The sequence below is a fragment of the Homalodisca vitripennis genome, chromosome 5 (assembly GCF_021130785.1).
Source record: "Homalodisca vitripennis isolate AUS2020 chromosome 5, UT_GWSS_2.1, whole genome shotgun sequence".
Lineage (NCBI taxonomy): Eukaryota > Metazoa > Arthropoda > Insecta > Hemiptera > Cicadellidae > Homalodisca > Homalodisca vitripennis.
Window position 1 is genome coordinate 23,666,791 of NC_060211.1, and position 72,089 is coordinate 23,738,879.

At 32.9% G+C, this 72,089-nt stretch overlaps 1 protein-coding gene across 1 annotated transcript; it reads right to left on the reverse strand.

Annotated features, from left to right (window-relative positions):
• Positions 1–3,055: 3,055 nt before the first annotated feature.
• LOC124363385 lies at positions 3,056–46,715 on the reverse strand. Its single transcript, XM_046818635.1, is given in 15 exon segments — positions 3,056–3,323; positions 5,042–5,191; positions 7,630–7,797; positions 8,801–9,018; positions 10,628–10,738; positions 13,366–13,404; positions 13,666–13,728; positions 34,146–34,270; positions 38,014–38,195; positions 38,198–38,222; positions 42,055–42,175; positions 42,558–42,710; positions 42,880–43,414; positions 43,416–44,699; positions 46,576–46,715. Coding segments are annotated over 15 exon segments (3,237 nt in total). The 5' UTR covers positions 46,585–46,715; the 3' UTR covers positions 3,056–3,269.
• Between the last annotated feature and the right edge of the window lie 25,374 nt (positions 46,716–72,089).

The following is a 72,089-nucleotide window of genomic DNA, read 5'->3' on the forward strand; positions in this document are numbered from 1 at the left end:
AATCTTCTTGTAGAACTGGGAAAATTTCAGAAACAATTCTTCCGTTTCTAAAAACTTATAAAATCAAGACAAATTTGACAACTCCTTGAATCAGGACTTGATTAATCTCAAAGCATCGTATCTTGCACCACGTGGTCTGCAAAATTTCAAATGAAGATCGACGTATGTTCGCGAGCCCCATCTGACACCGGTTGCCTCCATTACTGTAGTGGTTTATCTTGGTTAGTTCTACCACTTTGTTTTGATAAACCTCCAAACATGTAAAAATCCCGGCCACTATACGAGTGGTAGCTGTAAGTGATAAAGCAGCAAGGCGGTATTAGCCGCGATACAAACAGTGTTTTTTGTTGAACAGTAAATTTGAAAAGACATTTTGAGTGGCCACTCTGGAATTGTATGATGGTACATATTCAATTGAGGAATTTCGTTGAGCGTCATTGAAGCCTATCACTTAGTAGGCAGCACAATTTCTCTTTTGTCTGCTGTGGGATGTAAACATTCCTTTTGTGTATGATTGTCTGTCCCACAAGACCTCTCTAGAATGAAATAACCTATATTTTACAATTATGTAAAGAGTTTTACCATTAGTTTTTGGTCTTTACATAATTGTAAAAATGTTTTAAATTTTATTCTGGCTATTTTATCATATGTTTTCTTCTATTTTATACACATGCTTTTCTGTTGCCTATAACACTGATGATGCCTTAACCGGCAAAAGCACTTTTAATAATAAATTACATGGTGGTAGAAATAAAAATATCTTTTATATTAAAACCTGGTGACTGCCATCAAGTATACAACGCAGAAGATTTTTAATGTAATTTTATTTATTGTTTTTTATGTATTAACCATTTTGAGGGACAATGTCTGAACAGTGTGTAGCCTACGTTGGTATTTGCTGAAGTCTATGTATAGTACAGATGCTCACACATCTGTGATTTATTGGTTTCATATTTAGAAAAACCTTTGAAATTTGAGAAAATTAAATTTGAAACTATAGAGAACAAAATTAACTAGTTATTTCAATTGTTTTATATAGCTTTGCATTCAGGGAACTGATGTGTGTAATATACTGGTGTCTGCATTTTTTGTTAAATTTTAAAATTTTGGTTTCAGCATGGACTCTGAATTCCCTGACTAATTGGTTTCATATTGTAACATTTTTTAAATTCAACAAAATGAGATTACAACACATCATTCAGAACATTTAGAGAGAAAAATTATAATTTTTTATTCATTTATAATTTTGTATTAACTGTGTGTAACTGTAATATGCAGACAGGTGAAATTGATGTGTATGCTTATTCCATTGCCAATTTTATCGCTAAAGTAGGCTGATATTTGACTAAATAGAGCCCATCAAGAGGCTTTTGTTTTCTAGTAACCAGTGTTACGGTCTTTATTTTGTTCTGCAAACAACTTTATCCTAAATAAGTATATCTTATTATTAAAAGTACATGATATTTGCTAGAACTTTTAAAATGAGTCTTAGTACTCTCCTTACCTCATTGGATCTTTTATTATTTGAACATTGCTATGAAACCTAACTGATCAAAAATGTAAATGTATCATGTGGCTAGATATTGAATTTTGAGTTTAGCTCCAGTTCACCTTCCTTCTATTGCAGCGTCTGGTATCTGATGCTGTCTCAGACTTGACTCCTGGAATCTGGAATCATGTTCGCCTGACTAGATCAAAAGAAAGTCGACGATGAAGAAGCCCAAAATGAAACCGTTACATCATTTTGACATCAGAGATACCTATAAATAGGTGAAGTGGTAGTCTCATTGTCTTATCAGATACATGGTACACAATTCACAATTTAACTGGAGCTAAACTTAAAATTAAATTGAATCAACCCTTCCTACCATAGCTACGTTATGTGTGGCCAGATATCTCGAAAAAGATTTCATTTGTATTATTTTCCAAACCTTAAATTTTGCATGAAAATTCAATCTTTTATACAGTCAGGAGTAAGTTGATGTCCATAGGGTGGTGCATGTCCAACCATGGAATTTGGCTGAGCTTCATTGAAGTCTCTTTGTCAGTAAACTGACACAATTTTTCTTTTGTCTGCCAGGCGGAAGTAAAAATTTCTTTTCTATGACGTATGATGCCTGTCTGTCTTATGTCACAGGACATCTTGAGAATAAAAACATTCTATAGACATGAAATTTTGCAAGGAACTTCAGTGAAGCTCGTTACATGACATGCTGTAAAGCATACTCTTACTGTAAGAATGCTGAGATATGACATGATTTTTAAGTCATATCTTAAAAATGTTAATACTATAAAACATATGCAATCAGTTGTACATGTTATTTGAATTAAAAAAGTATAATAACCAACTTGTTTTAATTTGATTTAAAACTAAATTAGTTCGAGAGTAAAATATGTGCCAAAATTACTTATTTCTGTTTATTTGTAGCAATAATTAGGATTCCGATATGTTTTACTGGAATTCAATATTATATTCAGTATTTTTCTTTATCTGTAGGCTATCTCTGGAACTTTTTATTGAGAACTAAGAAAATGTTTACTTGCCAAACTGTACGTTAAAATTTGCTGTACCACAGATCTCTAAACAATTATGAAGAAATTGTTAAAACTTATCTAATCAGGAGGAAAACACTTCTTAAATTTCTTTAAAGATAATTTAAGATTATCTGTATCTTTCATGAAATAATAATGTTTTCAAATGGAACTAAATAGTATCTTTCTTTTTATTCAATCACTTCTGCACTGCTACAAACCTTTGTTATTAAAGACCTTATTAACCTTATTAAAGATACCTGTTTTCCCATGTTCCCCAATTAGACATTGTGCGTAATCACCAAGTTTTGTATTTTCTTGTGTATCATATCAGAAAGCTTGGGAAATTAGTATAGCAAATATCGATGAAAACTGTTAAAAGTGATTTCTCAGCAGGGTTTTGGAAGTACAAACTTTTATCAGAGTAAATGTTTATGTTTATTTGAGGTGAAGTATAAATTTTAAAATATTTCTAAAAACAGTCATTAATACCTAACTACAAGTAAAATACCAAAAATATAATTAGTAACTGAAAGCATATTTTTATAACAACTTTTGTATTAATTTTATAAATGCAATGAATTTTCACTTACACAAATTTATTAATTTTTTTCTTGATGTATTGAAATGTTATAACATTCCAAAACATATCATACTGTAAGCAATGTTTGGCGTTGTTATTTATCTTTGTTGATTCAGTCTCTAACTAATATTGTATATATGTGATCAAATATTCTCTACCAACAGCTGCAACATCTTGTTTTCTTTGCTCTCTCAAAAAACATGTACTCCTGAAACAAAAAACAAGTTTTATCAATAGCTAAATTTGTTTATTTTTATATATCATACATTTTTTTATATTCTTGATAGAAACACTAAATAATAATATTTATTTTTAAATGTAAATTAACAGAATGATTGGCCTTTTTTTGTTTATTAATTTATCATGTAGCTTTCAGGTTTCTCACACCTAAAAAAATAAAAAGAACATCGCACACAAATACTGAGAGACAATTAGATTTTACACCATGTGCTTGGCAATAGTTTGAAATTGAGTTTTGCTTGTTTTGCTATTAAAATTGTGGTAGTATCAACCAATTCCAATTACAATACTGTTAAGCAGTGTTGCATCCTCATGTGAAAAGGAGGATCTAGACAAGAAGCGGACTAGACCAAATGATCACATAACTAGAAATGGAGAGAGCCCACCCTATTGGGCAAAAGCCAAATTTAGGCCTAGGCTGGAGTATTTTGAAAAACAATTCCAGGTTAGATTCCTAAAGAGTAGAGGAGGCGTTTTAGTGGGTAACCCGTGGGTTCCATCCTGCCGCCTAGAGGAGTCCCACACTACAGGCCGCCTTTGTGTATAAAGTATTTCTCTGCCTCTCTTTAAAAAAAACCGCACATGGTATATCTATTTTGCATCTTAAGTATGGTGAGTTGTTGTTTTGGAGTGACTTTTGGTTCAAAATGTGTCTTTGAAATTAAAGAAGAACTATAAGATAAGAACAAAAAGATAAACTTTCCTCCTATTTAGGCAAGTGTTTCTGGTTTCCTACTGATTGTTCTTATTAATCTTCATTAAATACATTGAAACACTAAAATTCAGGATTTGACTTTTTGGTCAGGTCAGAAACAATTTTTATGCTATATTAAAAATTCATGGTACTCATAAATATAATATTAGTATATAAAATTTAAAATAATTACATTTTTTGCTATTGCTAATTATTGTTTAGGAGTTTCATACAAACATTACAGTTGAGTTCAATACTAATTATTCACAATTCGAGGAAAGGTAAAAGTTCTTCTTAAACAAAAGTGGAGTCTCCCGGGTATGATGTATTAAACAAGGTTGGAGTACACCAAATCACATCTCTCTTAACAGGGTTTGCTTAGGATAAAATGAGAGACATCCATTCATGATGTGAAATGCAACATCATTAAACTCACTCTTGCTTATGTAGGAATTACGTTTCATGCAAAAATTTATTACTTAATTCATTCTCAAAATATCTCCATTAGTGATTGGCTTAGCTGACTTTTAGCCAAAAACCATTTATGAACATCACCATTATTGTATTTGGAAATGAAGGTTCATGAAAATTGTAATGTCTATCTCAATTTATTTTTGAGACTGTAGACAGACAGACAGACAGACACAAGAGGAATTTTGCCAATTCTTACTGAGTGATAGGCTTTACTAAAGCTCAGCCAACTACTGATAAAACAAAAAATGTTGAAATAAACTATAACTTTACAAGGAAATGCCAATCTTTGTTTTATCTTTTTTATAATGTCATTATGGTTCTTTTCAAAGATCTTACTAAGCAGAATTAAAATTCAAGTTACACAAAGTAAATAGTTCAAATAGCACTAAGTGGTATAGATAAGGGTGGAAATCAGTGCTGTACAACTTGGGAACAATAAGGATGCCGTCACTTCGTTCTGACTTAGGGCAAGGGTTTGTTTGGTTCACAGATCTGTTGTAGATAAGAATCATATTTACCAGTAAAAACGCAGCTCCAATGAGAAGAGCCTTCTGTTTGTTCTCAACCTGGTGTGAGGGGAAGGTGAGGCTGAGGTTGTAGCTGACCAGGGTGTGTTCCCAGGTGTGGGCGATGCTAGCCACTTGGACTCCAGACTCTGCGCTCAACACCTACGCACAAGCACATAAGCACAGGTCTTTTAAGTTCAGCAGCTTTCAGTATTTAATCAAATATTGATCAATTTGTAGATTTCATCAGGGCAAGGTTGGAATAAGGTTGGTGGGCATTGTAGACTAGTAGTACAATAAAAAATTACATATCCGGGATTGCAATATCCGGAACTTCTAATATCCAGCTTGGTGACAAACAATAAAATGTTTTGTTACTGCAAGCTAGATCGATCACTTTCTCATGTACATTCACCGAAGAGGTGGGGGCCAGAGGGGAATGAGAGAGAAATGGGACTTTCTTTCTCCTTCCAACAACCTTGCCTGCTCTATGTTTAGAAACAATGACCTTTTTGAAACTGTTACAACAGAACTGTTATGTTCTGTATTCTTTCTCAATAATTCAAGATCTAAATCGTACATTACAGAATGTTTCACTTTTTGTTCTAGGATAAAATTGTATCTATAGCCTTTTGCATTGTGTTTTATTGCATATGCACGACCACAAAAATACTATCCGTTTAGTTTTAAACTTTCAAATATGATAGACGTTTGCTGTTCCATAACTTTACAAAACTTCATAATAAATAGTTCCAGCATAATTGTCGAAAGTTTTTATTGTTACGTAGTGCCTTCAAAATATTGTTTAAAATGGCTTAGATCCTTGATATTACAATTCCATATCCAGCTTTGAAATGTCAAAGATAATGATCTGGCCTATCCCAGCGCTGCATTAGGTCAGATATGACAGGTTTTGCTGCGTATCAAAGACCAAAATATCTCTGTTTTGTATTCTACATAACTTAAAACTCTAGGGAATCACCTTGTATCAAGGCGTCCCATTAGCATCATATTACACCCATTAATGACGCTGATGAATGCAAATTAATGACACTACAACAGTAGATTTTAGCTAGTAACAAGGCACTTCTTAATCACCCTTTAAACATATTAGTTACAGATCATGCCTAAGACACGTGCTGTTCAGAATGTTGGAATTTCAAACTGGTAATTTTTTAATTAATAGCTTTCTATCTTAACATCTTACTGGTTTCATATAATTCTGTCTGTTGGATCAGTATCAAATTCATATGAATGGCCTCTTATATTGTTTGGTCTCAATGGTGGCCATGGGATGTTCTCTGTGTCAGGTCAGAGATTTATGACTACTTCGTGTCCCTCAGCTCGTTGGGCCATGCCTATTAGCCCTCGCTGTTTTGCAGTTAAGCTTGCCAGGCCACTATATCACACACTCCTAAGTCAATAGGAGTGATAATTTTGCACATCACATCCACTCAACTCGTATGAACAGACCAAAAATCTTTGAAATTGTTTTGAATGGTTCAATGGAGCAGCATAGTAGGTTTTATGTCTTAATTGTACTGGAAGATGTACTTGGAAGCTTGGTAACTTGGTTGTGCAAAAGTATCACTCCTTAGTAAATATTTACACTGTTATATCAATTTTGAAAACTACAAATTCATGTATTGTACAATTTTAATTAATATTAACGTTTTTTACAAAAGTATACCATTTTCTGAGAATTTTTTCATTTTTATATGGTTTTGAGGAGCCCTTGGCACCCTGAATATATTGCAGATTACAATGATGTCACTGAGAAATATGGATTGTGGTTTCAAGTGTCTTTTTTTTATTTTTGTTTTGTTTTATTGGATCTGTATAGTATGATTCCCTGTTACCTTGCAGTTACCTGGAATATAGCGTCTGTGTACATAGCACATGTTCAGACCCCAGGCCCTTCTTTGTAGTATAATTCATCGCAATATGGATCTGTATAGTATGATTCCCTGTTACCTTGCAGTTACCTGGAATGTAGCGTCTGTGTACATAGCACATGTACAGACCCGAGGCCCTTCTATGTAGTATAATTCATCGCAATATGGATCTGTATAGTATGATTCCCTGATAACTTGCAGTTACCTGGAATGTAGCGTCTGTGTACATTGCACATGTACAGACCCGAGGCCCTTCTATGTAGTATAATTCCTTGTTACACTCATTGCGCACAATAAGGATCTGTGTAGTATGATTCCCTGTTACCTTGCAGTTACCTGGAATGTAGCGTCTGTGTACATAGCACATGTATAGACCCAGGCCCTTCTATGTAGTACAATTCATCACAATATGGATCTGTATAGCATGATTCTCTGATAACTTGCAGTTACCTGGAATGTAGCGTCTGTGTACATTGCACATGTACAGACCCGAGTATGGAGTAAAATTCCTTGTTACACTCATTGCGCACAATATGGATCTGTATAGTATGATTCCCTGTTACCTTGCAGTTACCTGGAATGTAGCGTCTGTGTACATTGCACATGTACAGACCCGAGGCCCTTCTATGTAGTACAATTCCTTGTTACACTCATTGCGCACAATAAGGATCTGTATAGTATGATTCCCTGTTACCTTGCAGTTACCTGGAATGTAGCGTCTGTGTACATAGCACATGTACAGACCCGTGGCCCTTCTATGTAGTACAATTCCTTGTTACACTCATTGCGCACAATAAACCGAGGGATGAGCAGAGTCCATTGTTGCTCTACGCAGCCAAGATAGTCTCCAGGTGGAACGTAGACATCCAATCTCTAAAAGCAAGAGGGCGAAACAAATATCATATAACTACAAATGTTCTTAAAAATGTTAAGTAATGTTATTAAACTACTGAAAGTTGTGTAATGTCAGAGGTATGGTAAGAAAAAGTAGAATTGCAGATAGGCATGAATAATTAATGTGTTGGTGTCAGTTATCCAAAGAACATAGATAATTTCTAAAGTTCAAAACTGAATATTTTTAATTCCTTGTCTGTGGCTTAATATTTGACTAAAGGTCTAGGAAGTTTTTCCTCAGGTGTATTATTCCTAAAAACGTATACACAATCTCAAAATTCTTAAAAGCAACAGGTTACCTAAAGTGCTTTTATTAGAAAATGTTATCCCTTTGGTAATGTTTGAAACAGAATGAATAATATTTTAATAAAACCCCCAACATATTCTAATAAGCTAGCTGTTACTTAAAGTTTTCTGTAGTTTACTAATGTAGCAATGACAGTATAAATTCAATTTCACAAACTGGAAGTTCACTGAGACATCTGAGATTTTGGAATAAACATAACTTGTTATTAATAATACATAGAGAATTTGATATTAAATATTATAACAAATTTTGCCACTGGATATCAAGTAGTGGAGTTCCTAATGTTAGGACTCCTGTATACAAGTATTACTTTACTTTGGGGTTGTGAATGTGTAAAAACGTAATTCACTTGTATTTAAACACTTTATAGTTCTTCAAAGTTCAGAAAAAAATACCAAGGGAACAACACTGTACTGCGTTAAAGGCAACTTTTCTTCAGCAATTGTATGTTACAAGCACACTGGTTGTGGTTAAAAACAATTTAATTTGGAATTTGAACCACATATATACAGGTCTGTAACTCTACTATAGTCAGCCTCTGAATTTTGTTTACCCTACTTGAAAATTGCACCTAAGATCTTAATGATACTTAAAACAAGAACACACACCATTAGTGCAGCACAAAGAATGACCATTTTATTTCTATAGTAATGAGCAATGAATGTATTTACCTACTTGGAGGAAACAGCCAAGTATGCCAGAAGAGCAAGCAAGTCTGCGCACGTATGTCACAGCCTGCTGTTGTGTGGGGTCAATAAGGGTTAGCTGAAACGCTCGGGATGAACCACAGCAAAGACGCTGGCAGTCCGTTGATGTCTCGGCTCCAACAAACACGGTCTCTCCCCCCACAGCCTTCACAATATAACGGTTCTCTGACTCTATCTTGGCCAGCACTAAAGTGAGAAGTGCTTTTTGTTAATTGAGTCATTTGATCAAGATTAAAATTTATAATGGTTTAGGAAATTAGCTAATTACAAAATTTAAATAGTCGTGTACAAACTGTAAGTTTATACAGGGTGTAAAAAAAGTCCCAAACAGGCTTGATAATTTCCGAACAATTACAAGTAAGGCAATAAAACTTGGTACATCATTACTGCATTTATAAATTTATATTTTAATGTAACTACAATTTTTTTTGTCATGTAAGGGAATGGCCTGCAAGGAGTCAGAAGGAAATCTTAAATTAGAGCATAGGTCGTGTAGTACATCATATTAAAGATCTTTATCAGTAAAGTACAATGCCACAAATCCGACCTGAAAAGGTTCACTCTTTGAAAATTATGCTGGTTTAAAGTTTGAAATATTTACAATGTAGGTCCTGTTCTAGGTGGTTTAATATTCTTGTCTTGGCTCAAGTTGTGAAATTTAAACTTAACAAATGAATACTGGCCTTAAGAAATAGTTTTTAAGGTAGTTATTGACTCTTCACATCAAATATTGTTTGTTTAAATAATGTACATCTTGGGGGTATGCTTATGTTAAAATCTTTTGCTAAACTCCTTCTAGACCATCCATCCTCCATTGGATGTCCTTATGGGCCATCCGCCTGACATGACAAAAAATAATAGTTACTTCAAAAAGTAGATTTATAGGTGCAATAATGATATACCAAATTTTATTGCTTTACCTGTAATCGTTGGGGAATTGTCAAGGCCGTGCGGGACTCTTTTTACACCCTGTATAATCAACATCCATTGATACTTGGATTAGTAGATTGTTTTTATTAATAACAAAATTTTATTAGTACATACAATATTAAGTCATAAACCAATGTTTTCAACAAAAAGTTTTGAATCAATGTTACATGGATTTATTATGACTATAAATTCGAATAGTAATAATATTGTAAATATAATGAATTTTGTGTTGAGTTATGTAATGTAATCAAGATAAAATCTATACTTGTTTAGTAAATTCGACCATTAAAATGATTTAGACCATAGTTGAGTTCAAACTTAGTGTGTATAATTAGTATCCATTGATATTTGGACCACAATAAGTTCTTATTAATATCATATCTATTTCTATCTATAACATAAGTTGTATAAGTAATGTTATACAACAAATATCTAAAAATTAATGTTACATGAAGAATTTGTTATGGCTAGTAAATTTTAATTAATAAATATAACATCATTGTCAATATAATGAATTTTGTGCTGTTACTTAATGTAATCAAGGATAAAATCTATACTTATTCAGTGAATTAGTTCATTAAAAGATTTAGAAAGTTGCTTTCAAACTCTTAGTGTATATAATTAATTAGTATCCATTGATATTTGGTTCTAATAAGTTTTTGTTATTTTTAACCTGTCTATTGATATGTATAACATTAAGTTGTAAAAGTAATGTTTTACAACAAATATTTAAAAATTAATGATCTAATATAAGTAAATAAAATTATATAATTGTAAATATAACATGTATCTATTATGTTCAGTTTATGTTAAAGCACTGAATATGTACCTTTAATATTGTACGTTCTGTAAAGTATGTACTTACAGTCGTGAAGTTCCACAGTCTGCTGGATGTCTACTTGGTCTATACCGGCCAGAAACTGTAAACCCGTGAGAGGAATGTAGCTGCCGATGTTTCCGCTGTCCCATCCAGTTACTACAAGTCGTGAAAGTGAATCAATACTAAATAAAATAATACCATTGGTGTTTTGACACAGTATATTGTTTGTTGCAAAAAGGGTTTTTACACAATGATGTCTGTTATATTATTTTATTATAAAAATTAAATGTGACAAAATATTTACATGATAGATGCAAAAAAATTGTGGTATCTTTCACCCTGTGGTGGCAATTATATTGGTATAATTCTAGTCATTCATACAGGTATAATAAGCACAACTACCTACTGCTGCTACTGTGGGGGTAGCTGTTAACAAGAACTTCACATGCATTGTGTAGTTATGGGATTAGTTATCACAGTTAATTTTATTGATTAGACGTCATTTTTTGTAAAAAGGATAAAATTGAAAACTTTCTCTTTGTTGCAAAAGGCATATATTCACTGAGATGTCATAAGGAATTCCTGAGATGAATGGAAAAAAGTAATTTTATTGCAAATTCTTCTCTTGTTCCAAAATGCATTCATCATATACACTCCAAAAGAACTATAATCAGAAATTCTTATGCTCTTTGCAGATTCTTCATAAAAAACCAGGCCCGTAATCAGTCCGGTATTTTCGAGCAATTTTACCGGAGCCCGGACCGGACCTTGCAACATGTCTATTCGAAGGGACAGTGTCGACAGACGAGATAGCTCAATCTAATTACTATAAGCTATAGCTATTATAAGCTAAATTTGTAATACTGTTCATTACAATGTCAAAGAAACTATTAATTTAAAAATAATAATCTTACTTTAGATTTAACATTCTCGATTGTGTTTACTTATATCATGGATTCAAGCGGAAAAGTCAATAATAGTTCCTGCGATCAAACAACAAATACCTCAACACTTTCGTCTCGTCTGACCCGATGAATCGTAACTGAAATGTCAATATAAAAGATAAATTAACTTGAATTGAGAATTAAATTAGATTATAAAAAGCACATCATTAAAATATAAAAATGATTTAAATCAGACAACTAATAAACTAAATAATAAACATATTTAAAGTTTACTAAATTAATTGAAAACAATGCTTAAAATGGTCCGATGAGTAAATATTTTTCCATACTTTTTTTAGCAAAATTTATTGAATCTTGCTTTTAACAAAATAATAAGATGTTGTCAGTAATAGACGGGAGGGGGGGTGAAGGCATGGCGGGGCACAACCGAATATCTATTTCGGGGCCCGCCAAAGCTGTGTATGCCCCTGATGACAACCCACTTTCAAATTTATCAGGAACAATCTCAGAGGAGCAATAATTATCCCTATAACCCATTTTGTCTTAAGGCTCCAGACAGTTAATACAGTTATTAAAACACTCATGTTGATTCGAACAATACAAATTGTCAACACCATGTTAGAGACAACTATGACTGATGGTTGGAGGATGAAGAGATCAGGTGTTGTTTTCATGTTTAGATATACTTCTGATTGTACAATCCATACAGTCTTTGATCAACTGTATAATAATGGGGTTAAAAGCATTGAAAATTCATTTATTAGAGGTTATGTGTCGGGAGTGCCGATGACCGAGCGGTCTAAGTCGTTGGACTTTGGGTCTGAGTTAGAGATAACGCAGGTTCAAATCCTGTCTGTGACCATTGCACTTTTTATCAGTACCATTGGCCTTGTACTGTATCGACTCTCCCCCTTCTTCTGTTTGATAAGATCCTCGCACAGGCCAGTGGCCCATGAGGGCGGACAGAATAAGGCTTAAAAGGAAATCGGCCTCTCCTTTAAAAAAAAAAAAAAAAAAAAAAAATTATGTAGGGATTTCAGTTTTTGGGTATTTATGATATAGACATGTTTTTGGTCCAAAAATCATCAAAAGTTCATTATATCAAAGCTACAAATCAAAATTATTTGTAATACAAGAGTATTGTCAACATGTAGTGTTGCATATATTAAAGAGGGTTTGAAAAAAAAAATGTTAAATCGAGAAGTTTGTGTGATTGGAGTGCATTATTTGGGGATTTCACTGTATTAGGTGAATTTTTTTTTTTTTTTTTTTTAGGTTACCTCTTGTTTTATCCAAAACTATTAAGAGTTTTTTTGGATTGATTTCTGATTGGTGATGACAACAATGATATCTATATTCTGTTATCTACTAGTAGACGCTCTCATCAACCGACACATGATACTTCAAATAAAGTAATTTTCACACATATTGATATGATTCAGCACTTGACACGTTAATGGACAATTAATCTGGAAATTACACAACCATTATTATATTCCAGGCCCAAAAAATAGTTGTGCATTGGGTAGTTAGCTGATTACCACTTCTGAAGTTTACAAATGTAAAGATAAATTTATTAGAAACTATATTTTATTTGTGTTGTGAATTTCATACGCAGATCATGATACTATCATTATTTTGTTTCTAGTACTTTTTTGACGTGAGTATTAACTTATAATCAATATTTGTAATGAAATAATATTTTAATCTATTTTGTTTGTTACAAATGCTTTTTAGAGAAGCTGAAGTAGAATCAGAACCTAATGGATTTCAACTTATTGTGCATTGTGTCATCAATTAATTGATAATCATCATATTATTATTCAGACTTCCTTTAACTGTTGAAACCCTTCAAACCCAAACTTCACTATCACGTACCTGTAGCTACAGGCATTGGGTTTCGTATTCCACTTGATCCTGAAAAATAAAAACAAAATAAAGTAGACAATTCACGTCATTTCCAATGAAGATTTCTTAGTTTTTAAGTCATGAATCACTATGTGAAAACATTCATGTTTGCTTTGAAAATCAACCTAAATCAATCTTTATTTAATCTTGATAAATTAAAATAAAAACTTCAGATATTTAAATAAGACTGAGTAATATGTTATTTAATATTATATATCTGTCCTATGACATACATAATAGATGTGTGTGTTGACCTATAGATACACTCACCTAGGAAACTGTGGGGTTGTACGGTTATCACCGTTCTTTCTGAGTACACTGGCGGAATATAATCTAAACAGAATGTTGTTTTATCATTTTTTTTATATCAATACATCTTTTTATTAAGAGAAACAAAGCTTAAACATGTAAAAGTATTATCAAACACAAGTTACTCACTGATTTATCCTTCTAGATCTATACTTTACTATTAATACCATTCAATGAACAGACCTTTATCTTCAAACAGAACAGAATACAAATAGAATAGGATATTCACAAATAATGTATTCTATGTATGGTATTCTCTGGGTATAAGATACCTTTATCCAGAAGTCTATCTTATATTATCTTATTACTTGATGATACACATATTGTTGAAATTTGTAAAATGCTGTACAAAATCTATGTGCAATAAAATGATAAACAAAGTATCAAAGGACCTGACAGAACATAATGAAAGTCTTTACCAAAGTGACTGTAACTTTTTTCACGGACTGTAACCTTGTTAATAATTCGTGACTTCCCTTTGTAACTTCGATCCTATGTAGCAAATTTCAAGTCTCTAGGACCTTTCTTTCATGGGTTCAGACTGGACAATAACACAATTTGATGATGAAAATGTTTACTTTTTACATATAATACTAGTGACAAATTACTTAATCTTCAATAAGCAAAATAAAAAACAATTTTTTCCACAATTTGAATAGCTTAAAATTGAAGTTTATTTAAATAATTTAATCTAATGTATTTTTGAAACTGAAATGTAATAATTAAATAGTACTGAAGTATAGCATAAACTGTCTCCCTTTTATATCAGTCATTTTATTTTGCCCTTACACTGTACTAGAGATTTCTGACAAATTGAACTGAAATTTTAAATTGTTTATTCATATTTTCAGTTGCTAAATTGCTATATGTATATAGCAATGGCAGTAGATAATAATATGGGGGTTCCTGGCGCACTTTCGGAGCCGACCGAAAAGCAATGTAAAATACTGTTCAATGTACCATAAAGGAAGCTGAGAAATAACACAGCAAATCTCAATGAAAAATTAACCGAATCTACAGTCGTTCGTCTCCAAAAGCGATCGGTACATTACTATCTACTCTGTGGAATGAAAAATTAACCAAATCTACAGCTGTTTTTGCTTCTACTTTTCTTAAGCTGTGCTTTGTAAAATGTTTGTCAAATCTGCTACGAAATAAAGGAAAAATCTTCAAATGACAGTCGAGGTGTGCTACTACAGACCGACCATCACGATAATCGCTTCGCCTGCGTCTTATCCGTAGTGATATCACGCCGTGAGAGGCGCAATCGTTGGTTTACAAGCACCATTTAGTTAAATAAATTTTTCTATCTAAATGATGGAGCGCGAAAAAATATCATGTCCGTTCTGCAAAAAAGAAATTTTAAGAAAAAACTATGATCGCCATTATAATTCTAAAAGTCACTGAAAAAACAAGCAAATTTTACGATAATGAACTAAATTATTTAAGACAATGGGCTAGAGAAAATAAAATTGCCGATCACGAAAACATGTTTAATATTGAGAAATTACGTGAATTAAGAGAAAATTTCAAAGTTGAAAAGAAAAATCTCGACCTATTTAATGATGAAAAACTTCATTCAATAGCTGAAAAGTTGGCTATCGGTACTAATGATAAAACCAAGTCTGAAATGATCGAAGAAATTGATAAAACTCTTAAAGTAAAATCCGAAAATATCATTGATGTAGAAGTTTTTATCCTCAATACACGGTCTTTTCAAGCAATACATTTTAACAAACTTGAACGACAATTCCATGTCAATTTACAAATATCTTTCAATTATGCGGTCAGAAATTAAAAGTTTAATCGAGAAATTTCAAGAAAAATGTTAAAAATATGAAGGGCTATCTCTCTTTGGAATGTGAATACGAACGAACTTTAGTGAATGGTGAACCGCAAACATGTCTAATGTATTTTACTATCAAAGCAGACGAAATCTTTGACGTAAACGACTTTATTACTAAGCAATTTAATAAATTAACACATCGAGAACAAACGAATAATCCAAATAAAGGGTTCCGGATGGACATTTAAAAGTTGTAAACAACTAGTTTTGAGCCTTAACAAACACGAAATGATGAATGCAGGATCATACATCGATTTACCAAAGGAATATCAAAGATAAAAAAAAGCTTGTATAAATATAAAAATAGAGATGAATTTTTGCTTTATTTACTCAATAAGATGTGCTATTGAAAAACCAGAAAGAGACTGTGAACGTGTAAAGCAATACGAAAAAATTTGTGAATGACGAAATATTTTCAGGTTTTGAGTATCCAATGTCTCTGAAAGATATACAAATATTTGAAAAACGAAGCTACAATTCCAAGTATAAGTATCCAACAATGTCTATCAATGTCTACAGTTTTGATGAAAATATTAACATTGTTCCGTTACAAATTTCTGAAAAATATGACGCTGATGAAACAAACATTGATTTATTGTATGTTAAACAAGATGATAAATCTCATTATGTTTTGATAACCGATTTAAATAAGCTTGTTTCTTCGCAGTTGTCTAAACATAAAGAAAGAAAATTTTTGTGTAGAAGATGTTTAAGCCATTTTTTCAAATCTGGAGATTTTAACAGATCATTTAGAAATTTGTAAAAATCATGAAGTTTGTAAGCCAATTATGCCATTTCCAGGTCAAACAACTAAATTTACTAATTTATCAAAAGAAATTTAACCATCCGTACGTAAATTTTATATGGACTTTTGAGAGCATATTAGAAAAAATTTCCGACATGCAAGAACAATCCACAAAGATCGACTACAACCAAGATTCAGAGGCACATTCCTTATGGTTTTACTCTATATTTAGTGTCGAATGTGACCAATCGCATGTACAAACCGATATGTTATCGTGCCAAAAATGAAGAAGATTTGAAAAACGTCCCGACAAAATTGTTTGAAGAACTCAATAAATTATCGAAATACATAGCGAAAAAAATATAATTCTAAGAACATGAAACCTATGAAATTGACAGAAGAAGAAGAAATTTCGTATCAAAATTCAAACGTTTGTCATATCTGTGAATGGGTCTGCTTATGATGTTGGGTCAATTCAGTATGGTTTTACTCCTGATAGTTGGAAAGATAAGAGTTATAATAAAGTGAGAGATCATTGTCATTTAACCGGCAAGTTTCGAGGCGCAGCTCATGCATGTTGCAATCTAAATTTGAAATTTTCCTCAGAATATTCCCGTTTTCTGCCACAATATGTCAAATTACGATACTCATTTGTACATAAAAGAATTGGCTAAACAATATGGAAATGTTGATTTGATTGCAAACACCGATGAAAAATATATAAATTATTCTGTAAATTCTGGATATGGCTATGAATTCGAAGGTGATAAGCCAAGAAAATTCATCAAGTTTTCGTTTGTAGACACGTTCAGATTCATGGCCTCGTCTATTGAAAAATTAGCGAAAAAATTTAAAGAAAGAAGACTTCAAACATACAAATCATTTTATACAGGATGGACTGAATGAAATTATAGAAAGACAGCCAAATGACGAAGAAGAAATCTTTAAAAATTCTATCTGGAAAAGGCATATTTCCTTATGAATTTATCGACAGTATTGAAAAACTTGATTACACAGAAGAATTGAGAATTCAAGATTTCTATTCACTTTTTGACAGACGAGAGCATATCTGAGAAAGATTATCAACACTACTTGAGCGTTTGGAACAAATTAAAAGAGAAAAATCTAGGAAATTACTCTGATCTCTATAACATTCAAGATGTTCTATTGCTCGCTGATATCTTTGAAAATTTTAGGAATATTTGTTTGAATTGCTATAAGCTTGATCCAGCACATTATCTAACAGCTCCAAGTCTCGCATGGGATGCTATGTTAAAATTAACGAAAATTGAAGCTTCAACTGATACACGATTACGATATGTATTTGATGATCGAAAAAGGTATTGCGGAGGCATTTCTCAGTGTATTAAACGATATGTGAAAGCAAATAACAAATATTTAAAAAAGATTTTTGATAAGACAAAGCCCGAAAACTATTTACTCTATCTCGATGCAAACAACCTTTATGGGTATGGTCTTATGCAAAGTTTACCATACGGCGATATCAAGTGGATGGATCCTAAAACGTATACAAAAGAAGAGTGGCAAGAAACAATTTTAGAACTCACTGGCGACGAAGATTATGGCTATATTCTCGAAGTCGATCTTGGATATCCAACAAATTTACACGAACATCACAAGGATTTACCTCTTGCTCCAGAACATTTTAAAAACAAACTTTGCACAACTCTACTGGATAAAACTGAAATACGTTGTTCATTCGAGAAATTTGAAGTTCTATTTGGAACAAGGTATGATTTTGAAACATGTGAATAGAGTTATTGCATTCGATCAGAAGCCTTTTATGAAAGAATACATTGATTTTAACACAAACATGAGAACCAAAGCTACAAGCGACTTTGAAAAGGACTTTTATAAGCTGATGAACAACTCAGTGTTTGGAAAATCTATGGGAAAATGTGAGAAACAGATGTGATTATTAAGCTTGGAAATGAAGAATTTTCAATGAAACAAGCTAAGAAAACAAATTTCAAATGCTTTAACATCTTTGACGACAACTGTATAGCGAGTCACATGTACAAACAAAAGGTTAAATTTAACAAACCGATTTACAAAGGATTTTCAGTTGTCGACCTCTCAAAATTGCTAATGTACGAGTTTTTATTACAACAAATTAAAGAAGTTTGATCCAGATTTGAATCTGTGTTTACATGGATACAGACAGTTATTTTCTAGAATTGAAACGAGATCCTTTTAAAATTATTAAAGAAAATATAGATGGACTTTGATACAAGTGATTATCCAAAAGATCATGAATGTTTCACTACTAAAAATTAAGAAGTAATAGGGAAATTTCAAAGATGAGTTAAATAGCGAAGTTTTAGAAGAATTTTGTGGTTTAAGGTCTAAGATGTACTCGTACAAATATCTAGATAAAAACCCAGTTAGGTGTAAAGGAATTAAAGATAAGCGTTGTAAATAAAACAATAAATATCGAAAACTTGAAGAGATGTTTGTTCGAAATATAAAGAAGAATTTAAGGGAGATGACAGTCATCAAAAGTTATAAACATGAGTTGTACACTGTGTACCATAAACAAGCTGGCACTGAACGCTAAAGATGATAAGAGAATTGTCCTAGAAAATAAGATCGATACAGGTACCGTATGGCTATAAAACAGATATATTAGAACGAATTAAATAAACTTGGAAACTTTTGATATGTAAATGGAAGATGATTTAATTCACTGTCACAAGTGTAAAAAGAAAACGAAAAATATAGATTCAAAAATCGTTCAAACTCAAAATGGATTGTATAGAATTGCTGCAAAATGTTCAAAATGTAAGACAAAACAAGAGTAAGTTTATAAAGAATCCAAATCCAAACCTGTTAAGCAAGAATTGAAGACTAAAGATGAGATAGAGATTGAAGCTCGAGAAATTCATGCACCAGTACGAAAAAAGTTTAAAAAGAGAAAAATTATAACATTAGGAATTGACAATTTATGGCAGCAGATTTAGTTATAATGTCTAACTATTCAGATCAAAATGATGGAATTTAAGTATATGTTAAATGTTATTGATACTTTCTCAAAATATGCTTGGTCAAGAGCTATCAAAAGAAAAAAACGGCAAGGATATTTCAAAAGCTTCGAAGATATAGTAAAAGAATGCCATAAGGATCAATCACAAACCTCCTAACCTACTTCATACAGATAAGGGTTTAGAGTTTAAAAAATAAAGAATTTAACGATGTTTTGAGGAAATACAACATTAAGATTTATCATACTGAAAACGAAGAGAAATCAAGTATTTAGAGAGATATAACAGAACTCAAAATGAAAGAATAATGAAGGTTCTTTTTGAGATTAATAAAAACTTTAAATGGATCGATATTCTTCAAGAAATCGTAAAGAAATATAACGATACTGTTCATAGCACAACTCAAAATGAAGCCTAAAGACGTAGATAAAGATGCAGAAAAAGAGTTATTAGAGTCGGTTTTTAAGTATGTTCCACCAGAAATTCACACGAAAACTAAATTTAAAGTCAATGATCATGTAAGAATTGTTAGTAAAAAACAAACATTTTCGAACAAATATAAGAACAATTGGTTCAAGAGAAATCTTTGTGATTTATCAAATTAATAACACAGATCCTGTAACTTATAGTATAAAAGATTTAAATAATGAAGAAATAACCGGAAAGTTTTATGAATATGAATTGAAGAAGTCAAAACTGTAATATAAATTTTCTATATATAAATGGCGCATCAAAAGAAATGTACAAAGTGCAAAGAATTTAAAGATTTAAATGAATTTTATAAAGATAAAAATAGGAAAGATGGAAATGCATTATAATTGCAAAGATTGTGAAAGGGAATATCATAAAGAATTATATGATAAAATAGAAAAATTAACTTTGGAAGATAAAGAATGTCTTAAATGTAAAGGAAAACTAAAAAAATTTTCAGAGTTTAATAGTGATCACTATAGTAGAGATAAGAAAAGACTCATATTGTAAAGATTGTGTAAAGAAGAATCACCATAGATTATATTATGAAGATACTCAATGTGAATGTGGAAGAACTATAAAATGTTAAATAATTATCAAAAACATTTACAAACAAAATATCATAAATTCAAGAGTTTAAAAATTTTTCATCGTGTAATAATTTTTTTCTATATAAATGGAGTCTCAAAAGAAATGTACAAAGTTGTCAAGAAGAGAATAGAAAAGACTGTTATTGTAAGGAATTATACGTTAAAATGGACAAATTAACTTTAGAAGAAAAAAAATTGTTACTTTTGTAAAGAAATTAAAAATATTTCTGAAATTTAATAACTGGCAGTATAGTAAAGATAGAAAAGATGCTTTTTGCAAAGATTGTGCTAAAAAAATTTTCAGCGAAAGTTATAAAAACGAAATGCCTTGTGAATATGAAAAAAAAATTCTACGATGGTTACCTAGTTATGCTAAACATTTTACAAACAAAATATAATAAATCGAGAGTTTTTAGTAAAATTTAGAAACATTTTCATCGTGTAATTTTAGATATTCTATAAATCAGTCGAGATTCTGCCATATTTTGTAGTAAAATGATTTCCGTTGTATAAAATATTCAAAGATTCTTTCATTTGGTTATACAGATTGATAGAATTTGGTTCGTCATCAATGAACAAAATCCTCTAATTCAGGATAATTTATTTTTAGATGTTTTAATCGGTTTGGTATTTCTCGTTTCTGAGCTCTGATAACGTAATAAGGCCATTCCCAACATGTGATTCTTCTTAATTAAACACAAAAACATGGTGTTTTTTCTTATCAAAATCTTTACATACCATATCTCTCTTCATTAATTCCATTCGCAATTCTTGATTCTCTATTTTCAATGATTTCATTTCATCTTTAATTTGTAACTGTTTATTATTTCATCTTTTAACTGCTTATTTTCGTTTTCAAGTTTGTACTCGCCATATTTCTAATACTCGGTAAAACTTCTTTTGTAACCCAATTTTTGAAGATTTTTACCTCTTTTTTATGTGAATCTCAAAATTAAAGAATAAAGTCCAGATTCATTGATAAAAACAGTGTCAGGATGAAGATTGTTAAGGGGCCATTCGAATAGCCCCTTGTTTTTTAAGTAAAAATATTGAATTTTGTCATCATCTTCAACATTTAATTTAATTGCGTTTTTTTTGTTTTTTCATAACCTAATATTTCACAACATATCTTTAGCCTTAAACCAATTTACATTGTTTTCGTCTCAACCATCAATCGTTTACAATGTCTTTATTATTGAATATAAGTTGATTATTGAGTAGGTCTACAACTGACTCCATTTAGATAGAAAAGAAATTTAACATTTTTTTATTTCGAGAATAAAAATCCAGATTCATAAATGAAAATAGTGTCAGGATGAAGATTTTGAAAGGGTCTATTGGCATAGACTCTTGTAATTTAATATATTTAAAGGCTATTTTTCTCGTCATTATCAATATTTATTTATGATAGCTTGTCTAGTATTTTCATATTCTAATACTTCTGCAACATCTTTAGCTTAAACCAGATACATTGTTTTAGTCTACAATCGTTACAATATTCTTTGTTATTGAATGTAGGTCTACAACTGACTCCATTTAAACTAGTAATTTTTATTTTTGAGAATAAAAGCCCAGATTCATTAATGAAAACAGTGTTTTTTTTGAAAGTTTCAAGGCCGGGGCGAATCACCCCTACCTTCAGAATGTATGTTTTTCGAAGCTCCTTTTTTATTTATATTTATGGGGGTCCATTTTAATCCTTTTCAATCTTAAATATATTGTTGTTTTACTCTCATTATTTAATAAATTTCCCTCAGAGTCTTGAATAGGTCAGAACGATTTTTTGAATTCTTTTAATATTTTTTCTAATTTGGAATATAATCGATTTCATTCGGTGTTTTTCACTGATTTTTGATCCATAAGCAACATTTGGGAAAAATGTGTACAAAAATTTTCAGATTCTTTGTGTAAATGTTTCGGTATGATTTTCAAAACTAGTTCAACGAGATTGCAGTGCACTTCAAATTACATCGAACGGTCTAAATTTTGGCGTTTTATTTCCTAAAATACCTGATTTGGCTCAATAGTTTCTTGAACAAACCCTAATAAATCTACAATAATTGCTGAAAACATTATTCTTACTGGTGATTTTATTTGAATTTTATAGAGAGATAATTTTTTTGCATTTCAAAACTTGTTTTTCGTCAAAGTTTAAAGATTTATCTGATTGTTTGAAAGTTTTCAGATAATTTTTAAGGGAATTTTTTTATTTGATCGAAAGTATAATATCCTTTGTTTAAACCATAATATTTTGTTATGTTCTTCTCACTAAATCCTATACAATAAGGAGAACTTTCACTAATATTTATTACAAAATTGTCAGAATAAAAACCGCTTAAACCGATAAAATTAATTTGATTCTTCCTCTAAGTGTATAGGATGTTCCAAGTTTAAAACTAATTTAGAGCTTTTTCTGAAGTCAACTTGAACAGCTTCATTTTCGCAAGCGTTGCTTCAAGATGAAAATCTTCTATTTAAATGGAGAAATTTTTAAAGCAAAAAGATCAGATAAAACTTCAAACGTTTGAAGAAAATAAGAAAGATCAACCAATCAGATTGTTAATTGTTGGTTCAAGTGGATGTGGAAAAACAACTTTATTATTGAATTTTATCTACAATAGGTTGATTCCTTATTCCAATTTGTATGTTTTTAGTAAATCTTTAGAACAAGACGCCTATAAAAAATTTACAAGAAAGATTTGAAAATATTGAGGAAAAAACTTAAACAAAAAAATATCACATTTTTATAATGCTTCTGAGGACATAGTTCCGTTAAGCGAATGTAAACCGAATTCTTTAATCGTTTTGATGATTGTATTTTGGAAAATCAAGGACGTTATCAAGGAATATTTCGTAATGTCCTCGTCTTAAAAATATCTCTTGTATCTATCTTCTCAATGCTTTTTCAAAGGTTGATAAACAAGTTATTAGAGAAATTAATTTGAATATGTTGTGTGTTTTTAAGCAAGACGATCACTATTCGAGAAAAGATTTACAACAATTATGTGGGATCTGATATGAGTTTTAAACCACTTTAATGAATTGTGTGATAAAATTTGGAAAGAAGACTATGGATTTTTAACTATTAATCTAACTTTGAAGCCTAAAAATGGTAAATATTTGAATAAATTTTCCAATATAAACGTGTGATAATCTAGTTGTTTTCATGATTTTACGTTCACGTTTACGTTTCGTGTTCTCGTTTTTACGTTCCACGTTCACGTTCCTCGTTCACGTTCCACGTTCACGTTCATGTTTCACGTTCGTGTTTACGTTTCACGTTCATGTTTTACGTTCGTGTTTACGTTTCACGTTCGTGTTTCACGTTCGTGTTTCACGTTCCACGTTCACGATTTACGTTTCCACGTTCACGTTTTTACGGTTCCACGTTTTCAAAATTTTCCTAAATAAATGGCGAACGTAACTTCTGAAGAAGCGATAAAAACTTGATCAAATCGAAAAGAAATTAATCAAAGAATTTAAAGAAACAGATTCGAATGGATGAAGAAGAACAAGAACTTATTCAAAAAATTAATCAACCTGTAACTTCTGCAATAAAAAAATGTTGAGGGCAAAATTGAAAATGTTTTAAAGCGATAATCAAAATTTGATGAATTTGGTTCCAGTTGTGCGACAATTTGCTGATATTTCGATTCCAGAATCTGAGTTTGAATTGCCAAAATACCATCTTCAACACCATTTAGACCTCGAATCATTGAAGACTCTACCCATAGTTGAACCAATAAGTCCTGGAACAAACGGATATAATAATTGGTGAAAAATTGGTAAAAAATTTCTTCCTAGAGCAAAGGATGATAAATTTGGTTTGTATTGGGACAGAAAAAAGAAAAGTTTTATGATTGGAAATTTGCCCGTAAATTTTTTGAACATAATGATATCATTATTAATGAAAAAACATATGAAGGTTACTCAGGGTTTATGGAGATTATTAACAGGCACTGATGTTCCAAAAGACGGTTTATTATTCTGAAGAAGACTTGAAAAAGTATACTGAAATTTTATGGAAATCTGATTCAATTTACAAAAATAATGATCCATCAACTAAGAAACCAAAGTCAAGTAAAGGTAAAAAATATCTCAATTTGATTAAACCAATTTGGGAAAAAAGAATCGAAGGATCAGGTGTGAGAAAATACAGTGATAATAAGATTGAATACAGATATATCGACGATTTGACAAAACTCGATGGAATTATTAATTATATTTATGCTCAAGAAAAGGCTGGAAACAACAATTTTTTGAACGAAAAGAAAGCGATAAAGATTTTATTTCGAACAAACTTGATGAAATGATTGAAAAACCTGATGGAATTAAATATTTAAAACGAGTTTTTGCAATAAGTTCATCTATGATTGAGGGTAGTGGACTTTTGAATGATTTTATCAACAATTTACCTTTTGAATTACACGTACCAACTTATCAGTATCTGGGGCCTGGCACAAAACTCGAAAAAAGACTAAAAAGAGGAGATCCTGGTTATAAATAAATTAGATCAAGCTGCTATGGAAACACGATATTAATTATGCAAAACATAGGAGACACAAATTCCAGACATATCGCAGATAAAGTTTTGCAAGATAAGGCAATGGTATAGATTTTTATCAAAAGATGCTAGTTTAGGTGAAAGATTTGTTGCGCTTCCAACAGCTGGAGCAATGTTTTTGAAGAGAAAACTAGGAATGGGAAATCGAAGAGAACTTGAAATTTTAACTATATAAATGGAGGTGAACGTAAACTTCAGCAAAAATCAGAAAGAAAAAATAAAATCCGCTTTAAGAAGAAAATACCCGTTAGTATTCAATTTAAAATAGATCAAACTAAAAAATGGCGAAGATAAGATATTTTTAACAAATAGACAATACAATAAACTCGAAAAACATAAGAAAAACAATAAAGGAACCAGAATAGAATTTTCTTATAATCAGTTGAAAGAACTTAAAAAATGGTGGACTTTTGAAAGATTTATTAGATTTTGGAGAAAATATTCCAGTTGTTAAAAAATGTTGTTCCTTATGTTCGTAAAGCTGCTCCAATCGTTAAAAAAGATGTGATTCCTATTGTTCGAAACATTTTAAATTGGTTAGATAAAGAGTTGGAAGATGTTACAGGATCTGGATTAGATGAAAAAACTTTGAATTACGTGAAATCAAACATTGAAAAAAAAATTTTTAAAACCTTTAACATTCGGAGAATTGGAAGAAATCTGCAAAAATATTAAAACATTTTAGAGGAATCTTCATGAGAGATACATTACCTGAAAAAGTTAAGAAATTTGAATGTGGAATTGTGAATTTAGACTCGATTATGGGAAGTTGGAACGCATTGGATTTGTTATTATAAAAATGATAAGAAATGCATGTTATTTTGATTCGTATGGAAGAATTGAGGACAAACCACCTATAGAATTGATTAAATATTTGAAAAAAATCAAGCGACCTACTACAATATTCTCAGATTCAAGACTATAAAGATCCCCCAATTTGTGGTCAATTATGTGTTTTTTGTGTTGAATGAACTGAGTAATGGTAAAGATTTTAAAGAAGTTTGTTAACAAATTATTGCTTAAATAAATATGGATTCACAAAATATTTTGACGTATTTGGAACACAAATTATTCAAAAATGTAGATAATAGTTTTGAATTTTGATAGTTTGAGAAATGAGTTTGATAACAAGTTAGAAAATGTATTACAAAACCTTCCAGATTCAGATATGTTTGCTGTCGAGATTTAAGATTTTTAAAGCAGAATATGATAACAAACTTGCAAATTTCATGAGTTCTAAATGAAGTTGCTGATAAAATAAAAACATTGGAAAAAGAAGTTGATGATGGTGTAAAAAAATTATTTACCAATTTAATGTCTCACATCGAAAAAGCTGATGAAATTACTGAAGCGATCAAAGTTGAAAAGAATTATGGTTAGTTTGGCTAATAAGAAAAGAATTGTCGGTGTTATCGACCTGGTATTGACAAACATGATGTTGTTGTTAAAGAACAAATTTAAAACCTCTAAAATTATCAGAAAACATCGATATTGTTGATTTACATGATCCGAATGTTAAAAATGCCTTAGATTTTAAAGAAAAAGAATTTAGCAGTGTTAGTAAAGGAATTAATCCATTTGATGTTGTTGTAATGATTCAATTAGAAGATCATATTAAAATGTTTAATGAACTAAACAAAAATTACGAGAATCATAAACAGCATGTTAAAGATTTTACAACAGAAGTCTATGACAAGTTAGAAGCCAGAAAATAGAAGATCAGTAGACGATGTTGGTGAAATTACTTGATTAAAGTAAATAAACTAGAAGAAAACTTTGATATATATAAAAAATACTGTTAATGAAATAATTAGTGTAGCAGTTAACAAAATTCTGGAAAATTTTGATACAAAGTTTTAATGAGAAAATAAACTTTTTTGAAGATTTTGGTACACGTTTCAATGAGAAAATAACACATAATAATGAATTACTTAAAAGTATAGATGATCGATACTCTTTATATCTCGATAAAGTAAATAAACTAGAAGAAAACTTTAATAAATTTAAAGAAGATGTCCGATAAAACTTTTGAAAACATCGACAACAGAATTTAATGGAGTAGGTGGTTACGATGACTAATTTTCCATATATAAATGGCGCTCATATACTGTGTGAGGTGCAAAGAGAAAACTGCCACAAACGATATACAATTACTATGCAAACATTAACGGAGTTAAGAGAATTTCTGGAAAATGTGCTGAATGTAACTCAAAAAAGAGCCAATTTATAAAAAACTTGATTTTGAAATTTTTTTCTTAATAAATAGAGATGGCGGGACATTACAGTGCTTTCGATCTTTTTATAATGCAACACGAAAGAGATTTGAAAAAAAAGAACATTGGGATGATATTTCTCAAAAATATGAATTATCCGAAGATATGATGAGATTATACGTAAACAAATTGAATTGGTATAACATTGCTAAATATCAAACTTTATCATCAGAGTTCATTCAAGAAAATATACATTATCAATTAAAAGATCATATGTCTGTTCTTTGTCTCTATCAACACTTGAGTATAAAGTTTTTGGATGAAAATAAAGATACAGTTGATTGGAACAATATTATAGATAGCGGTTACTATCCTGTGCAAATTTTATTGAAATATGTGACCGAGATCGCAAAATTTTAAGGAAGAGAATCCTGAATATGACGAAGTAGATCATTAAAAATGACTCTAATCTTTTTAATTATTTTACTAAAATTTATAATCTTTTCTTAATAAAAACGTACATTAGATCGATGAAAAAATGATACACGATGTTTAAAATTTCTCTTATTAAATGGCGGACTACAGAAAATATGCTAGTGATATTGAAAGGGCGGAGTTTAAAAATTTCTATCCAATTAGTAAACAACATTTGAATGAACCGAATAAAAGAAACTGAGTTTAATATTGATTTTGGAGATAACTTTTGCTCGTCTAAACTTCCAGTTTTATATTTCTGGAACTTTAACAAAAACAAGATGGTCAAGCATATCTTGGGAACTGATAATGTTAGATTAATCGATAATTTTATAACCGTTTTTATTTTCTAAGATTGAAGTAAGAAAACACAATAAATTGATAGAAGAAGTCGAAAACTGTGGCCAATTAAGCACAATTAAAGGAACTATTTTGTATTCAAAAAGTGATGTTATTTCTCAAACTTCTAATGGCTTTGAATCAGATTTTAAAATTTGGTGTTTTTGAAGCAGCTGGAAATTTATCTCATTTTTGGATTAGGATTTTTTGAAAATGTTACTATTCCGATCTATAAAGGAGGATTTTATCTAAGTTTTATAAGAGCAGAAGACGATGATGTGATTCTGAAGACTGCAACTGGAAATGTTATGCCTGTTGATGGAAAAATAACAATTACAGATTTTTTTATTAGAGTTCCAATGATTGATTATAAAATCACGAGTAAAATTAGGTTGATTGATGAAATTAACAAAAAGTCAAAACATTATGTTTAATTTTCTAGATTGGCAATGTATTGAACAAAAAGGTATTTCCGGAACAACTTATTCGTTCGATATCACAAATATTTATAGAAATATCTTCAATCCCAAGTTCGTTATTATCGGACTTTTTCAAACAGATAGACAGAATAATCAAGAAAAAAATCCTTCAAAGTTTGATAGTTTGGATGTTAAAAATATCAGAGTAAAATTGAACGGTTTCTTATTATCCAGATGAATTACAAAAATTTAAACATTTCCGGAGGTCTTTTTCAGAATCATGTATCAGATGTATCAAGATTTTAAGAAAGTTTACTGTAATAATAAGGAAATGTATTTACAATCCTAAAGAATTTTTAGCGAATAGACCTATTTATGTCATTGATACAACAAAGAGTTTGACAAATATTTCTGGTTCAAAAGAACGATATAATTATCAATATGGATTTTTCAAAAAGCTGTTACAAACGCGATTTGTTATGTTGTTGTTGTCTCTGAGAAATTTTTAGCCTATGATGTGATTAAGAACGATATTAGAGAAATTCAGTAAAAATCACGTTATTTTTCACTATTATTCATCGGATAATTTTAAAACTTTACAGAATTGTTAAAGACATTGATATAAGTATTCATTTTTAATTTCAAAAGAATATCTTAAAAAAATGGGGGTGATATTAACAAAAAACTATTCCAAGGTCATCTTAAGGGTTGGACCGGAAGTTATGATTTTAAAAAATACTTTAATATTTACTGATCCTATATACCAAATTTCAGCAAAAAAGCTCCAATAGTTCTCGAGATATAAGAGTTTTAAGATAAGGGATGATTGGGGTAGTTTTTTGAAAATTTTGTTATTTTTCATGAAAATTTTAAGTTGAACTCGCTTGTTTTTGAAGTTTCAGATTTTTCTGATAATTTTTTTATTTTTTTATGAATATTAAGAAATAGGGATGATTTCACCCTTATGGATTAAGTTAAGTCGAAAGAGTTAAGTATTTACTATATGTGTACAAAATTTATTAAAATCGGTTGAGTGGTTTTTGAAATATAAAATTATTAATAAACTTGTAAACTAGCACTCCTAATTGAACAACTTATATAGCAGAGATATAGCTTATATCTTTCGAGACTCTCCGTAGCTCAGTTGGTAAGACGCTTGCCTTCAAAGCCTGAGGTTCTGGGTTCAAATCCCAGAGCTTCAGGCGCGCTTTTTATTGAGGAAGACATGGTTGTCGTTCAGTGGTTGGGGACAAGTCTTTACACGAGTGGCCATAGTGTAATGACTATAGAACAAGCCGAGTAATGACAACTGTGGTTGGCGCGCCATTTGCTTCCTCACCTTTTCCACTTCATTCCTTAATTCCTTCTCTTCCTTAATTCGTACATTCCTTCTCTTCCATCCTTAATTCGTTCATTACATTCATCATTCACATCATTCATTAATACAACATTACACTTACAAAACACCCAACACAAATTCCCTAATTGTAATCTCTCCATCAACTTCTACACAGTAGTTACCAAAGAAAAAATGAGAACTTGGGGAACAAAAAAATTCCAGAGTTCTAAGACCCGAATTACAGCTCCTAGCCATTAACTTGGTTGGACAGTAGCAGTGCAGGGCCAAGTCTCTAAACAATAGACACCGTAGAAGTTGAATGTGATGTTGATTCCATAGCGCAAAACACGCACACTAACAACACTACACCAAAGACACAATCATTCATTTTGTCTTTTACAATAATTGATGATGTTCATATTATTCTCTTTCATTCCTTCTAAAACTTCAAAAATATACTCTTTCGCCACTGAAAAATCTCGATTTCTTCCGGAATAATATCTTTTGTAGTCATAGACAAAATATCCTAAATAGTTGAATAATAAAATAAAATCATTTCTTTTTTATCTCGGTAGTTGAAATATAAACACAAACATTTGCGCTGAAAAATTTATATCTCGGCAGAGTTAGTTCCATAATCTCCATTTATTGAAAAAAATCTTTTTGTTTAAATGGAAGAGTATAATGCCAACTGTTACAAGTGTTCTAATAGAGGAGGAAAATTATCGATAAAAGATATTTAGTTTGTAGAGGTTGTAATTTAATTTTGTTAGAAAGACCTAAAACCTAAGAAATTTCGAAATAAATTAACACATTTGAATAACCTGCTTACAAAATTGCCAATATGGAGACAAGAAGCAAACAAAATTTGTTACAGAATTTTAGAAAACAGAATAAAAATTTTTACTTATCTCTTGGAACCATTGACAAAATTATTTTCCTTTTCAAAGAATACATTAGGTTTGTAGGTATCGATACACACGTTTATTATGAAAAAGATATTACCTTTATTTTTTCATTATCTGGATGTTGAATTTGTTTATGATTTTGAACCAGAAATCCTCGATGATTTTATAGTACATTTGGAGAAATTAAACGAAGAACCTCTTGAAAAGAATGCGGTTTTTACTCACATTCTCCCCGACTTCTCGAGTGAAGGTTAGCGAATTTCATTTTTTTTCCGTCTTTAAATTTTTTTCTATTTAAATGGAGTTCTTGACAAGAGTTTAAATGATATTGGAGAATGTAAGTTTAAAGAGTATAAGAAGTTAAATGAATTGGAAGAAAGGAAAGAAAACATAGAATCTTGAAAATTTGGGAGAAAATGAAGGATAAATTCGGGTTTACAATAATTTGCCGAGTTTGGAAAATTGTAAAGTACACTTGCCGAAACAGATTTTTGACTGTTTTGGATGAGAAAAAGATTAAAGAATTAAACAAAAATGAAAAATTACACTTGGTTGTTACTGGAAAGAAGACTATTAAAGATAAAGAAATTATAACAATTAACTTTGTAGAATAAAGTCTTAACTCTAAAACTTGCAGTCCCTCCCCACGTCATAGTATTGTTTTGATAACCATAGTTGGTGTCTTTCTTCATAGGAATCACATGGAATATTAATCTACAGTAATACCTTTTGTTTCACACAAAATGTGGCTATATTCTATAAGAAAAATTCTATAATGCTCTTTAATGAATTGTGTTGATAAATCTTGATACTCACAAAATTCCTAAGAAATTCATCAATTAAGTCTTGATTATCTTGAAAGAACGTATAATATGGGAAAAAATGTCATAAAAAAACGATGAAAACTCTCTGTTTGTTTATTTTTTACTTTCTTTTCAATATTCTTTCGTAATTTTAAATTAAATATGTAATCCCTTACTTTTTTTAGTTTTTTGCCGATAGTAAAACACTCCATTAGACGTTTTTTCTGCAAAAGACTTTACAAGTTCTTTGAATCTGTATCATTTAAGGAAAGTATCAACTGTTCTTTAAAATGTTTTGGTAATCTCGTTGAACTCGTTAAAATTTTCTTTCTTTGTAAGTTTTTGAAATGCTTAGAAAACTGAAGAGAGCTTGGTGAGTTCATGTTGTTTATTTAGTAGAAAAGTTTTTTATTAAAGTACAGTATGTTTTTAGTAAAAATGTTTTAAATTGATTAAATTTTATTAAGATAAATCCTTTATTCGTAGCAGATTTGACAACATTTTACAAAGCACAGCTTAAGAAAGTAGAAGCAAACAGCTGTAGATTTGGTTAATTTTTCATTCCACAGAGTAGATAGTAATGTGCCGATCCTGGATCGCTTTTGGAGACGAACGACTGTAGATTCGGTTAATTTTTCATTGAGATTTGCTGTGTTATTTCTCAGCTTCCTTTATGGTACATTGAACAGTATTTTACATTGCTTTTCGGTCGGCTCCGAAAGTGCGCCAGGAACCCCATATTACTATCTACTAATGGCTTTGTTCTGACTACTGTTTCTACTGCTGTTTATTGTCTGAACTTGAACAATTCGTCTATGCCCTTCTAAATAGCTGAATACCCAATCTCTAGCCCTGCCTTGAAATCTTAGTGCAGCCAGTTTATGCAGTACCAATAAAATTTGCTTCCTAAACAGTCAAATGCTTTGCTGTAATCTAGCAAAACAGCTGAAAAATGGTCGTTTTCTTCTAATTGATCTGTAATAAACTTAACCAAGCTTGTAATGGACCAACAGTTAACTTCCCTTGAGAGATTCATGCTGGGTGTTACTTAGGAGATTGTTAAGTTCAAGGTGTTGCAGTATTTTCCTTAGTACAATTTTCTCAATTGTTTTGGAAAATGTGGATAAGAGTGATATAGTCGATAGTTTTTTTGGATCTGTACTCGTAGATGTAGCTTTTTTATGCTTGGGGTAGATTTTAGATCATTTCAGTGAAGATTGGAATTGTCACAGACAGAATGATTATTTATTTTCGAGATATTGTGCGGATGGAAAAATAAACATACAGGTAGAAATTAAATTTGTCCAGCTTCCCTGAGTGATAGGCTTTACTAATCCATATTATAGTCATATACCTCATTAAAACAAACAAATATAATTTAGATTTTATTAAAACATGTTAAATTTTGAAAAAAAAAAATTTATAAAAATGGGAGGAACTATTAATATTATATATTGAAAACATTGCTTATAATCATCTTGATAAGATTAATTATTTAAAATGCTTACTGCTTTTCCTTTGCTTTGTGAAAACCTTAAGCACCCATTCTGTTATCCTTTTTTTTATTTATGAGGAGGCTCAAGTCCCCCCCCCCCAAATTTTGCACAAGAGTACAATTAAAATTTCACTTCAGTTGTTTGTTTTAAACTAGAACACATTTTTTACGTCTTTGCCCTAAATACTTTAACATTGATTTGAAGATGTCCCAACACTCTATTTTTGGAGGATATTTTTACTATTTACACCACCCAGTGTGCCAGACTCCCATCCCCAGTAATACTAATGTTCTATATACTACCATTGATTATCCCAAAACGTTGCAAATGAGAGTCTTAACATACATCACACATTCTAAAATGTAAAGGCTATGCACTGTTAAAATATTTAGTTCAGTGAAATGATTTTTAACTGATTCTTCCTTATCAATTTTTAACATTATTCGCAGTGCTTTTTTTTGCAAGATCCTTTTTTATCCTTTTTTTTATTTATGAGGAGGCTCAAGTCCCCCCCCCCAAATTTTGAAAGGTACAATTAAAATTTCACTCAGTTGTTTGTTTTAAACTAGAACACATTTTTTACGTCTTTGCCCTAAAACTTTCCCTCGGGGGAAGATTCCCAAGCCTCTATTTTTGTAGGATATTTTATACTATTTACACCACCCAGTGGTGCCAGACTCCCATCTCCAGTAATAATGTTCTATATACACCACTGATTATCCTAAAACGTTGCAAGTGAGAGTGAAATTTTCCAAAATAGGAGATAGGTATCATATCTCTACTATTAAATATTTTCATTTTCTGATTAAATTGTAACACATCAAATACATATTACTTTTATATTTCTTTGTCATTTTTGTTAACAAATGATATTTGTTTTTTACGGATTATTTTACAAAATGTTGTTTTTTACACAACACAGCTTGGGGAAAGTACTAAAATTTGACGTTGTGAACTCAGTTTGTGGTGTGCATTGTACTATTTAAATAAAGTACAAAGTTATTTGCAATGAATTGTGAATATTATTGTTTATTTAAAGCTTTATCATGAAGTACTTTACCTGTGAATAATTTAGAACAACCTACTCGTACATAAATAGTCCACAAAGGTAAAAACTAGTCTCCATCATAAACAACTTTTTGACACATTGTTTGAGAGAGTTGGTAAACCTTTTAGGAAAAATTGAAACACAATCACTTTTAAGAACAAAAATGTTTATTTGGGGCACTCACCTGAAGTATCAACTTCTTTAGACTCATCTTCCACTTCAGCAGCATCCTGCAGGGGTGACAATGTCTGTATATGCACCTGCTCACTGCCCTTATCCATGTTGGAAAGCACAGAGGTACTGTTAGTGCTAGTCAAGCCTCACCTGTTTTATCTAATCGTCTGTGCTGTATTGATAAGCTATCACTGTGCTTTAGAACAGCTATAGATGATTTTGTATGGAAAGAATTGCATTCTGTGTGTTTGTCCCAACTCAAGGACAAATAGTTGTTATTTTTTCAACTTTTGCAACAAATAATTTATGTATTGCCTAATGTTTCACCTGTTCTATGGGTTTTCAAGAATCGTGAGGGTATGAAACAGCATTACTCAGGTAATTCTGAATATTTGTCTGCAATAATGTACACAAATTAATACACAAAAGTTGTCAGTCTATCTGTAGGATGTATTTCTTGTGCCAAAAATCATTCAGATAGCTGAGCTGACTTTTGGCATAGCTATTTTCAGCATTTTAAAAATTATAAAATAATTTTAATGTTAGTTTTGTAAGTAAAAATATAAAAATCATTTTATAAACACATAGTGTAAAAAATTATTTAATTTATTCAAGTCTGTTGTACATACTGGCTTCTGAAACCTTTAAATTAGTATTTTCTCATAAACTGATCTATTGCACTATATTTCAATACTGCTAATAATTCATTAAAGCTACAGCATAACACAATTAGAGAAATTTGACAGCCTTGGAATTGTGGCAGTCACTGATCCCAATTTGGAAACATTTAAGTGATCTGCTTAACTGCTGATTTGCATTGTTAGCTGAGCATTAGCGAAGCCCTTTGCTCTAGGAGATGAAAAATGTAAATTCTGTCTGTTTGTTTTAGTATAACTAAAATTGGCCACTTAAACATGATCATTAACTATCATTCTAAGTCATAACTTAAGTTTAAATATAAATCAAATAAAACCCGTTTGATTCAGAATTAGAAGAAAAGAAAATTAATCTTATACACATAGTCTAAAAGAACCCCCGCACCAACGAAAGATTTATGTTTAAAATTATTCTTCTTACACATCAGAAATGTTTGCCATAGACCATGTTAATTAAATTCACCATTTAAATTTGAAAGTTGTAGATCATTATACATTTACTCTTCCCACATTCTATCTTACATCGGAAAACGTATGATCATTAATTATACTATTACTCTCTGTTAGAAACACACCTTAGATATGGACTAGTGGAGTGGGAGGAATCTTAGCAAGTGATCTCCAGAGAGTATTGGTGTTGTAAAAGAGGGCTATAAGAGCCTTATCAGGGCTAGGCTTCAGGGAAAGTTGTAGAGAAGCATTTATAAGTCTGAAGATCATGACTGTAGTAAAACTCTACATAAAAGAAGTTCTAATGTATGCTGTTGGATAATCTTTGACACAAGGTAGGGAGATCTTCATGACTACAACACCCGATATAGCACAAGATACCATCTCACAGCTCACACCTCTCCCAATATGAGAAGAAACCCTCTTACATTGGCATGAAGCTGCACAACCTGCTGCCAGAGGAAATAAGACGTCTCTTCGGAGGAAGATTGAAGAATGCCCTTACTGACTGGTTAATCCGCAATCCATTCTACTCAGTGGCTGAGTTCCATGAAAGAAGACGATGAACCACTACTTAAACAATTTTGTATTTGTTTAATTTACCTGACACCATTTCAGCACTTAATGTATTTGGAAATAACATGATTTTGTATTTGTACTATATGTTAAATGTTCATTTAAAATTATTTACAAACAATTTTATTTATAAACATAACTGATTTATAAATCTATTAATATATGAACGAGACCTGTAGAAGTAAAAATTTATTTAGCGCATCTAAAATTATCAAACCAGAATACAGTGCAAAATACTTGATAAAATGAAAGGGAGAATGAAAATAAAACACAGATTTAAACAACTAAACACTGATTTTTATTCAGGGAGAGTATTTCTGAATATCTGTCGTGACTATAGAAGCAGTATTAGATCTAGTAACAAAATATACGATCTTGGAACACAGTCATATCACACACTGCTCATTCATTAAAAATTACTTACATTCATTATAAGGGTGATTTTTGAAAACCGCTGTACCATTCGATCCTAAATCCTTCAGAAATCAAAATGTGGATAAAAACAGCTGATCTTGGAACAGAGAATCAATTTTGAAACAGATTACATGGCGAATAATGTACGTTTTTGTTGGGAAATTATACAATAAATAGTACGAGTAGTTTTGAATTAACTTTTAGAGAAGAAACACAATGGAGCCAGCCTACAGTATCTGATTACATATTACAATATTACCTGGCCGTAATGATACTTTCTTGTAAATAAAATTTCAGTAAAGTCAAAATTAGATTTTATAGATGTAGAATTTAAAATCATTTTGCATTTTAACGACAGAGTTAATTTCTGTATAAATTGATTTTTTTTAACTTACAGGGTCAAAACAAGTACATTAATATATTAAAAAACGATAGGAAAATCTGCACCTATAAATATGTTAACAAGATCATTCTATCCATTTAAAAAATTCCAACATCAATCAGGTGGTATAGGTCCACAGGGGCGGATGCAGCATAAGATTTGAAGGGGGGTTCACTACCAAAGAGTCTAGAGTGTATGGGATACCTCCTATATAATAGGGGAGTTCGGGGGCCCTCTTTCCCAAAAATAAAAATAAACCTTTTTTGCGCAATTTGTAGTCTAACATTTTCTTTTATGAAAATTAAAAATATATATTTGGGTAGGGGACATGACTCCTGTAACCCTCCCACTAAATCCGTCACTGGATCTTGATGGCTGCTTCACAAGGACTTCAAGTATTCCGTCTGACTGTAAGTATGGCTCCATTGTGTGAACCCATTATAACAAAATTGTCACTCACAAAGTATCAGGTGCAGGTGTATGTTATTGAACAGCAGATTTATATTATTGTCTTCTTAACACCATAAGGCAAGCCAACAAAATATAATGTAATTTAAATGTACACAATTAGTCTAAAATCAAACAACATATTTGAATGTAATGCTGAAGTATAAATCATATAAAACTAGTTGGTAACTTATGCAAAACTTAAAACTATCTTAATAATAAAACTATTTAATTTAAAGATCTGCCACATTTATGTAACATTTCTAAATTATCACATCAATAACAACATTCAGTTTTAGAATTGCATTTTTTGTGCTTTAAACAACTTTTATATCCAGGCCTGCAAAACATCATTTGGGATACTTTTCATCTTTTTACTCAAACATTCAAAGTTACTGACATTCATTTATCACCGACAATTCATTTTGTTTTGGACCATGGAATTTTGTGATTATAATATAAAACGAAACAAATTAATTTTACATCTATCATGCTTATAAAGATTGAAAAAAAAACAATCATCTTCATTGTTTATTATAATTGTCACAAAATTATAAAACGTTTTTTCTGTCTATTCTGTTTTAAATATAAAAAAAGTTAGATAGTGTAAGTATTCATATATAATCTATATAAATGATATATAAAGTATGTGATTAACAAACACTGTTTGTTAAAAAGAAGTTTAAGAGAATTTTCATAAATCATCTTAAATCACTTCATTAATGCAGGCCTGTGTCAGTTAAATGTTTTGATAAAACATCAATCACATGAAATAAAAGATAATATTTAATCAATGCAACATTCAACACTTTATACCTCTTGAATTTAACAACTGTGATAAGTATTTAGCACCAGTAATAAATTTATGTTACAGCGTAAACTAATGAAACATAACGTTATATAGAGACACAATTAAACATCTTTCCACGATCATACATATGATTGTAGGGATCTATCGCATGTTTGCGAGGAGGTAGTGGCCGAGACAGGTATATTTCCGCCAGTCACAGCCGAGCGGTGAGGGATCACCACGCAGAGAGTGCATGGTAGCCATGGTGCGCCGCGCTGTGTAGCGGCACCGTGGACTGTCCCCACACAAGTTGTTGGCTTTCGTCAAGAACGTCATGTCACAAGCACTATCTGACGTCTCGGTCTCTGCGCTCTGTAACACCATGGTATTGATTAAGATATAATTAAGTAATCACAATATCCCAGGCTGGTTTATACCTTCCAGTTGAACCCACAGTGGGCAAAAGCCAATGCACTTAAAACAAGATACATAAACTGATGTGCCACTTAAATCTGGGCAACCTAATGGATGTCCAGGAGCAGCACATCACTAACTGCAAAATATGAGATTCTGGGGCACAAAGGGTAATTCAATAGGTCTAGTGTACTGCGGGAGATGACTGTTGGAGTTGGTGGGGTTTGTTCCCTAAGAGTCAAAGGTTCTTGCCAACTTAGACATTAGGGTGTGCCACCCCCTGCCTGCTTTGACTGGAGAGTCTGGTTCAGAGCTGGCTTCTCCTTCTTCCTAGGGGACATGATTTGAGATTAGTGCCCTAAACTTTTTCCTCATGAATCTCGAGGAGGTGGTCCCTACTCCCAATCTTACCCATCCAAAATATCCTATCACTCCAGAAGCAGCGCAAAGGTCCTTACAGGACTAGGTGCAATTTTCTAAGTCTCTTTCCTAAGTGAACAAAAAAAAAGTAATCACAATAAGTGGTGTGCAAAAGAAGCCGCTTTGGCTCATTTTAAAGCTGTTAGATTACAATTTCAATTAAAAATTATAATCAATTGGTTAAAAAGTAAGTGTAAAAATTGTTTTTGGATAATAAGTAAAACACACAAGTAAACCATCGCTCAACAGGTGAATTGGTAGTTTATCAAAATTGTCATACCCTCAATGTGCTATGAAAAAGGAATTTCATCTGAAAATGACTTCAATTATATAAGCTCAGACCTGTAGGATGTACAAAGAGAAGTAGATCTTAATTGTCTACAGTAGCTGTTCATGCTCATTGTGGTGAAACAGTTGATCTTATACCTTTAGGTAAAACATGTAAAAAGTGGTCTGATCACATAGAGCATTTGATGAAAACAAGTATTTTCTTGTCCTTCAAAAATATTTCATCCAGGTTGTTAATTCCACTTTTTTAACATTAGTTATACAGTTTGTGACAAAGTGGTAGCAACTAAGGAATTTTGTTATAAGAGTGTTTTCATACCATCATAGCATTTCAAAATTAATATTTGATGGACCTAGTGATGTGTTAACCCTATGAAGAGTTGATCAACATGGATACAGTGAAAATCTAAAATATGTACAGTTGTACACCTCTATGTAAAGTTATGTATTACTTAAAAAACTTCAATGAGATACAAACAAATTATTTGACATAGGTAATTAAATATAGATGGCCTTAAAACACCAGTCACTTATAGTTTCCAAATGCTAATTAAAACAATTTTTTTATGCCGTAGAAAATTTTTATATTTTAATTACTTGTGTAATGTATAAGCTCATTAAATACCAACTCAAGCATTGAATTCAAGTTGGTTATAATTAAATATTAATTAAGTATTTACATAATGATTAATAACAACTGTCAATTTTATATATTTTTAAATGGTAAAAGGGGGGTCAAAATATATAGAAATAATACACATGTGGTCCATAAGAGTGTCTTATATCCTAAATCCATTTTTGTCACTATTTTACTTATATTACAAAATGAATGAATTATTTAAAAGCTTTAGTAGAAAGAAGCCACATTTTTAGAGACAGCAAAACGTTATTTTCCTCATGTAATCGCTTTTCTCCTACAACACTCAAATAAAATGTTAGTATGTATGTATATGGTGGCTTTGATATTTGTCACTGAATATTCAGGTAAAATCCTTATACGTTTAAAACAATTTAAATCAAATATGTCAGAGTGGCTTAAGATTAAGGAATTTAATAGTGTTGAGGAATATATGATATGTGATATGCTGTAAATAAGAAAAAATATGGATACTCCATAATTTATTATAAATTTTAGATTTTAATTCCATGTCTCTTTGTGTTCTTAATGTTTTATTTATTTGAGTAGATTTGAGTATTTATTCTAACAGATATGACTGGAAACTAGTGCATATTTATACAATATCACTCGAATCAGACTGAAAAATTGTTATTTTGACGAAGCCTATTGTAATCTTTGGAGTACTTAATGGCCAATAAAACTTCTGATTTATTATAAAATGAAAAAGTAATTTTACAGATGGTAGTACAGTTTTAATTTTATATTAAACTTTATAAAATTTACTCAGTTGTTTTGCTAAATTTCAAAGGGATGTCAACTTATTACTTGTTACGTATTTATCTACATACTTAGTTGCTTAATAATTTTGAATCATGTAGTCATTGAAGAACACAGTAATGAAATACATATGGACATATATTAGAGTGGGATTTGACACCTAAATAAGACAGGTACAAATATACAAGTTTTACATTAATTAATGTTCTACAACAGGGGTGCCCAACCTTTTTTACCCAAGGGCCACATTTTAAAGCCTTTATGGTCAGGCAGGCCAACATCCCAGGGGATTTGGAACCCCAAACAAAACGTATTGCCCGGGGTTTGTTACAGAAATCTTGTGCAAAATATGAGTTTTAAGGTTATTTGGCCCTTGTTTCCTGATTATTGTACTTTCTTATTATTTATTAGTTGTTAGGTAAAGGTTTATAATATATTATGTTTTTAGGTTCTTTTAGTAGAAATAAATATAAACCCAGACTTTTGGATGTTTGCTCTAATTCTGAGGGAACAATAAAAAAAGTCACCAATAAATTGAATACATCGATTTTAATAAATCCTACTAGGATACTAGGACATACAAATTACGTGGTGAGTGGTGACCTTGAATTGGGTAGGGGTTACGTCGCCGCACCGCGCGCTGTGTCGTGCTTTAGGCTAGGGACACACAGTCCCGGTTACCGGGATGCCGTCCACCGGGTTGCCGGTAAACGGTTTGTTGTGTGCTGGCCACACAGTCCCGGCGATAAACATCAAGTTGTCTCTCAGTTAACCTTTGAGTGTTGTTCGGAACGAATCATGCTATCCAAAGTGAAGTTAGTTTGTTGTTTAGAGGCTCTAAATGAATTACCAAAACAACGAAATAGGGTACATTGGGTTCATCCATTTAATGTAGATGCTAAAGCTGAAAAAAGATTTAGAAAATTTTACGAGAGTATTCGGACTTATGAAACAAAGTTTTTCGGCTTCTACAGGATGTCAATAAAATCTTTTGACGAACTGTTAGTGTTATTTGAGGCGACACATAGCAAGAAAAAATACAAACAAAAGATTATCAGTAAGTGCAGAAGAAACGACACCACTGACACACAGACTTGACTGGAATCGGGACCCGGCGGCCGGCACTGTGTGAGCACGCACGACAGATATCAAGTGTTTTGTATTGCCAACCCGGTTTTCACCGGCTGCAGGGCTCCCGGTCACCGGTAGCATGCTTGCCGGTCTGGACCGGCACGCTTTTTGCCGCACAGCACCGGCATTGTGTGTGCGCTCTTCAACAAACTATATGTTCTCATCAATCCCGGCCGGGATGCCGATCACCGGCATCCCGGTAACCGGGACTGTGTGTCCCTAGCCTTACGCGCGCTCTACGCTCTATTCGCCGGCCGGCAGCCACCACCGTAGTCAGTGAAATCTGTCTGCAACTACTTCTTTCAACACTCATACTCCACCAAATGAATACGGCTCGTTCTACGTGAAATCGGCTGGACTGCTTGGTTCTCAAAATTTGTATTTATTTAATATTTCAAATGCTTGTAAACAAATTTGGTTGTTTTGTCAACAAGGCGGGCCACATAAAACTGACTCGCGGGCCGTAGGTTGGGCAGCCCTGTTCTACAAGTACAAATACTTTTATCATTTAACATATACATTACGACAGGCACATTCTGAAGTGTCATCACTTACACAGAGTAACAGATTTGATGATGGTAACAAAGATTACTCAGAATCTCTGATGTGTCTCCTGCCATGTTGGCAATCTCCTTGCAGCGCTGCGCGATGTCATCCATCACGGGACAGGATTCATCTAGAAAATAACAACTTTGCAATCATTTATCACATCCATTTCATTAAGAAAACTACATATCAGTTAGTAGAACAATAGTAAACTGTCATTAGGCCTTCAGTACAACTAAAACTAAATGTCTCAAATTTGAAATTCAAAAAGATCATGGACCCTTACCACAAGATCTCTATATTTTAGAGCTAAAATAAAGCTTTATATTTTATACTAGTATTTGAAAACTTGAAGTATTTTTCCTACCAAAACATGTAACGAAATCAGACAACATTAATAATAGTGTTGGTTTTGATTTATACCATATAAACAGTTCAAAACAGTATGGTTTTCAGAGAGCAACTTCCAAATTGGATACCTCTCATGGTATATAATGTTGGTATCAACTGACCCTCGCTCCAAGGAACTGAATGGGTGCGCCCTGAAGAGTGAATAACACTGATGCCATTGTCCGATTCTTCCTTCTTCTCAAGTTTGCCATCTGGAGGTGACCCAGCTTTTTCCTTCTTGACAGCAACTCTCTTATCTTTTTGTTCAGGGACATCTGTAATAAAGACAGTTAAAATTACCAAATTGTTCACAGATCAAACTATTTTGTTTGACACACTTAAGACTGATCTGCAGATATGAAAAAATAACAAGCCAAGATAGAGACTGACAATGGAAAAGTTTGGACCTGTAATGTTAACAGTAAATTTGATAAATGAACTCACCAGTAGGGGAATGTGTTGTGGAGTGTAAAGGAGCTGAGGCTTTCTGAGCAGCAATGCTAGACTTAAACTCGCTAAGGGCTTTCCGCATCTTCTCCAGACTGTAGGCGGCAGCTAGCTGAGCGATAACTCGATCCTTGACGGCCTGAACCTCCTCTGAGTCAGTCATCCCTTCATGGGCTCCTGTGTACTTCAGAGCCTGGTCCACAATCATGTCTTCCATAGCTCTCAACTTGGCATCCATGTCATCTGAACTTTTCTTATCAATTTCAAAGTGGGTTTTATCATCATGGTTGTCACCAGGGTCTTTAATAGCTCTAGCAGATATTGAGTAAGCCTTTAAGTACTGATCTAACAACCACCCATCGTTTCCTGGCTTATTTGCTGATTTTTTACGTCTCTTGTCGATTCCAAAGTAATCCGACCAATTGACTGACTTCTTTGTCATTTCCAGTGGTTTATGTTGAGAGTCAATACTGGTCTCTTCTTTCTGTCCTGATCGTTTCCTATGTGCATGGGAGTTATGGCTGTGATCTGACATTACTTCACCGGAAGAGGGTTTTAGAGCTGTTAGAAATATTTGGTTTGTCATTGTTTGAGCTATTATTATTTGTTTCAGATGGTTTCAAATGTGATTTTTGTGTGCTGTTTGGATTCTGGTTTGCCTTTTCTTTTGTGCTATCAGAGGGAGAAAATATATCATTCAGTTCTCTCGCAACTTTTGGATCTGTTGTATCATCTGTTGGATGATTTTTTACATTTTTCTTCCTACGCGAATTGAAATGATCATTGCTTGAAGTCTTATGGTACAAAACAGCTGGGCTCGTGTAGTAGGAAGATGATCTCTTGGCAATCGGGTAACGTTTTGCAACATTATTAAAGTGTTCATTGTAAGTATTGCCTCTCCAAAAGCGCTTTTTGTGATGATTAGTATTTTTAATTGCCTGTTCATCCATTAACAACTTAGCTACATCTGCATCTCTCTCCTCATCAGGGATATCTTCTTCACGCATAGATTCCAATGTGTCTGTGTGACTATTTAAAAATTTTAAGGCATGTAAAAACTGGTCACTGGGTGGCTTAGGATTATCAGACAGCCTTTGTCTATCACGTTTTACCCATGCTAGTGGTGAATTGAAGAAATCATAGCCCATATCGTAGTTGCCACCATGCTGCCGTTTCTTCTCTTCTTTATGGTTTAGGTAATCTAGTATTTCTTCAACATCAGTTTCAGACAGATCTTCTGGATCAAAAGTTTCAGGATTGCTATCTTGGTACTTCTCCCAAACAGAATTCAACATGGATAGATATTCGTCAGGATCATCATCATTATCTGGAAAGTTATCGGTATCCCTATTCAACCCACCAAAACTTTTCACTAAACTTTGGGCGTTTCGTGTAGGGCTGTTTCTTGAGGGCTTAGATGAAAATCTTTCCCGGAAAGATGATGGAACTACGTGAGGATGTTCTCCGTTTTCATAATATTGTTCAGAATTTTCCTTATCAAAGTACAAGTTTTGAAGTATGTCAGGTAGATCATTTATATCCCTCTCCCGAAACACTGATCTTTTTGAGTCTGAATTTTTATTCTCGTACTGGTATCTTTGAGGATCTATGCCATCTGAATTATCCATGTTTTCCTCGATATAGTCTAAGATAATATTTTCAAGGTCTACTCCAGTGGGATGGTGGTGAGTTTCAACTCCAGGACTGTGGCTTCCCAACTCACCCTCTGGAGCTGGAATGGCATCGAACACTCCAGCTGTCTTAGGGGCCAAGAGATTTCTGGTAACCATAACCAATGTCTTCAGGCTGTCCATCAACTGAAAAAGAATTGAATTTTCAATACAATATAATTATTATCATGTATAAGTGAGCCTTAGTTAGTTAATAGATTTTTAATTTTAATTTTGAAAGTTGAATATTTTCAGCTTATATTTTTGCTTCTAAACAGTTGAATTATAAAAATAAGTCTGTTTCTTTTTACAGAGACTTTGTCTCATATGCTTCAGAGTAACAAAAATATATGTCCTAGGCATTTTAGCACTGTGGAGCCACACTTTTTAGAACTTTTGAATATTAAAAAAAATAACAGACAGTTTTTACAATGTCTTTTATCTGGAGCTCTAAATGTTAGACAGAATGTTCTTTAATAGTAATTACAATATTCAATTAAAAGTATTGTTATAAGAAATTTGAATTAAATTTAAAACACTATTACATTTAACATATGATGGTTTTTCAAACATGCATTAAAAGTATCTTACTACTACACAAGTTTTATACATAGTTGTATAACATGGTTCAGTTGATGTATAGTTAGGGTTATTTGGAAAGTATATAGGTATGAATCTCTCAAACATCAAATCGTACATTTAAAACACTGACTTCCGGCTTGTATTGCACGATAAAAAACGATGTCATTTTTACTGATATTATTAGTGTACAGTGTTAACAGAGTTTAAAAACGATTAATTGGTCAGAATTTTATGAGACCAAGGACGAATGGTTAAATGGTTAAATTGATGAACCAGCGACCAGGCTAACCATCATAGAGAATTTAGTCATTGCCGTAAAATGATAGGTTCTTGAAGACAAAAATTCCTCAATTTTAAATATAAAGATGGAATTTCAGTATGCAAGTAGAAACCCCTTCTATTAAAAGTAGCAATTTGGTAAATTGTGTCCATATTGGCTTCCAAACTGTTTGCTAGGGAAACTGCTTAGTTAAATCGGCTTTGAATTGTTTTCACTATGTAAAAATACTGAGTGTCCCACGAAGAGGTTTAAAGTTTGATTTGATATTACTTGCCCATTTATGCACCAAACATTTTCAAACTCTAAACAATTAATAAATTACGTTTTAAAATATTCTGTGAAAATTAAAGTTTCCTAACAATATTGTAGAAACAAAATGGTGACATCAAAAATTTTACCATTTTGCTTCCGATAAAAATTTATGACTTGAATTACCTGATTTGATTACTGCTTTACGGTTTTAAAGAACAGCTGTTGAATAACGCTTATTGTTGAAAACAGCTGTTTGATTGAAGAATATTGCTTGTGCTATAAAAACATAACCTAACCTCCTCCATTACAGTTTTACTAATATTGAAGTTGAAAAATGGTTTTTAATGTTGAACAAAAAGTAAAGTGTTGTGCGTGGGCTATTGCTTTTGGCAACATTACAGAAGTAATTAGACAATTTCAGGTTGCCTACCTAGGAGTTGAACCACCTAGCAATCAACAATAAATAAGAGGAAAAATCTTTTGTTACACACCGAAGAATTTCTTTGTAAGAGCTTAGATTCATTTGTTAAGTGCTGTTGTCAGTGTGTCACTGTGGATGGATTACAGTTCGAATAACTGTGGACTGTAATTATAGGTTTTTTTAATAGGCTACGTTCTAATTTTCTGATTGAAATGTTTTATTTCTCTAGAATATGGCAATAAATAATTGTATAAAACCAAAAATACTGTTTTTTTAGTATATTTTTTCAAAATGCCACAATTTTGTTTCAAAAATTGCTAGAGAGCTCAAATTTTTACAGAATATTTTTAAAACCTATTTAATGAATTGTGTAGAGTTGAAAATGTTCGGTGCATAAATGGGCAAGTAATATAAAATCAAACGCTTAAACCTCTTCGTGGGACACCCGGTATACTCGTACACAACAGTTGAAAGTCGTTAACATTTACCATCACCATGCCGAGGATACATGACACGAGGGCGGAAGTGGTCGAGGTAGTACAGCGTCGGATCCGCCAGATCACGCTGGCGTCGGTTGATAGCTTCCAGAGCACCCCGCAGACTGTCGCTGTCCGCTAGCTGCTCCCCGTGACAGATCCCGAGACAAAGGGCCGTCACCGCCCACAACCACGTCATCTTGTATAACCTTACCAACATATACAGGTTTTGGTAATAAAGCTGATAAAGTGTGCAAACGGAGGGAGGAAAGGCATGGGATTAAAATACTAGCTGTTGCCCGCGGCTTCGCACGCTTTTCGTAAGCTTTGCCTTCGTATGAGCACTTCTGGTTCAAGTGAATTATATTTCCGACGCCGATGTAGAGTTTGCCTTGTTGCCATGATCAAGTAAATCTGTCAAAAGTGTAAGTTCATAGCCATTGTACACGTACGTGTACTTTATTCTACAGTGGTCTAACACTGAAGCTTTAAGTTCAACCAGAAATTTATTTTAAAGACAAATATACATAATATATAACTTAGCGCCTTCAAATAGTCTTTTGCTATTTAATATACGTAACTGTCTCGTAATTGCAGTTTATAATGTGCAGGCGCTTTGAAAACTGTTATGTTTTGCAGCGCCCCTTGGTGGCGAGTTACATCAATGACCATAGCGTATAAACCTTCTCCGTGGAAAAATACATATACATACAAATTTTCATAATGATCATTCAAATAGTTTCATAGTCTATCAATGTCATTTATACAAACATTCTCTTATAAAACAAACACACACACACACACACACACACACACACACACACACACACACACACACACACACACACACACACACAAGGAGTTATAAGTGGACACAGAAACTTATTTTGGATTCATCGAGCGTTGAGAGTGTTTTATATCGCGCCTTACTGTTTGCCCGAGACACTTGGTCAATAAATTAAAGTCTGGTTCTATAGTGTTTGTAGCTTGTATTATTTTTTAGTTATGTTAAAATGGAGAACCTTTCCTTCGTGATCAAGAACATATACGGTCAAATTGTTCACAGCTAAAAAACCCAGTGTATTGTAAATGTGTATATTTCGTTTGGCAGTGTCCACTAATCGTAACAGTGATAAGGCATTTACAACAATATAACAGCTGAAGCAGCCGGTCGGGAGACTGCATGTTATAACCGGCTGTCACACGTCACGTCAGTGCTAGGAGGTGGATTAACTCCAAACTTCGATAAATCCACTATAGTAAATGTCAATATAGACGCCTTTACAATCCACCCGATTGAGACTTCCATGCGTTCCAAAAATCATTGTATTGAAAGGACGGGTGATGGACTAATATATGGTAAAGTGTATTTTTCTTTCAGGGGAGGCCAACTTGGCGTGAGTGAGTGAGAGATGGAAAAAGAGAACAGTAAAGTTGTGTCGATACAGATTTCCGAAACATAGAGTATTGACACAAGTTCAATTGTAATGTTGAAGGTGGAGCTTGTATTGGTTACTTGTTAACTTATTTATATCGAAACACACAAACCAATATTTAAAACTTTTATTTTTGTGAGGCCTTTCGATAGCAAGGCTATCTTCGTCAGACACATCACAAAATAACAAATGACGAAGATAGCCTTGCTATCGAAAGGCCTCACAAAAATAAAAGTTTTAAATATTGGTTTATGTGTTTTGATGTAAATAAGTTAAGTTCAATTGTGTTTTGAGTGCACGATGTGGTTTATTGTGTATGCATATTTCGTGCCATTAAGATAAAAAAATTTTGATGGTATCGTTTTTGATGAAAACAAATTGTATTATTTTTTCATTGTTATAATACTTTAATTTTGGTAAAAAATTAATTTTAAACTGTGAAATCAGTAATATTCAGACTATTTTCATATGGTTACTGTATATGGACCCCACAATAATTTTCGTTAAATTGGAAGATATAAAAGGAAGTCTAATAATTAGACTTTAAATTAGCTGTCTGATTGTTCTTAAGATAAAAGAATTGGTTTTTTTTTTTTTTTTAGGGAAATGCATGTTTACGTTAAAGACTTTTAAATTATCCGCGTCGATAGAAAATTGTAGGAACATTTTTGAAAAATCATGTATGCAGGTCTTTAAACCTCGTATTTTATACGATCATCATAATAGTAAGTAAAAAAAATTCCAATCAAAATAAATAAAAGACACATTACTTAGTTTCGGCCAGTTAAGTAAATTTTACTCCGTACGGACTAGTTTGACTGAAATGGCCAACAGCGTACTTTGTTAATTTCGTTAAAAGAAGGCATTAAGTTAATCAACCCATTTAAACTTAACTACTCTTGTTCCAGGACGTTATTACGCGTAATTAACCGCAGCAGTTGGAAGTTTATTGCGTCGACAATCTATCCAGAACGTTTAATAAGAATTTCCTCGTAATTAGATCCTAAGTTATTAAAACTTAACTATTAAAAAGTTAAAAGCCGACTGATGAAATATTGTTTGATCAATTTCAACCCCATCAGACGTGTGTGGGCTTCGGTGTTGTGGGAGGGGGAGGAGTCCACTCCTACCTGACCATATGGCAAGTTGTTTGGAAGGGCGTCCACAAATCAACATTGCAATGCAACTCCAAATTATGTTTTCCTTTGAAAATTGCATGCAATGAAAGTTTGAAAGGTCTCTATTAGAAGAATTGAAAAAAGCCTTATTTAAACAGAGATAAACATATATTTTCAGGACCAATATTTTCAGTTAAGAATTAATTAGTTCCGAATTATTTAATCACAACTATTTATAATAAGTTTCTTTTTATTAAATGCACAGATATTTACGTAAAATGAGGGTCGTTCAATAAGTTCTTAGAAAATACTAGAGATGGCGCCTGTAGGATTGAGAAAACAATTTTGTTCCTAAGCAGCATTGTTGACTAGACAACTGTCAAAATTCCAGCTAGATCTATCGCGTAGTTTCGTTGCTATTGAAGACTGAAGTTAAAAACTTTTGTTTTTTTATAATAAAGGGAAAAAGTGAGTTTCGAGCGGTGATGAAACATTTTTATTTGAAAAGCTTAACGCCGAAAGAAATCAAATCTTAGTTGGATACTGTTCATGGTACATCTGCTCCTGTGTTTGCAACAGTTTAGAATTGGGTAAACAAGTTTAAACGTGGCCGTTCATCTACAAATGATGAAAATCGATCGGGACGACCAGTGGAAGTGTCTACTACCGAAAAAATATAAAATTGTGGTCAGTCAATCATGGCCTTAAGCTCCATATTAGTAAGGGTTCAGTGCTCAACATAGCAGCACCTCATGTGCTGCAGCTTGTGAGAGAAAACTCTGAGCAAGTCATGGTTAATGGCGAGAGCCTGGAAGTAACGGACACAGTGATCACTCTTGGAGTGTTGCTGGACAGCGATCTTTCGTTCACAGATCACGTGACTTCTGTCTGCCAGCACGCTTTGGGGACGTTAAACGGGCTTTACCGGTTCAGATCCTTGCTGCCTCAGACTTCTCAGTTGCAGCTTGTCAACACTTTCATTCTGTCAGTGTTCTACTATTGCCACCCAGTCTACGGGAATAGCATTTTGAAAGAGGACGCTGAGCGGATCCAAAAAATCAAGAAATAAACGAGACAGGGTATTCGCTCATCATACAGCAGCCAGTCTGATGCCTATGGAGGCTGTGCGTAGAACACTGACATGCTGCATGGTTCACAAGACTTCTGACACTGGGGAGCCGTTGTACCTGTATGGGTGGTCCTTTTTCCGGAAGGAGGTCTGCTTGCGTGGCACTCGTCAAAGCAAAAGACTCCACTTCCCGAAAGTTCGCCTTGAGCTCAGGAGGAGGGTTTTTGGTTATTTCGGACCGGGGTTGTATATCACCCTCCCTGTGACCTTAAATCGCTGCCTTTTTCTAGTTTTAAAATATACTTAAGCAATGGTTTTAACGTAAATATCTGAATGTGTTATTTTTTTTCTTAATTGAATCTTTTGTAGAAATGTTTTAAAAGTTAATTAATGTAGTGTAGTTTTAAGACACCTTGAACTTTAATAATTATATTTGTAATGTAGCCTTGACTGGACATATTTTGAAGAAAAAGAGAAAATCGCTCAACAATAAAGGTATTTTTATTTATTTATTTAAATTATTTAAAAAATCCGGGAAATTATTTTGAATAATATGAGAAATTAAGGTACGTGAAATAGCTGGGGCTACAGGGATATCACAAGGTGCAGTTGCTTCAATTTTGCATTAAAAAGTGTTAGTCAAAAAGATTTTCGTGAGATGGGTGCCGCGTTTGATAACCGAAGACAATAAGAACAATCGTGTGGTCAAGTCTGAGGCTATTTTGGCGATCCTGCGTCGCAATCCTACGTAGGTTTTTCGTCGATACATCACTGTCGATGAAACATGGTTTCACTGCTACACTCCAGAGACAAAAAGACAGTCACAACACTGGATTTCTGACGGTGAACGGAGTGAAGGCAAAGACAGTGAAATCGGTCGGCAAGGCGATAGCTACAGTCTTCTGGGATGCACAGGTTGGGAGTGCCGATGGCCGAGCGGTCTAAGACGTCGGACTTTGAGTCTGAGTTAGAGATAGCGCAGGTTCAAATCCTGCCTGTGACCGTTGCACTTTTTATCAGTACCATTGACCTTGTACTGTATCGACTCTCCCCCTTATTCTGTTTGATAAGATCCTCGCACAGGCCAGTGGCCCATGAGGACGGGCAGAATAAGGCTTAAAAGGGGATCGGCTTCTCCTTAAAAAAAAAAAAAAATCATTTTCATTGACTATTTGGAAAAACTCAAGACGATAACAGGGGTGTAATAACGTTGTTAGACAAGTTGAGAGAGGAAACCAAAGAAAAACACCCACATATATAGAAAAAATCCTCTCACCATGACAATGCACTTGTACATAACTGAAAAGTTATGGTGGCCAACATGGCTGAGTAAAAGTTCGAAACGTTGCAACGTCCACCGTGTTCGCCAGATTTGGCTCCCAATGACTTTTTCCTCTTTCAGAATTTGATTAAATGGCTTTGTGGACGATGATTTACATCAAACTAGGAGGTTATTGAGCAAATGTATGCTTATTTTGAAGAACTTCCCAAATCGTATCTTTAAGCCAGCTAAAAATGTTTGGAAAAATTTATAGAGCTGAAAGGAGATTATGATCTTTTTCTAAGGACTTATTGAACGACCCTCGTACATAAAAGGTAACTTAACATTTAAATACCATATATATTTGCTAACATAATGTTCATAAACTAAACGCAATTATGGTGGTATTAAAAAGATACTTGCTGATTTAGATATTATTTTCTAACAAATACTACCGACAATGAAAGATGGTAAGGCGCCCCCAATGTATGAGAGCTCAAATTCTTTTCAAAAATAAGTACTTTAAACTTGTCAAACACTCATAACGTATTATAAGAACATAAATAAGGTGAATTGTAAAGTGGCAACAATTTTTTCAAATGGGGTGGAAGAGAGGGTGAGATTTTCACTATTTTTTCCAACGGCTTTAAAAAAGGTTCTATGAACTTTTCCCGAAAATGCGTTTTAAAATACCAATCAACTTTCAACAAGCAATAATTACGTTTGTATTGGGTCTGAATATTTCATGAATAAGCGATGTTTTTTGGTTTTTATAAGCTATAATTTTACTTTCTAGGGATTTTTTGATTAAATGCATATTTTTACAGTTATTCGTTAAAAACCGTGTGAAAAAGTTGGATTTTTTGCCAGAAAACCGACAACTGCACTCGCGAATAAGTTGAAAAGTGACTATAAGAAAAAACTTCATAGTACAAAAGTGGCTTTTAAAATTATTGATTTCCGCACTCATTTTCAATTAAAATTTCTTACCCCCCAAGAAGGGGTGGCATCCATCCCCAGGTAAAAAGCAACCCCTTGCACAGGATAGACTTTGAAATAGAGGACAAGCAGAAGCTTAATCCAAATGTTTATGAAAATCGGTGCTGTATGGGGGAAAATGTTCATAGACTGGACTAAAGGTTTTGTTGTTTTTGAAGATGGTGGTAGAGGGGGTGATAACGTGACTTACGAGTTGAGAATAAATTAATAACAGCCTGCACTTTGGTGGCGGTCGCTTTAGCGATATTTTTAGATTACAAATTATTCCTTTTAAGAGTAGTTCAGTTAGATCCATAGAGTTAGTATGACAGAAGTTCAAATGAGATATTCTCTAGGTAATGGTGATTTCTTATAGAGCCTGAGCTGTCACGAGATGGATATGAATGATGGATCGTCAGAGACGTAGAAGAAGACGGTCGCATTAAACTGGAGACACTTTCTTAGAAAGAAATACTTGAATGAAATAAATGAATGTAAGGATAATAATTATTAACTTAAGCTACATTATGTGAAGAAAACTCGGTTGCTCCGCCGTGCTTGGAGATCGTGTCAGAAACAAAGTAGTGCACTCAATTGTGCACCAATGAGACAATGAGACTTCCACTTCACCCATGTAGGTGTCTCAGATGTCGAAACGACATAAATGGTTCGTTTTGAGCTTCTACATCGCCGACTTTCTTTGGATCTTTTCAGACAAACATGACTCCTGATTTCAGGAGTCAAGTCTGAGACAGCGTCAGATACAAGACGCTACAATAAGAGAAAGGTGAATTGGAGCCAAACTCAACATTCAAATTGAATCAACCCTTCTTACTATAGCTACGTTATGTGTATTAAACTAAAGCCAACATTATTCATAATTAAGAACAACAAGATTATAAGAATTTATTGTTAAACAAATCGACATGTTTAATATAAGGTACATTATAGATCCCGGATGATTGTTTGAATACACTTTTAATCTAAAAGATTTAAACAGTTTTAAATTCAGTGGATTTGACATTTTCTCTGCCTATCCGTTTGTTTTACGATTTCAGTTAAATATTGGAAGATGGGGTCCACCGTTGTTTGCCCTGGAGTCCGTCTGCAAAATCTTGACACACGTACCGAAAATTGCCACGATTTCTAGAAATTTTTCTCTTCTCTACAGGTAAAAGAGACCGATCAACGTGCAGGAGTAATGTGTTTGTCATCCGATTGAATTTGCAAGCTAGATACATTATTTGTATTAAAATAATAACACTACGGACAACTTAATACTAACGATTATCATAGAATTATAATAGTTTTTATAAATTTTAATATATTATCTAATGATAAAACAACTTAAATCGCCAGAAGAATTGTGATCACAAAGTGATAAAGGAATACATCTAGAATTGCGTAAAATAACAATGAAAATCTTAGTACATACCGGTTGAGACTGCAGTTTAAATATAGAAGTAATGAATTGCAGGAAAAATCCTACTATTCGCAAACTTAATTGATCAGAAGTTTTGACCACAGACCGCTCAGGGCATAATAGAACTAAAAAGTAATTTTAAGCTTCGAGATATATACATTTGTGGTTTGAATTAAAGCAAAGTAATTTCTTATTTTACCGCCGTACCCGCTACACTGCGCCATTGGCAATTTGAATGGTTCAGAATACAAATCCAAATAAACGGAGTTTTCTTTTCACAAAGCAACGAAAATATCAATCACCTTATTACATTATATCCTAAAGCCCTAACGAGTAAGTTAAAAGTTTAATGAAACGGGATGTGCAAAAATATTAAATATACAGCAATAAAGAAGTTCAACGAAACAGCGGTTTTACGTTTTCACAAAAAAAAAAAAAAAAACATTTAGTGTTAAGTAAACTTAAATTAATTATCACAATTAACTTGTAATTTTCCACTATGTTAAAATTTTTACTCTCCCAGTGAAAGCATTGCTCTAACGTTGAAGTAAACACCTTATACTCATAAATTCATTTCTATCACGCCAATTGAACAGGTTGGGTTTATCTGTTTTGCAACGTTATACAGTATATGGATAGTGGTAAATAGATATGGATAACCTATAATGGATATGGTACAATGACAAATAGTCACAACATTGTGTTTGTTTGTAGCGACTTATTACCAATAGCCTGTCCTAATTTGAAATTTTATCAGCAAGATTGGAGTAGATTGGATGAGTTTGCTTCCAGTAAGTTCATGATTAAGCCTTGGAATTGTATAACCCTAACAGTTTTATTCCTTGGTCTAAAGATCTGGTCTATTGCTATGGAAGTCGAAAAAAAATTAAAATATAGAGCATCTGTATGATCTATGTTTCGATAAGCAGTGCTCTACGAACATACGAGGACTATCAAAAATCTGTCCATTGCAAACATCATCATTATTTGTTTGACGGTGGAAGGATTGTAATTCCAGACATTTCACATCGTTTAGTGATTCATTACAATCATTATGCTGATAAAGTATGCAATACAATGATTGTATTGTATCACTGAGTGATGGCAAATGTCCGAAAAAATCCTGTTTCCTTCACCCTCATGATGGAATTCCAGGAAGACCTTTTTGCATTTTCGCCCATCTTCAAACCCCAAATCCATCATAACCCAAATAGATAGACGGTACATAATAATCCTCAAAACTTTTTGATGCCTTTGAACCAATAATATGTCTCAAACATAAGTGTGTAAATGGTTTGCAACCTAACGAAGATCAAATATTCAGAAACCACTTTATATGCTTATAAATGTTTTAAACTTTTAAGACTTGAAGTTTATCATATCTTGCACTGTATTCTGACAGAATTTCATACATTTTGAAAGTTGCTTGATCTTTAAGTCCGCACAACTTCTTGGATATATATGTCAATTATTTTTTAAGAACTCTTCCTCGGTTTCAACTGTCTATATCGATGATGAGGTTGTCACTAACTAATGCTGTACTTAAATTTTGTAAAGTACTTTGATTCCAAATATAAATCTATTGGTGAAGACGTGTGTCATTTTACCTCTCCACACGAGGATGACGCAATGAAAGACCGTTTCACTATCACAATGTAATGGCATCGTCTGTTGTAAGTGCCTGGGCCTCCAAGTAAAGCAACGCGATCAAGTTGATACTATTTACTTTGATTTGCAAAAGGAGTTCGGCGGAGTTCACGTCGCCTTATTTTTTAAGATAGCAACTAACTTTTGAAATTCTCTCGTTATTATTTGGTAGATCAAACCTTTTAGAAAGAACATTTACAGTTTAGTATGGTGGAGTGTACTAGTTTCGTTACCAAAAGTCTTATATTTGGGACCACTGTTCTTCTTATTGTTTATCGGTGGCATATGAGCTATACTGGACTGTGATATTAAAATTATTATCCTGACTATATTAGCATCTCTCTTCTGAACACAAAAAGTAGAGATTATTTAGTTCTGTAATTAGCCATTGTTTTTGTAAGATCAGTTGAAATCAAACCCTAAACCTCATTAAAACAGTGATAAATTGATTAATTTACTCGTAAGCCTAACCCTCAGTTCTTTTTATATGCCATCAAAGGCTATAGGATTAAGAGGAAGAACATAGTGCAGAATATTGATGTTCTCATGGGTCTCAAGGAATTTACGATAGGACAGTGTAAAAATGACATGTGAATTATGGCATTCTCGCGCTCGGCTTTCATTAAGTAAGACCTTATTTTCTTTTCTGTTAGTGGTCTGTTTTCATTGGCTAGGGGATCGTTGAATGTTAGCAACAATGATTAAACAATAAACAAGACAAATGTGATTACCGACCTCATAAATGACATTCTGAGAACGCCTATAAATAAAACTTAATATCAAATCATAAGACATACATGTAAGGAATACCAATTTTCATATTTACTTTTTTGGCTTTGTTGGGTCACGTTCTCCAGGTAAACCAACGTATGCATTTTCATGACTTACAATCGCTACATAATTCGAAAGCATAATACATTTTTTACTTCGTTTATTATAGTTTATAAATTCATTGTATCATATTTTGAAAAACAATCATCGTCATTTAAACTGACTTTTTTCTAAATTACACGCATATTACACTTTAACATATAAAAATAAAGTATTCACTATCATATAGAGCCTTGTAACTTTCTAATTATTAACATGTATCACATAATGTATTGTATGTACGTAAATAACCACGTTTATTCGTTGAACTTGCACTTAAAAATATTGTAGTAATAAAAGGTCCAGTGTTACAGCAATTACGTTTACTGTATGTTGCTTGTTGCTTTAACAATGTTGTAAAAGTTAAATCATAATTCAACAGGTTCTTGCGTGATTGGAGCGAATTTCTAAAAGTTATGCACTATGACAGATATCAGTATGCACTGTAATAAATAAAAATTATACATCAGCATAGTATGCGTCAATACTGCTATAAATAACACTATAATACTAATTATAACGACAAGGATAAGGTTTTGGATATATTTTTCGATATCAGAACTAACGTTTTACTTTTACTATCAATCGCAAGTTTTCAAGTAGTACTTTCATCCCCAGCGGCCTATCATGAACTCTTCAACGGAGTAAAACGTCTTTGACACCAACAGGTGCTTTAATCGAGATTTGAATTGTTTGGGATAAGTTCTGTGTTGTTCATTTCTGAAGTTGTCTCTGCCTCTAGTCTCGTTTTTGGACGTCTCTGCCTTGAACCAATTCGTATTACAATATAGGCCTACAGCAGGGCGATCTCGAGGATGTAGAGACAGAGTTAAAGTTAATGACTCTTTGGAGTTCAATTTCACAAGAATTATGACAGTTTTTTGTGTTCTAAATACTCTTTCAAGTATATTTAGAACAGATTTCCCATAATGTCAAACCATAAGCTAAATATGGACGTATCAGACCACACTAGGCCGTTTTTGGCACAAACATGACCAAATGTTACAAGGTTGCATAGGACATAAATACCAGAAGCAACCTTTGAGCATACGCTTTCAATGTGATAGTCCTCCATAATCAACGTATAGACAAGCAACTTAGTGGATTCAAATTCAGCCGAGAGAGCGTTATCCACCATCACATTGGATAGATAACGTAGATGATCCACTTGCTGACAGCTGCGAATTTCATTTCGTTGGATTTTGAACTGTTTGTTTTCAAATTAATTCTTGAAAATGCTAAATGCATAAATTTAACTCAATGAATACCTTCAGTTCAAGATCGTATTTTGGTAGAAGCCTGATACAGCGAATAGTCTCGTTGGCATAATGAATCATCTTTCCATTCTGGATTGAAGAATGCAACCTGTTGGCATAAACGAGGAAAATAATTGATCCCTATCGATATAGGGATCAATTATTTTCCTCATTATTTTTCTCATTTTCGATAGGGACACCGTTAGAGAATTTTCACTTTGCATGACAACGCATTTGCAATCTGGACGCATGCTCTTTGTCTTAAGATAAAAGGAGAGCCAATCATGCGGTGAACCCCGAATGTCACTTGTCCATAAAAGGTGCAAAAGTGTCGCATAACAGCCTAAATCTTTGGAAAGGTCGAACAATATGCTTAGCAAATGTTCTTTCTTTTCCAGGCCATCGACAACATTGTGAATGAGATCTGATATAGCATCTATAGTCGATTTGTGTTTCCTGAACCCAAATTGTTCATGACAGAAAACTTCGAAACAATCAAGAAAATTTCAAGTTGTGCGAAAAAAAAATTTTCTAAGCACGGAAAGAATAGAAATTGGACGATAGTTGCTCGATATGCAAGGTTTATTTTTTTAAAATAAGTGCCACTTTAGTTGTCTTCAATGTAGACGGGAAGATGCCTTGTCCGAACAAGAGATTAATTCATTTTTGATCGATGTTAAAAATACGTGGTTTTGTATAACCACACTGACAGTCAATGTCACTGGAATTTATGTTGTATTTAATTTGTATAAATGGCAATAGCTGAATTTAATTTCAATAAACACTGAATCACAAAAAGTACTTTCTCCGCCGGGACTCGAACCCGGGTCTCTCACTTGCCGGGTAAATGTATTTGGCCGTATCTGTCACATATGCGTTTAAATAACCAAAGTAAGATATGATCGGAAGGCCAAATAACTGTCAAACGACTTTTATTTACATTAATTGAATTTGTATAAATGGCAATAGCCGAATTTAATTTCAATAAACACTTAATTACAAAAAGTACTTGCTCCGTCGGGACACGAACCCGCATCTCTCACTTGCCGGGTGAATGTATGGCCGTATCTGTCACATATTCGTATGCGTTGAAATAACCAAACTAACATATAATCGGTAGACCAAATCGTTTGTTTGGTTATTTAAACGCGTATGTGACAGATACGGCCAAATACAAAATAATTGAATCGTAAAAAATAAGGGATCTGTGGTGTAATGGTAGCACATTCCCCGGCAAGTGCATATTCGGGTTCTATTGAAATTGTATATATATATATATATATATATATAATTTGTATTTGTGGGCTTGTCTTCTAACACCATTTAAGCCCACTCGCTATTAAAATGTTCATGAATAAAGCATAATACTCTTTTGTATATATGATATGTTTTTGGTTTCTAGCAAAATATAATATCTGATATTACTGAAGCAAAACACAAACAATTTAGATTTGTTGTATATTGCACTTAAATATTATTTGTCTAAAAATGTCTGTTAAAATCCACGAGTAGAAAAAAAAGCACTTATTCTAGTTCGCAAATTCAAGTAGTGAATAGTAGCTGCAATGTCTATTGTTATAACACATATTTGTCATGAAATGATTTCATATCATGCAGAGTGAAGGAACCTGTCAATTTGTAATAAATATGTCCCGACGAAAACTCAGATTTGGCGTGTATCCTCAAGAGTATGACAAAACAAGGTCATAGAGATAAGACAATATAAAATGGCTATTATGTCCTGACTACTGTAATGATGACATGACGACATATCCCGCTGTCACTGCAGCATCAGCGTCTCTCGTCATCATAACGATTCTTCATCCGTTTATAATGCTGTTACACAGAACACAATCAAAATGTTATAATAACACGTATTTTATACAGTCAGGTACACGATGACTTGTAAACCATTATTTACACGGATGTACATGCAAACACACCCGGAAATTCACTAGCATCAACAAAAGTTACTTCGTGTATTAACATTCATTAAGCATTGTATCAAATTTTAGGATAGCGGCTAGTCTTATTTCATATGAACACAATATTTAACTCTTATACTGTGTGCATCCTACAACGGTATTTGACTGATTATGGCATGTAAAATTGAAGAGAAAACAGAAAGATGCACGGACAGCTTGCTTTTAATCAATTACACAATTCTTCTTTGAAAATACCTGAAGTTCAACACCCGAACCTCAATCTTTAATAGATTATAATCTAAATCTAATGGGTGGATTAATTTTTACATCAATAATAATGTTATCACTCCATACAAATGAGGAAAAGGAGGCACCGAATCAAAGTGCCGTCAGAACGTCATCCAAAACACATTGCGAAACAATTAATCTTTACGGACATTAAAAACTATTTATAAACAACAGTTAGGTTCGGAAATACATGAGATTTAGAGTAGGTAAAACCTGTGCAAGTTGCTGCCTACCTTATTGCATCGAGTGGATAGAAGCAGCTAGACGCTAGACGATTACTGTCGACAAGGGGTGGTTCGCGCAGGTCACTTTGGATCAATAGCGTCAACCACTCCAGTACCTACTGACACAATCAGCTGTGCCCCTTCCACTTGTAATTACCTAATACAGTACTTGTGTCTGTTCAACATTGGATGCTTCACCAGAGGCAAACTATCGACCAATATCCTTATTGTTATTTGAAAACGTTGATACAGAAGTTATTGAGAATTAAGTTTATAATGTACCAAAATTATTTTTATCTCGGTGGTGAAGCAACAGAAATAATCATTGAACAATATGCAATAGCATTAAACACAAGAAAAACGTATAATCCTTTTTAACTACCAATTGTTCATTCCTCCTTCTTTATCTTTGTCTATGACTGGAAAGGAAAGGAATTCAATAGGAAGAAACACACAGTGCAAACTACTTATTAGATTGTATTTAGCTGTTTTTTTACACCATTCCACTTTGTTCTAAAGTCCAGTTTGAGCCCCATCAGTAACAATTGCACTTGTATATGACTAAATCTAGAACTGATTTTCCAAGGTGAACTTTATGCTATTTTCAGCCATTTGTGTAGCTGTCAATAGTTTAAGCTTGTTTGATCCTTTCTTATCTTATACTAAAATCTACGATTATTTAGGTAAAATCGTGGTTTATTTGATTCTAAAATGTGTATACACAGGGTGTCCAAAAAGTCAGTTAACCGAGTGCAACAAGAACAAACTATGAACATTAAAAATTAATTAAACTTATATAACAAATTTTCGCTATACAATTTGAAAATTCCGGATAGTAGAGGTTATTCAATGATAGGGGTTACTATTTCAATTTATTTTACTCAAAATTAAAATTAATTTAATTAAACAAATAGATGCAAAACTTTTACAAAGATACAGATCGTACAATAGTGTTGAGAATTGTGAAACAAGCAGGATTTTCCGGACATTTGCTCGTTCAGTGATACACAAAACCAGTAAAGTATCAAACCGGTATGTGTTTTTTGTATCATCGAACGGTAGGAAATGTCCGGAACATTTCTGTTTCCTTCTCAATTCTTCCATCGTCAAAAACAAACTTCAAACAAAGAATTGAGAAATTGTACTACAAACAGAGAAAGTTCGATCAAAGTAGTTTAATAGTTCGTACTTTGGAACTTTCACCAAAACGCAAGTCTCTGTAAAACAAATCAAAATTGACCTAGATGCTAATTTTGGCAAAAATATGAAAATCCAATCATTTCCAATGAAATAAAAAATTGTTCTTTACCATCAAAATATTTACTATACTCTGTATGAGGAAAAGTAAAAAAAAATTATAGTTTGCCTGTAAAGTCGGTTTTACGGGCGAAGATTTTACGTGACAACGTCTTTTTCTCGGTAGAATATTTATTGATATGAATATTATTAAATTGCACAATAGGAACAAGGAATTGAATGAAAATAAGAATTGCACAAATTTTAACTATAGAAATATATTTTGTTTACTAAAACATTGTACATAATTTGAAATTAATTAAAATTTGTTATTGTAAATGGTAAAGTTGAATAAAACATTTACTAAAATTGGAATTTGAAATTCTTGCTAAACACAGTTAAATTCTAACTCCGCGCGTGGTGATTGGTCGGTTTAGTTCGTTTGTTTGGTCGCACTGTTATGACAGGTTAGAGGTTATAATTTGTTATTTTAAATGTTTGACTAGCAATACGCGCTGTTTCTTCTCAATCGACTGAATTACGATTGATTGCAGAGTGATTTAAACTAATAATTTACTTAACACTATCAACATTTGTCAATAGTATGACATAACCTATAAACTCAGTTTTCTCAACTTTTGTAACATTTACTAAAATTGGAATTTGAAAATTCTTGCTAAACACAGTTAAATTCTAACTCCGCGCGTGGTGATTGGTCGGTTTAGTTCGTTTGTTTGGTCGCACTGTTATGACAGGTTAGAGGTTATAATTTGTTATTTTAAATGTTTGACTAGCAATACGCGCTGTTTCTTCTCAATCGACTGAATTACGATTGATTGCAGAGTGATTTAAACTAATAATTTACTTAACACTATCAACATTTGTCAATAGTATGACATAACCTATAAACTCAGTTTCTCAACTTTTGTGTCAATCTAACAATTAATCAATCAATCATAGTTTACGATAATGAAATATCAGTGTACAATTATTTTACCTTTATTGTTGTAGTTGTTGTAAATGACGAAATCTAAGCACTCCACATTTTCACGAATAAACATGGTTATCTGCTTTATCCCGTGCGGCGGACCCCACTGGACGGGCATCGTAACGTTACCGGGCGTTACACTTTTTCATGAGTGACTCCGAGCCGCAACCTAATTTAAGACGTTGTCACGTCAAAAAAAGAAATTGCATTGTCAACGAGCTATCGAAACTTTTTCTTATTTACTCCTTTATAACAAAACTTATTTAGAGATCCAACGAACTATGAATACCTCTAGTGACTTGTCTTTGAAGATCTGAAATATGTTTGTTTATTTTTTCCGTAAAATGTTTCACTATGGACAGCAATATTCATAAACTCATATTCACATTATAGTCACAGAGTGTCATTTTTACTGTCCACACACACATCACATTCATTATCGCTGCAATATGATATATTATATATTACGTACGAATATGCTACAACCGTAATGAATAGTGTTACATTTTCCAGATCTTCAAAGAAAACTAAACAAATAGTTTTAACATGTCTAAACACTTGTATCCTAATTGTACTTTGGAAATGTGTTAATTTCTAGATCGGCCTCGCCATTACTGATCCAGCTGTATGTGTTCTCTACACTATAGATGAAATACAGAAATTACATCCCCCCCGTTAACTTATTTAGAAATGAAAATAAAATAAAAATCTATGCATAATGTTCATTCGACTAAATGAAGTTTATCTTGCGTATTTCTCTTATTTGGACCGTACACTGAAATGGTGGTGTTTTGTGGTGAAAGTTGAAATGTGGTCTTTTCAATAGGTCTTTGCTATGTCAATATTTAAATACGTTCAAATAGCAACACAGATCTTGAAGTCAATGTAATTATCTAAAAAAACTCTACCGTGTACGGAAAATGTATTGCCTCTATCAGTGGTGCACCGACGAGGGGGATCGAACGGAATCTGTCTCTCCAAGAGCATTTTATTTCAAAATAATTTATCGCCTTATAGTCTATTTTTAACTAAAAATAATCTATCTGTTGGAACCTTTAAATCAAATCTAAAAATTGAGACTTTATCTCTATTTTAATTTCCAAAACACAGTACCACTCGTATAATTCAGTTTAGTTCAAAGCGATAAATATTTCACCGCCGTCACGCAACAACTAAAAAAAGTGAGGTTATGTCTTACTATTTCTTGTGGCTTTTACCTGAACCTGGTACTTACAGTATCTGATGCGAAATTTACTCGTAATGATTTGAAATCATATGTTACAGAGTACTCCTAAAATGGTCTAGTTACTGTTACTGCTAAACGAGTCCGAGTACTTTGTGTCACGTTAAACGTGTAAAGTATCTGTATCGTGAAAGTAACCTGAACCAGGAACTTTCGGTTTGCGATGACTTGTACTCTTAAGGCGACGAGTACACGGTACAAATTATCTTTTTGGGTAATCCCGATATGATAAGTTGCCATAGTACTTATTATGTTGCCAAGGTCTGAGCAGTTCTGAACTGTCTGTGTTAGTTTGTTGTCACTTACCTGCTCAATTTAATCAGCGTTAAATAATTTTTTATGTTTTTTTTACATTACACGCTCAAGATAATGACGACTCTATAAGATCACTAATGCCGAATTTTGTGGACCTAATGTATTGGGAGTATTTTCATACCCCCAATTTCAAGGTGTTCCGGACACCCCCAAAGAAAATTTCCGGGTACGTCACTGGTCTCTATATAAAGTATAAGGCTTTTGAATTTTATATATTTTTTCAAATCCTACGTTTTTTTAACTATAAATACTTAAATTTTAATAGAAAGCACTAAATAAATAGCCAGTACATTGTGTTTGAAATATTAATAAACTACTTACTTTCTTTCCAAAAATACACAAATAAGTACTATTTAAATAATTCATCATGTTTTATTGGAGACCCTTTAGTGGGATTTTTATTTAGTTTTCATTCTATTTCACGTGATGAGTTAAATATATATACTATTGAAATTTTTAGCTGTTCCCAATAAATAAAACATATATAAAACAATGAAAAGTTAAATGGCATAAATTGACCAATGAATATACTTCAAACAGTCTCTTTGATTTTGTAGGTCGCAAAAATGTTGTGTGGATTTGAAGATTTTTTGTTATTTCGCCTTTTGTCCATTTGGACCAGAAAGTCAATTTGCATACAACCTGCGTTTTCCTGAAATTGATATAGGAATTTCCCTTAAGAAGAAAATTGATCGTCGGCCATGTTACTTTTGATATAGGTCGCAATGTGAGGGTAACAAAAGGGCTTAAAATATGAAAGAAAACTGTTTCCCAGATAGTGCTTTTCCTAGCTTGACGCAAAAAAACTAACCGTAATGTTAAATCAAAGTCAGCTAACCATGTACACACTCTGAATGTGGTTATGTCTTTTTACCTAGACTTCTAACCGTAATATAACTATTAGGTTACTTATAATGTCGAAAGGTTGGCTCAAGCTAGGAAAATATTTTTTTTCTTGTAACCTCTCGATTCGGTATCCACCAAAACTAGCGTGGCTGATAATCGATTTCTTCTATCAAGTAATGTAAGGTTGTGTACTTATACAATAATAAACCCATTATTATTGAAGGTGTGTGTTAGCTCTCGGCTTCAGGACTTCACACGTTGCTGAAGAAGAGACAAAGACGTTTGAAGTAGTCTAATGCAAACCCACTAAATTATAATTTGTACTTTACTTATTTACTCGATAAAAGTACGCCACACCATATGTCACGTAACGGGTTTCGCTGAGTTTGCATGCAAAATTTCAAGTCTAAAGCTCATGAGGTAAAATGTGCTCAGTTTAATTAACAAATTTATTTATTCTACGAATTTCTCGGAGCTACCCTTAAGACTAATGCAAGAAGTTCACTAACGCTCAGCCAAATCCTATGGAGTAATATGCGCCACCATCAAACGCAATGTTTGTCTATCCTAATAATAATTATATATGCGAAAATGCCTTTGTTTGTTTGTTTTCTTTCACGCGTAAACTATTCGACCGATTGTGCTGAAATTTCTTACAAATTCTTACAATCCAAGGTATGAACATAGGCCTATTTCTTATTTCGAAAATCGGTCCGGGCTACGCCCCCAGTGGTCTTTAGAGTAGCGAAAATCCCATCTTGGTCTCTAAACTTGTGAAATATGTGAAATTTAATCTACTGTTCTGTGTAAACATTGTTCATTATTTTCAATAGGTTTACATTTATAATGAGTAAATTCTTTGGAGTAAGCATTAATTTTTAATGCAGTGTTAGATTTCAGCGATTAGATAAGTACACATCTACCTTTGAAAATGTCCTAAAACACAAGATGGTCAGACTCCGAAGGCTCCCTTTGAAGCGGTAAGCAAGAACTATGCTAGAGATGAAAGTTCGCTTCGCTGAACTATGCTTGTGAACTAATGTACCAATTCCAGCTCAAAATATTCTAAAATATTTAAAATATTTTTCAGTTTCTAAAGAGACAAACGCATAGTGTCATTGTTTATGTACTTGCAAATTTTTTATAAAATATTAAGTATTAGATATAAAAGACAAAGTTACCTATCTACTAAATAGTAACTTACCAGTAATAGTATGTACTGGTTGTAACTTTTACTATAAATTTAAAGACTGATGTAAAACCCATCTTAGTTCTCTTTTTGACAGATGTAACTTCTCTAATCTGTGATATACATTTTATAGACTAGGGAAGAGGCCAAATTTTGTATGAAACAAAAATACTCACATCGAATTAAATTAAAATGATTGAATTAAATGGGAAGAAGATGTACTCAACATTGGCGTCGGAAATATAATTCACTCGAATCAGAAGTGCTTATACAGGTGGAAAACCAATAAAATTTACAAGCGAAGCCGCGGATAACTACTAGTATATAAATAAAGCATACACAATTTCTATTCATTAGGTCAGTTCGTTTTCGAGATATCGTGTGGATAGAGGGCAGGCAGGAATGACATTTTAAAGAGAATAGAATGAATCTGATTTTTAAAAAGAATCTCGTGTGTAGAAACTCACGCAGAGTACTTGAAAAGATAGGTAACTTGCAGAGATAAACTATTTAAATACGCTTGTATAAAACGCAAATAATACATTTGCCTTGTCTTATACAAATTACACTTTTGCGCTAAACATTTCCTCAGCAGCTCAATAAACACGGTTTTCCTTAATCAATTTGTCCGACCAATATCAATTGCGTAAACAGATAAAATAACGGCTCTCTCTAATAGAACGGCGTAGACAGAACCTTGGTCTACGTCGTTGGATCGATGGCTCGATTAATCGAGGCGGTATATTGACAATAACGTCAAACGAGCTCTCCGCCACGCCTTGCCTCTGCCGCGTGGAGACCGCATACCACAATCCACAGCCTCTTCCTCAGCTCTTTATTGGAATACCTCGCATTGTAGTTTGCTACTGGCCTTCCTTTATATTCTAATTTGCTTCGGTCTTAGCGAGTAGGCATGCCAGTCATGCCAGTTTTATAATGTCTGAAACGTTTAAAGGTTTTCATTTTTTAAGTATCGTATGCAACAAAAGATGAATCATGTACAATAAATATGATAAACTAAATTCAAACGTACATGTTGTGTGCCTAACAGTCTATTGAGAACGGAATGGAATAAACTGAAATACCTTGGAGTTGGTAAATATTTAACATTTTACCCTATTGATTTTTATTTGGTTGCTATTACGATCTGCGTGCAGGAGCAGGTTGTGATTTGTTCAAAGTACTCCCCATGTACAGAAGGGCCAAGGGATCTACGCGCGGGGCGAGGCTCTACTATCCGATTATAGGACTGTAGGTTCACGCCGAATTTGACGAGGGTGGCTGACGTCACTTTTCCGCAGGTGTCGGCGTGGACTAACTGTCCTACTTTTCAAAAACTGACCTGGCCGTGCATTAGTTTTTCTAACCCTGCACTTATTCTTTATTCTGGTCAGTGATGCTTTCACTACATTCGCACATCGTACTGCTAAAACATAAATATTAACAACAGTTTACTGAAGCTATCACATATGAAGTGGATTACTAATAGGGATTATATCTTAACGAATTCCATATAGCATTATATTACTTTCTGGTTAATTTTGGCATTGTCCTAATGAATCATAAACATCTACAGTAAGTTTGTATTAGTTATTCCTTATATTGGACCATCGTTTGTATAATACTGTATATACCAGTAGACACGTTACTCGTAGTACACGTTAATTGAAATGGATGGTTTATTCTTTTATTAACATTGTTAATAGTTAAAATAAACCATTTAGTTCATATCTAATATATCATTTTTAAAGTTTGTACCAATTTAAGTTAAATAGATACAAAGAAAAAATATTTTATTACCTTAAATAGTGGCTCTTGGCATATAATCCAAACAGTAAACAAAACATCTGCCTACACATACATACTAACTTACATAATAGTGACCTTATGTCGCTAACGATACGTTGTAAATATCACTCAAACAGGAATTCGATGAACGGCTAAAAAATTTGTCTAGTTTAATTCAAAACTTCCAATTGCTATTCATCGCTAATATCTCGCTGCGAAAAAAAATTAACGTTATTTCAAATAAAAATCCCGGAACGGCAGGAGATAACATGTTTAATTACTAGCAGTTTATAAAGGACCTCGAACGCTCCAAATTCTTAAAATTATTCTTAAACCCTATTAGTTTTAATCCCCCTTTAAAATAAACCGTTAAAAAGTTTTAAAATTTTGTGTTTAGTTAATAAAAAAGCCCTAGTTAATATTGCTTTGTTTTCTCGAAACAAGGGTACATACAAACTTCTGAGAAGCCTACTTCTGTCAAAAGTCAAATAAACTTTGCGTTTTTATAACTATATAAAAGTTTATATAGTATATTCCTTTGATGTCTGCATACAGTACTCCTACTCATCATTCATACTCAATATTTAGTAAAGTGTACAGTTAAAAGTAGACTTTTAATAAAACTTTTAGTTTTAATTTTATCTAAATATTTGTCTTACTTGTGCTCAACAGTGGTCGCAAAAAAGTTTGAAATAAGAAGTGTTATTATCAAGCTTACTCTATGCTTTCAACGACTAAATGTAAGGTAATTTATGATTGTGCTACTATAAAACAATGTTTACACAGAACAATTGACTAAAGTTAACAGGCTCTTATACTATTATATAAATGTCTTGTTCTCTTTACCTGATGTTTCTGTGCATTCTTATAATATTTTAATCGTTGTTCTCCTAGTCGGAGCGAAAACGGTATCCAATAAAGCAAACGACCACTATAATCGTTACAGACATTCTTAAGTTAGAAATGGCGTAATTAACCTGACTATTTTATGTATATAATTTTGTTCCATTTTGGAAGTGAAAACTTCTTTAGGCGCGTTTGAGCGTTTTGGTAGAGGGTTAAAATCCTCGGTTCGCGTCACCGACATGCTAAAGTGGTTTCCATGGAAACGTTAATAATCTTTGGAAAATTTGTTTATTCTATTTGAGTCCACTTTGTGCTATTTATGATATATTAAACGGCCTAAATTACTAAATCTACGCATTGTAATATGCTAATGATAATAGTATATCTATAGCTATGGAGAGCCAGACTAGCGCACGCGCAGTAGCGCTGTGTACACGTATACACTAATACATCGACTATTTCTGGACTGTATTATGTGCGCGTTGGACGCTTTTTTGGATAAGTATAATTTTGTGAGTCACGTCAACAATACGTTATAGTAGCAGTACATCTGTAATTGTAAATGTGTACGCGTTGTACATTAAGTATTAGGAGTGTAGAAATACATAAGTAAAGTTAAATTGGACCACGTGGGCAGTTCAACTTGTGTGTACTGGATTTTGTTTATTTAAGTGAATTTTTTAATTTGGACTATTATTGTAATTATTTAATTGAAGGATTACTGTTTATTTATTGAATTTAAATTCGTTGACTTCAGTATAAAAGTGAGTATGAAAACATATTAATATTTTTATACAGATAAATGAATAATGAAAACAACGAATATATTTTTAAACATTGATATTAAGCGGTAGACTTTAATATTAACTTCGCAGATGACAAAAATGTTTATCATTAATTGAATTTTTTGAATGAAACATTAGGTTTTGACTATGTCTAATGATCGAAAAGTCAGTACAACACAAAGTATAAAACGACTATCGATGCTGTTTTATACGATATTTAGATAAATTTCAATCAAACATTTTTATTTCTTATTTCAGTTACCATAAACCTATTGTTATCTTTTTTAGAATACAATGAAATGATTGAACGAACAGATAATCTAAGTATTGTCGAAATTAATGGATGACAATTGAGTGTAAATAATGAAAATAATGTTCAAACTTGAATTCATTGAAAATTTGTGTAAATATAAATACTATGTATAATTAAGATAATTGTATATTAATTATTTTTTTCACCACTTTGTATTTATAGTTTTGTTCATGATTTGTTTAACCCATCATATGTAACTAATAAAATAAAACATAAAAAATTTCATAATAATATTTTTTTCAACCACTTTGTATTTATATTTTGCATCATCGGTTTAACCCATCATATGTAACTAATAAATAAAACATAAAAATGTCATATAATTTTTTGCAATATAGTTTTAATTACTCTCAACTTAATAGTTTCCGTTTTTCACTTCTATCGGCAGTCCCACGACTGCCATTTTTTTTTTGCAGCTGTCTTATGTAAGTGTACTGAATAACTATTTAGCAGATATAGAGTTTTATATCTCAAAACATCAATTCAAGTGCTGCAGTGTGAGTACGACGATCGCCTTGTCAACCCCTCGTCAAAAGAAACCCGTGAGTCGGACAGTGGGGTCCCAGGCCGGGACCGTGGACCCACATCCACCCCTTAAGAAGTAGGTAAGAAATGCTTCCGTGGCAGTTTTTATGACGTGGACCTACAGTCCGTTTACCCTACTATCCATCTACGAAACATTGATCTCACCTAGGCTCTGCCATCCTGTAATTGATTTTAAAGAGCTGAACTTATTTGAAGTTAACCACGAGATAACGTAATACCATCAGTAAATTATTCAGTTCTTGCCTCTTAGGTTATGAGAATACCGAAGGATGGGCTCTAAGGCAAAGTCCAAAAGTTTTGAAAAAGACGCCCCTCTCCCTCGCCCGACCATCAGCCCGGACGCGTTAGATCACTTGGACCATCTGTAATCCCTGCGTGGCGTAAGAGATGATGTATGAAAAGCAATTCAAAGTCATATCTTATCTGAGGTCTTTTATTTCCGTGACCAGCGGTAATTCTACTGTACTGGTTTTTTCAGTGGTCTTTCCTATCCACTATCTCTCTCCCACAACAAATAATTATTAAAGCTTAGAAAGATCCTCTATCATTAACTAACCGATTTTAAAGATTGGGTAAAATACGTGAACGTCATTTTGAACGATAATTTAAAGGAGAAGAATGTTGAAAAATTAAAGTGCTCAACTTAAATCCATCCAACATAGTGTCCTAATTGCAGAAAGTAGAAGCTTTCCTCCACCCCCCCCCCCCCCCACCCCCCCCCCCCCCCACCCCCCCCCCCCCCCACCCCCCCCCCCCCCCACCCCCCCCCCCCCCCACCCCCCCCCCCCCCCAAAAAGAAACATTATTCTGTACATTCTGTGTGGTGGATGGACGGACAGGAGGTCAAAGACTCGGGTTCTTAAGAAACTCACACTTTTCATATTATAGATGGTTTTAAGTTGGGAAAATACTAAAGGGGAAATAGCACCCAGCAGGGATCACTTCTGGCTGGTTTATTACCTTCCAGTTGAACCTATCAAAGGGCACAGCAAAAACTGATTTGGCACTTAAATTTGGGCAACCTTATGGATGTCCAGGAGCAGCATATCACTAACCGCAAATATCGAGATTCTGGAGTTCAAGGGCAATTCGATAGGTCTAGTCTACTGCGGGAGATTACTGCTGGAGTTGGTGGGGTTTGTTCCCTAACCTCAGAGGTTCTTACTAGCCTCAACCAGGGTGTGCCACCTCCTGCCTACTTTGACTGGACAGGCTGGTTCAGAGCTGGCCTCCCCTTCTTCCGGGGAGATATGACTTTGAGATTAGTGCCCTAATTCTTCTTGATGGATCTCGATAGGAGGCGGTCCCTCTTCCCTAACCTTGCCCATCCAGAATATCCTGTCACTCCGGAAGCAGCGCTAAGGTTCTTATAGGACTAAGTGCAATTTATAAGCTTCTTGTCCTAATAGAAAAAAGGAGAATAGAAATAATGTCAGATGAATGTGACAAAAACAGACTTGCGTCATCCTGTCATGTTCTGTGATAGCTAGAACACTAACCATATGACTAGTGATTAGCCTACAGATATACGAGTACCCAGCTGTGACCTGGTCCACACTTGTACTCGATAATTAAAGTGCGAAACCAAGGTTTTTTAAATGTTTTATTTACAGCCATTGGAATTTTAAATTTATTACACTAAAGAGAAAACAATCCAGGCCCATTTTCAAAGTGTTTTTGGACGTCGCCGGGGAAGAAATTTGTGACCTTACATTTTTAACATTTATTAGTCCTATCTATATAGGGCAAGCCCGGTCTGTCTTTTAACATAATTCTGCAATTCTTTCTGTAATTACACATACAGAGACATCTGATCTGGAGGTCTCATAAGCTCACTTATTTGGATGTAATATAGGCTCACTTATTGTGGTTTTTTCGTGGGCAATGGCCGAGTGCTTCTTCTGTCCCAAACAAGTAGTCTCAACTTGTGTAGGGG